General features: G+C 39.0%; 1 protein-coding gene, 1 long non-coding RNA gene and 1 pseudogene across 2 annotated transcripts; 1 reads left to right on the plus strand and 2 right to left on the minus strand.

The window, feature by feature from the left end:
- Window positions 1-23,762: 23,762 nt before the first annotated feature.
- Window positions 23,763-25,371, minus strand: LOC143578611 (uncharacterized). Its single transcript, XR_013143306.1, has 3 exons — window positions 25,311-25,371; window positions 24,367-24,419; window positions 23,763-24,001 (listed from the first exon to the last, which is right to left on the minus strand). It is a non-coding gene; the product is annotated as an uncharacterized LOC143578611 (long non-coding RNA).
- A 636-nt stretch (window positions 25,372-26,007) lies between these two features.
- On the minus strand, window positions 26,008-29,463 carry LOC143578612 (uncharacterized protein At2g23090-like). The gene is made up of 3 exons (XM_077062132.1): window positions 29,294-29,463; window positions 29,153-29,193; window positions 26,008-26,310 (listed from the first exon to the last, which is right to left on the minus strand). The coding sequence occupies exons 1-3, from the start codon at window positions 29,367-29,369 to the stop codon at window positions 26,191-26,193; spliced, it is 237 nt and encodes a 78-aa protein (XP_076918247.1). The 5' UTR covers window positions 29,370-29,463; the 3' UTR covers window positions 26,008-26,190.
- Window positions 29,464-53,627: 24,164 nt separating this feature from the next.
- LOC143578613 (pathogenesis-related protein PR-1 pseudogene) lies at window positions 53,628-54,201 on the plus strand (annotated as a pseudogene).
- The last annotated feature ends 17,888 nt before the right edge of the window (window positions 54,202-72,089 follow it).

Here is a 72,089-nt window from a genome sequence, read left to right on the forward strand (position 1 = left end):
GGACCCCGCTAGGGGCTGCCGCCCCTAGAACCCCGCTGCCAGGGGCGCTGCCCCCGGACCCCCGTTCGTTGAGGGCAATAAGTAAACTAGAAACACGATATGGAAACGATAGTTAAATTGATACGTGTAATTGTTGTACAGTTAGTCGTGCACAGATCAAGAAAGGGATAACCATAAACGGTGAACGTAACCGCATTCAGTTGAGTTTCTAGCCCCATTTCCTTGTTATGTTTTCGGGGCTGTGTGCATACTCGATGTGTTAGTTAATACACATACCTTAAATGGTAAGTGTATGCCATGTATGATTTATGTGATAGATATTATGCTATGTATGTGAACGAAAGCTTGTCGATACGTGAACGATCTTCGGATATTGCACGTATTGACAAGGGAGGTATGAATATGAAAGATGAATGTGTATGATATATATATATATAGGTACGACATATGAGTATGTAATAATTAAAGAAAGTATATGTATGTTACGGGTATGAAAAGACAATATGTACGAAGATGAAGAAGTAAGGGATCAGACCCTAATAATATCTGAGATAGAGAATAAAGGGATCAGACCCTAATAATATCTGAGATAGAGAAGTAAAAAGGGATTAGACCCTAATAATATCTGAGATAGACAAGAAAGGGATCATACCCTAATAATATCTGAGATAGACAAAGGAAATAGGGATCAGACCCAAATAATATCTGAGATAGAAAAGGAAGGGATCAGACCCTAATAATATATGAGATAGAAAAGTAAGGGATCAGACCCTAATAATATCTGAGATAGAATGGATAGTAAATATAAAGTATGAAAGTAATAAAGTATGTACGTATGTATGAAAGTATGAAATGAGAGTAAATTAGTAAAATAATTATTATGTATCTTCGGATGCATGATTGAAGGTAAGTGTATGTATTGTATGATGTATGATTAACTAGAACTCACTCAGCGTAGCTGACTTTTAGTATGCACGCATGTGAGTAGGATGCGACAGCTGGCATGAGTGGGACACATGGCAGAAGAATTAAAGCCTGGCATCTGAAGATCTGCTATGTTTCATAAGTTATGTTTTGATTTTGCAATACAAGAGGAATGTTTTAAGACATGTTTATGATTTGATATGTAATGTTTTATGAAAGTTTTTATATTCCGCGTACAATTAACTCTGACAAATAGAACTATGTTGATGAGTAAATCAAACGTCCAAATGTGAGGCACCGGTAACAGGGCCTTACACATCACGTATAAGGTCCCCATTCCTTTCCTATGCTGACGCCTATCTACAATACGTATAAGGTCCGCAGTCCTTATCTACGTTGACGTCTATCATCTACAACACGTATAAGGCCCACCGTCCTTATCTACGTTCACATCTATACCACGTATAAGGCCTGCAGTCCTAAACTAAGCCATCACCTGCCGAGTCTATGTCCAACGGAAGTTAGAGGGATTTGCCATCCTAACTTGCTACGTCAGACGTAGAACTAATTGTCGTTTCTGTACATGCATACACTTACTTTGCATATACAACAATTACATCATAGCATAAGAACACTCTAGGTGTTTTTCACATCATTCACTTAATAATCATACTCCCCGACAAGCATTCATTCATAACGATCATACATCATCCACATATAATATTCCTACCTTTATTTACAACCTGACAGTATGCGCATTATCCGAAGATCGTTCGCGTACCGACAAGAAATCATTCATATCTATCACATATATCATATATGGCATACACTTACCACTTAAGGGAAGTGTATTAACTAATAACATAGAGTATGCACACAGCCCCGAAAACATAACAAAGAATGGGGCTAGAAACTCATCTGAATGCGGTTACTTCCGCTGTTAATGGTTACTCCCTTCTTTAGTCGTGCACGGCTAACTGTATAACAATTACGCGTATTATTTACTATCACTTTCCATAACGTATTTCTAGTTTAATTATAACCCTCAACGAACGGGGGTCCGGGGGCAGCGCCCCTAACAGCGGGGTTTAGGGGCGGCAGCCCTTAGAAGGGTCCAAGGGGCAGAGCCCCTGGCTGGGCTTAACGAATTAAGCCTAATTCGTCAGCTAATTCGTTACTTTCATAATCTAGTTCGTTAACTGATTCGTCATCTGGTCATCATCTGATTAGTCATTCCAATTTGTTATCTGAACAAGCCCTGATTCGTTACCTTATTCTTAACGAATTGACGAGTAACGAATCACCTGATTCGTTATCTGGTTCGTGATTTGGTTCGCTGTCTAGTTCGTTATTTGGGCATAACGAATGGGTGAACTGATTCGTTGTTTGGGCCTAATGAATTGGCGAACTGATTCTTTATGTTGCCTTAACAAATAGGTTAGTTGATTCGTTACCTTACACCAATCTTATCCAGACTTTGACTCAGGGTCAAAGTCAAAATCGCCAAGAACGCGAATTAGTCAACATATACCAGATCTTCAATTAAACCTTCATTCCTTAACGAAATATCAAGATTTAGGTATCAATGAATTCGTCTAACCATCGCCTACAAACCCTACCATTCAATCGTTCAAACATCAGGTTTACATGGTACGATTTATGTATATATATTACGGGTCTTCATGCTAACAATTAGCCTATCAAACTGTAATCAATTTCAGTAAGTTTAGCTTCGTTGGATTCGTTTTTACCATACTAAAACAGATCTATGATTTCTAGACTAAATCCGAACTTAAACGAACAAGTTCTAGATATTAACGTACCTTAAACGAGTAGGTTTACGAACACGGTCTAGTCTTGATGTTGTTTTGGTTTGTCTCGACGTTCCAGCACCGACAAGCTCGGGTTTTAGCCTTCGGATCTTGGCTTGGGTTAAAGGGTAATGTTTGTGTGTGTTTTTCAAGGTGTAGGCTATGGTGTAGAGATGGATAATAATGGAAGGATTAGGGTTTAAGGGGTATTTATACTCCCTTAAGCCCATGGACCTAAGGCCCATATTTCCTTCTTGGTCCATAATTAATCCCATCTAATTAGTCTACTTAAACCATCTTTATTACGTTAATATTTCTCTACCAATTTTAGTAAACTTTTCCATCGTTAACGAATAATACATTAAATATTATTCTTGGAATTTTCGGGATGTTACACCATTCTCATATTCTCTAATATTCTGCCACGTGTCATCTCACACACTATATTTAAACCTTAGAATTTTCCACCTAATAATTTTAATCTCTCTCTCTCTCTCTCGGCTTACTAACTCCACCATCCACCATCTTCTATATTTTGGTAATGTAGATCGAGATTAATCGTTTTCCGGTAAGGTTATATATTATACTCTAATGGCCAACAATGTTATATGATTTTCCGGCAAGGTTATATCTTTTTCCGGAAACATCATATTTTCTTCCGGTTATTGTAGTCTAACTTTTTTATCTTTATTTTCATTGTTAACTGATTTTTTTAAATCAGTTTAGGTTCTAAATCAAAAACGGCGATGAAGCTAATATTTCTACGTATTTACGTTTTTCCGGTAAGTTTTTCCGTTCATGTGTTATACCTATAACAATGGTTATTTTATATTTATTTGAAGTTTTATATTTTTCTTGTTTTTTTTTCTTTTACATGTTGTTCTTTTAGGTTCTAAATAAAAATCAGTTTCATCCATGGACATTATCATTATTCTTTTTCCGGTAAGGCCAATTTAAATTTTTCGGTTATAAATTATAATTCAAATCTTCCATAATATCAATGTTATAACAAAACTTAACTATTTCAGGTTATTGTCCCGGTTGATGTATGGAATATTTCATATTACCTTCTAAATAAAAATCGGAGATACCATCGTCATTATCACTATTTCATTTTTCCGGTAAGACCATTCAAATTTTCCGGTTATAAAATTATAATTAAAATCTTCCATAATATGGCTATTAATATTTGACTTTATCATTTCAGGTTATTGTTCCGACTCGTATAAGCTAATTGCATCGATTGAATATTAGTTAATAAGATGTGCTTGTTAAATTTTTTTAATATTGATGTATATTTTTTTAATATTCATGTATATTTCTTATTTGTAAGATTATAATATACATGAAATTACCTATATTAATATAATCATTATTCTATTGTTTTTGTCAACTTCCAATTAAGTGACAAATATTCCGTCTAATTCAAAATTTCATTATAATTTCCAATCTTATATTAGTTTACATTTTTAGATTTATACACATTGAAGAATCTCATTAATACAATTTATAGAGTTTGACATTCCTTATTTTTTTTAAAAACCGAATGAACAACCCTTTTTTATGTTTTTATTTTTTTCCCTTTCTATAAATTCATTCCTTAATTTGTGGTTTGACCGAAATAATAACCTAATTATCCCATATTTACGATTTATATTTTTTAACTTTTCTTATTTGTTAAAAAAACCGAATGAATAAGTTATAACTTAAATAAATTTTTGACCGATTTAAGTATTTGACCATTCATATTAAATTGTTTTTGACCATTCATATTAAATCGTTTTTGACCATTCATATTAGTTTACATTTTTATATTTATACACATTTAAGAATCCAATTATGGCACTTTATAAAGTTTGGCATTCCTTATTTAAAAAAAAAACGAATGAACAACCCTCTTTTATGTTTTTAATTTTTTCCATTTATATAAACTCATTCCTTAATTTGTGGTTTGACATAAATAATAACTTAATTATCCCATTATTACAATTTATATCTTTTGACTTTCCTTATTTGTTAAAAAAACCGAATGAAAAAGTTATAACTTAAATAAATTTCCGAGTCTTACTTGCAACAAGGTTTAAGTATCTCATTAATACAATTTATTGAGTTTGACTATCCTTATTTGTTTAAATAACTAATAAAGATAGTTAAAATCAATAAATTGTATTAATGGTTTTAATACAATTTAATTAACAGATTTAAACTCCTTTTAAATTCCGAATTTGACCAATCTTTCCGAAGTTTTAAAGGTTTTAATACTCTCCATAATTTTAAACTCATTTTAAAATCTTTTCATAATTTTTTGAAGTTTTCAAATTAACCGATTTGATTTTCATTTTTGTAATTATTTCTAAATTAATTATTCATATTAGTAAAATTAGAACATATTTGATTTTAATTTTTGTCATTTGGCATTAACTAGAATAAGTTATCATTTTAATATTCAAAAAACTGATTGTCAAACTAAATACTTGTCATAACTGTAATGTAATCTTACTTTAAATTACGTGAATCTTAATTATTAATTAATACTAAAATAATTACCGCGTTACTTTAGAACACAATATTCAAATTAACATAATTTCTAATAATCAATACTTAATATATCATAAATTAAATAACCGTTTTATCATCATTTATAAATAATATTCGGCACATATGATTTAGTGAATAATATTAAACATGACAACTTTTCATAATTTATTAATATTATTATTCCAATTAATCAAGATATTTCAAATTATATATATATTTACATGGAAGAACAAATTTAAACTTAAAACTACAAAATTTAATTAGCACATTTAAACTCCTTTTAAATTCGAAAATTGACCAATCTTTCAACAAAGTTTTAAAGGTTTTAATACTCTCCATAATTTTAAATTCATTTCAAAATCTTTTCATAATTTATTTAAGTTTTCAAATTAACCGATTTGATTTTCATTTTTGTAATTATTTCTAAATTAATTAGTCATATTTTTTCAGCTTTAATTATTTTCAAAGTCAACATAAAATTTTTTAATCTTTCCAAAGTTATTTGAGAATTCATTTATTGTAAAACATTTTTAAGTTTTGCAAATTTAACAAAATATTAATGTCAGTGATTTAAAAGTTTGTTGCAAGATTGGTCAAAAATCAAAAACAATTTTATAATTGTTTGAAGTTGATAATTCCAATTTTTTTTTATATTTTGTAACTATTTTGAAAATATTTCGAAACGGGTTGATTTGAAATAGTATCAAATTTGTTAGTTATAAAATGACGGCCAAAAAAAGGTTTTATTGATATATCTTTTTGGTTTAATGGTTTAAGTTAGAAAGATGTTTTATGTTGTCATTTTACTTTGTTTGTTTTTATATGTTATTTTGTTTTAATAAAAACAACAATTTAATAAAAACAACTCTATTAATGTTCAAATGTTACTCATTATTAAATATCTTATTATGGTATATTCAATGAGGATAGTGAACATAAGGCTGTCATACACCTAAGTTAGATGCAAAACTTATCAAAACTACTTAGTTTTGATTAAATCTAACTAAATCCCTTATTTCTCATAGTTCCTTTTATCCTTCTAACCCTAATTTTCCCATCGATCGTTACTTCTACAAACTGGTCATCTTCTTCTCTGATCCTACAATGAACACATATATACCTATATAATTAAGGTTAGTGAAAAACAACTCATAAATTAATTATGTATGTGTGTAAACTAGATGAGGAAGTTGTTTTCCTGATTTGCGATGCATGCTTTTCATCCTTATTGTCAATTTTAAATATATTCAATTTCTTGTTTCTAGTTCATCGTGAAGAATATGTGTCTTAAATTTTAAATATCAATTTTCTTTGTTTATTTTTCTCATACTAGTAATTCGTCTTAAATCAATTGAATATTAGTTTTATCTTCTGTTGATGTATGATAGATACAAATCAATGGATTTAGAAGTCCATGACGAAGCTTTTGAAACAAATCTAATTGATCGTATTGATTCAGAGGGGCTTTTGATCATTAACAACGATTCAGATGTTGAAATAGACATTGGTTCAAGGTATGAGAAAGAGGATAGTGATATAATGGGAAAGGTTTTCGATACTCCCGATGATGCTTATGATTTCTATAATCGCTATGCATTTTCACATGGATTTGGAATACTTATTCATACGGCTTATAAAAATAGGACAACAAATGAGCATTACCGAAAATTCTATGTATGCAACAAAGAAGGTTTTAAAGATTTTAAGTGTAAAAATTCCATAGAAGATGTTAAGAAAACGTCGTAGATATTTAAGGACCGGATGCAAAGCATGTATTCGGATTTCAAAACGTAAAGATGGGAAATGGTTCGTGGATATATTTAACGATTCACACAATCATGAACTGACTGCTACTCCCACCAAAGTAATGAAACACCGGTCTCATGAGATGTTTCACCGCTCATTGGCTTGCAAATCTCTAATGGCGAAACTAAGTCAATCCGGGTTGAAACCTTGTCAAATCAAGAAAGTCATAAATAGCATGAAAAATCCCCATGAAAATGATGTTACATCAAAGCTGTGACAATCGTCAATTTCAGGTTAACTCCGTTAACTCAACTCCGTCAATTCAAACTTAAGATCACTGAATCTATAACACACACTTCATTACATTTAAACTAGGGTTTAAATGACGCTTAACACTTACTACATGTGTAGTCTTTCGGGAATTGCACCGAAACGCAAACAAGTTGACGCAAACGATTGATGAATAAACGAAAAACGTCAAAACAATAATTATGTGATAATTATGTGTTAGACTTATGTGTTATGTGATAACATAGTATAAAACGTTAACTCAAGACATAAACTAGTTGGTTAAGTTAGAAAAACAACAATTGAAAGTGGAGGGACTTGAGTGTAACTTGTATGTCTATAAATATATCATTAACTTAACCCTAACTATTATTATTATTATTAACCCTAACCCCGATCGGAACCCCACCCCCCCTCTCCTTGGCTGCCGTCCACTCTACATACACATTCAACCCTCAAATCAAGTGTTTGATTGAAGAACTAGGTGCTAGGAAGGTATAATTGATCATCCTTTACATTCTTGTTGATTGATTTTGATGTTTAATGGGTTAATTGAAAACCCTAGATGAGCCGATTTCATGTATGTATGAAGTTAACATGATTGTTGTTGATTGATGATGATTTGATAACTATATTGAATCTTGTTGCACGTAAATTGTTGTGTCTTTGATTTGAGTTCAAACACAAACCCTAATCAAGTATGTAATATGTAATTGATGTGCATGGATGGTGTTTATGGAGTCTAGAGGTTCATATGAATGCATGATAGTTCATAGGTTGTTATTATGTTGAGTTTGGATGCAAACAGTTTCTGGACAGAATGTGTATTTGATGTTTAAGTGACTGTAACGAAGTGTAAACATGAAAATTGGTTGAGATTGTTGGTACTACAGTAAACTAGGCTGAGTCTGGTTTCTAAAGAATATAAACTTGTAATTTTTGGACAAGTAGAAGTTAACTTTTATGATTTTACAAAAATGTTGTGCAAAGCTGAGCTGTTAGACCTGCTGTTAGGTTATGTTGTAAATGTTATATCTCATGAACTACGAGACCAATTGGGTTGGTTCCACTTCTGGAAGTTGACTCATTGAGTTAGGAACCTAACCCAAGTGGTCTTGCATTTATTGGATTTTTCGTTTAACGGGAATTGCAAATAACATTCTGTTGCGCATGAATTTGACTGTTATGAGTTTGCTGTAATGATTTGATGATTGTGAGAAAACTATGAGGAATAAAAATGTAATAAAATATGTTCTGGAAACCTAAGACGTAGGTGCTTTTGTGATGATTTTTGGTAAATTAATTGAGATGCTATGATCGGTGAAATAGTACAATCTTTCTAGTAGGATTTCTGTCTCGGTGAAACTAGCTGCTGAGTTTTGTGAAAATGCATGAAATATGATACTTGCTAATTTATTATCATGTTTTGACCAAATTGCCCTTGAGGGGAATGATTGCAAGATAATTGTCGTGTTTTGACTAAAATGCCCTTGCGGGGAATAACTGCTAATTGATTGTCATAATTTGACCAAAATGCCCTTATGGGGAATAATGGTTAGTTAATTGTTATTTGTTGACCAAAATGCCCTTACGGGGAATAATTGCTAGTAACGTACGTTATGAATACATGACACGTATATGATTGCTTACAAATGTGATGTGTCACAAAAACACTTGTTAAAGTCACACACGATTCACAAACGAAACACGAAACATGTTATGTGCATAGGTATTATGTGCCGGGTCTAGAGACTCGATAATATTCCGACACTTAGAAAAATCTCTTTGTTGTTTTAGAACGTTAGAGAGAGTTTTTCGGTGACGCGCATCTTGGTGATTTATTTTGGGAAATTCTTCGCAAACAGTGAGTTTCACTTTCCCCTCTTTAAACTGTTTTCAAACGTTTTTCACTTGGGGGAGATAACATACTCCACAACGCATTTGAGATTTTGTTATAAATTATATATCACTTGTAAAGGCTAAGTGGCAAACGAAATATTTGAAGTCCTACACATCGAACCGGTTAATATTTAGAATAGCGAGTCACTGTTGAGTAGTACTACTGGGTTTGACAAACCCCACCCAACGCTAAACTCGACCGGAGGTCGAGCGGGTGTAATTTTGGCTAACACGTACCATGGTCTGGAGGACCTGGTGACAAGGCACTTCCTAAACGAGTCAGCTTCGGTGTCGAACACTTAGTAATACTTGTTGTATAGACTAGCTACCCATCGATATATAATTTGACATAACACTTTCTGGTAACGCAAAACGCCGTAACGTTGTTACGCAAAACGCTTAACGCAAAACGCTGTAACGCTGTAAACGCTGAACGCAAACGCTAAACGATTTATTTTTATATAACTTGTGAACTCACCAACCTTGTGTTGACACTTTTAGTATGTTATTCTCAGGTAGCCGAGGCGGGCGCGCGCGTTTAGGAACATGCATTGATTGAAAACGCTTTTGTCCTGCAAACTTATTTTTAACGGTTATCTTTGGTTTTAAGTCGTCCTGCGTGACGCAACTTTTGATTAAAGGTTTTTACGCTTCCGCATTTAATTACTCGTAAACGTTTTCATGGTTTTGAAACTTTATTTTATGGTTTGATTATAACTGATGATTCCGATCCTGCCAGTTCACACCCTCTGACGGTAAAACTCCGTTAGTGGATTTTGAGGGTGTGGCAGATTGGTATCAGAGACATTGGCTATAGCTAACTAGAAGCTGCATGCATACTAGACTATAACCGCGACGACCCATTAGTTATAATGATACGCACTGCATAGGTTTGTGTAGTCTTGTAATCTTATCTCTTTACCTCTTTCACTCATACGCGCGCGCATACACGGCTTACCTGTAGGAATGTCGACGCCACCCTCATCATCATCCGATTCGATGACGCATGCTCACGGGAAGGAACCGCAGTTACCTACCGCCTCGCCACCCCGAGTAGTCTCGGAACTCGAAGCTCCCGCACCGAAGAGGTACCGCCTATCCGGAGGCATTTACGAAAACGACGCTAGCTGGGATTGGTACCCTAACATGATCAGAAGTATGGTCTATCGCGAACAAGTTCCCCCGTTGCCTCACTCGAACCACCCTGCTTATCCCAACACCCTACCACCCATAACCGAACCTGTAGAGAGAGTTCTCGCAGCTGTTGTTTCATGCTTGGAGCGTGACGTGGGTTACATGCGCTATACGAGGGAGAACGTTTCCAGAATGTTAAAAGACAGAACCGAGACTAAGGAGGAGATTGCCCGCATGGCAGCGGCAATGAAAGAAATGCAAGAGACTAGTGATCAACAGATGAAGGTTATGATGAAGATGCAAGCTGAGATGATAGACTTGAAAGAGCAACTCCAAGAAGCAAGGACCCGAACCGAGATAGCTCTAGAGCGTTGCGATGTCTTACAAATGCAACTTGCTCAGAACGCAGCCGAACCTGAGGCAGAGCCTGAGGCCGAGCCTGGGGCAGAGCCTGAAGTAGAACCTGAAGAAGACCCCGAAGAGGAGCCTGAGGAAGATCCCGAGGAAGATCCCGAGGAGGAACCCGAAGAAGAACCGGAGGAAGAACCGGCTGAGGAAGAGGCACACTCAGAGGTGTCCTCGGATGACGACATCTAGTGATGATGACACTTAGATGGAGGGGTTGTCTCCATCCGAACTATTATTTTTTTCTATGATTTTAAGGATTGATTGGAAATACTTTGTAGCGAATACAAAGGTTTTAATCATAAATTTTTATTTAGACTAATATGTGGTTGTGATGTGATGTTGTTTCTTATTTCTTTCTTACCTATCTTTTTATTACATGTATGGTGTGTTGTATATGAAAGAAAAATTCATGTTTAACATTTTATACTGTGATTCTAGGAAATGGCTGGAAGAAACGCTGGACGAGGACGTGGTAACATCAGCTTGACTGCAGCTGAACACCAAACTCTGCTGAACGACCATGTTGCGTCCGCTTTAGCCGCACACGTTCAGAATCAAGCTGGAGGTCCGAGTGGAACGTGTACCTTCAAGAACTACCTTGACTGCAAGCCCAGTACGTTTAAGGGCACTGAGGGAGCTATAGGCTTCCTGCGTTGGGCTGAGAAGGCCGAGTCGGCCTTTGAGATGTGTAATTGTCCCCCTGCCAGTAGGGTCAAATTCGCTGCTGGAACACTTGAGGATTCTGCCCTCACTTGGTGGAATTCGAACGTCCAGATCCTTGGATTGGAACTGGCTAATGCGATGAACTGGGAGGAGTTCAAAAACATGATGCGAGAGGAGTATTGTCCGAGAGAAGAGATTTCAAAGTTGGAGTCGGAATTTTGGTCACTGAAGATGGTGGGTTCGGAAATCGAAGCCTACACTACCCGTTCGCACGAGTTGGCTGTGATGTGTCCGCGGATGGTGGATCCGCCGAGCAAGAGGATCGAAATGTACATTGATGGGTTAGCACCGCAGATTCAGGGCATGGTAACGTCTTCCAGACCAGCCACGATCCAACAAGCGATCCGTTTAGCTCACAAACTGACGGATCAGGCTGTGACCCAAGGTGCGTTACCACCTAGGGGTTCGACCGTTAAAGCCCGTGACAACCAGAGTAACGACAATAACAGCAACAGCAACCCGAACAGCGGGAAGAGGAAGTTTGACAACACCAGATCTTCATCCTCGAACCTCCCACCGCAACAACACTACCGTAAGCCCGAATTCACTCGGAGCTTTAACACTCAGAATCACAACAACAACAACGGTAGCGGGCAGGTTACGAGCGGATATGCTGGGAAATATCCAAAGTGCAACAGGTGCAACTATCATCATGTTGGCCAATGTGACCGTGCCAAGTGTCAGAGATGCGGAAAGATGGGTCACCAAGCGAAAGAATGTAGAGGAGACCTTGCGGCAAAGGGTGCTCCTAAGCCACCTATGACGACGAAGGGATGCTTTGAATGTGGGCAGGAGGGTCATTTCAGAAAAGATTGCCTCAAGCTGAAACAGAATGACAACAATGGAGGTAATGGAAGTGGCAGTAGTGGTGGAAGCAATGGTAAGGGAAGAGCGTTTGTGATTGGGTCGGGTCAAGCCAGCAATGATCCGCACGTGGTGACTGGTAAGTTCCCTGTAAACGATTGTTTTGCTTCTGTATTGTTTGACACTGGAGCTGATAGGAGTTTTGTGTCGAAAGCCTTTAGTCAACTCTTAGACGTAACTCCAATTCCGTTAGATGCTAAGTTTCCTGTTGAATTAGCTGACGGTAAGACTATAGTAACGACTCATGTACTTGCGGGATGTAAGTTAAAACTGTCAGGTCATGTCTTTGATATCGACCTTATTCCTTTTACGCTTAGTAGTTTCGATGTCGTTGTCGGCATGGACTGGTTATCCGAGAACCGAGCGGAGATTATATGCCACGATAAGATAGTCCATATTACCACCCCTTCCGGCGAGATCATTTCGGTCCGAGGCGAGAGAAGCGGCATGACCACCAGCGTCATTACCCTTATGAAGGCGCAGAAGTATCTACGAAAGGGTCATCCGGCAATTTTGGCGCAGATTGTTGAGAAACCCGCGGAGGAGAAACGAATTGAAGATATACCTGTTGTGCGAGACTTCCCGGAAGTTTTCCCGGAGGATTTGCCTGGACTCCCTCCTATTCGTCAAGTCGAATTCCAAATCGGGTTGACACCCGGTGCAGCACCCATAGCACGAGCCCCGTATCGGCTCGCACCGGCGGAACTTCAGGAGTTGTCCACTCAGTTGCAAGGTTTGTTGGATAAGGGTTTTATCCGACCTAGCTCATCGCCATGGGGAGCCCCTGTCTTGTTTGTCCGAAAGAAAGATGGGACTTTCCGAATGTGCATCGACTCCCGGGAATTGAACAAGGTGACGGTCAAAAACCGTTATCCTTTACCCGAATTGATGATTTGTTTGACCAGCTTCAAGGATCGAGTTACTACTCGAAGATCGATCTGCGATCTGGTTACCATCAGCTTAGAGTGCACGAAGAAGATATCTCAAAGACGGCTTTCAGAACACGGTATGGTCACTACGAGTTTTCGGTTATGCCTTTTGGCCTAACCAACGCACCAGCCGTATTTATGGATCTCATGAATCGAGTATGCAAGGCGTACCTCGACAAGTTTGTGATTGTTTTCATAGATGATATTCTCGTCTACTCCAAGAACGAGACTGACCACGAAGAGCACTTAAGGGTAATTCTGGAACTATTGAAGAAGGAACAACTGTATGCTAAACTCTCGAAATGTGAATTTTGGCTTCGCGGGGTTCACTTTTTAGGACATGTGATCAACGAGAATGGTATCCATGTCGATCCCGGTAAGGTAGATGCCATCAAAAACTGGGAAGCACCTAAGACTCCGACTGAGGTGCGACAATTCCTAGGACTGGCCAGCTACTACCGGCGTTTCATCGAGGGATTTTCAAAGATTGCTCAACCCCTCACCGCTTTGACTCACAAGGGCACTAAGTACAATTGGGTTGACGCGTAAGAATCCGCTTTTCAACTGTTGAAAACCAAGCTTTGTAGCGCCCTTATTTTAGCCCTCCCCGAGGGAACGGAAAATTTTGAGGTACACTGTGACGCATCTATACAAGGTCTCGGTTGTGTGCTGATGCAACTCGAGAAGGTTATAGCCTACGCCTCTCGACAACTACGGGTTCACGAGAAGAACTACACGACCCACGATTTGGAACTCGGAGCTGTGGTGTTTGCTCTTAAGATATGGAGGCATTACTTGTACGGTACCAAGTTTACCATTTACACCGACCACAAGAGTCTCCAACATATCTACGATCAGAAGGAGCTGAACATGCGACAGCGTCGTTGGGTCGAGCTGCTCAAAGATTATGATTGTGCCATCAAGTACCACCCTGGCAAGGCCAATGTGGTGGCCGACGCCCTCAGCAGAAAAGAAACAGATAAACCCAGACGGGTGAAAGCATTGCAACTCACGATTCATGCCAGCTTACCCGATCAGATTCGCGATGCGCAACTTGAAGCTTTGAAAGATGACAATCTTCCATCGGAACTCATGCGGGGCATGAACAAACAACTTGAAACCAGATCGGACGGGGTTCGATATTTTGAGAACCGGATTTGGGTTTTACGATACGGAGAGTTGAGAACTCTAGTGATGGACGAAGCACACAAGTCCCAATATTCTATCCACCCTGGCTTAGATAAAATGTATCATGATTTAAAGGCACTTTACTGGTGGCCGAACATGAAAGCCGACATTGCCACCTACGTGAGCAAATGCTTGACTTGTGCCAGAGTCAAGATAGAATACCAGAAACCATTTGGTCTACTGCAACAACCGGAACTCCCAATGTGGAAATGGGAACACATCTCAATGGATTTTATTACGGGTTTACCTAAGACACCGACGGGATGCGATACCATCTGGGTGATCGTTGACCGGTTGACTAAATCGGCACACTTCCTAGCAATTAAAGAAACGGACAAAATGGAAAGATTGACTCGTGTTTACATGAAGGAAGTAGTGTCTAGACACGGAGTGCCTGTCTCAATCATTTCTGATCGAGATTCTCGTTTCACTTCGCACTTTTGGAAGTCGCTGCAAAGCGCACTAGGAACCCGTCTCGATATGAGCACAGCATACCATCCTCAGACGGATGGGCAAAGTGAGCGAACTATACAGACCCTGTAGGATATGTTGCGTGCCTGCGTATTGGATTTCAGAAAAAGTTGGGAACCCCACTTACCCTTGGTAGAGTTTTCGTACAATAACAGCTACCACGCAAGTATTAAGGCAGCGCCGTTTGAAGCGCTGTACGGACGGAAGTGTCGATCACCACTCTGCTGGGCAGAGGTGGGTGACAGCCAAATCACTTGTCCGGAACTGGTACTCGAAACTTCGGAAAAGATTGTTCAAATCCGAAATCGCATGGCAGCAGCACGAGATCGCCAAATAAGTTACGCCGACAAACGCCGAAAACCTCTCGAATTTCAAGTGAACGATCGAGTGTTACTCAAAGTCTCACCTTGGAAGGTGTGGTTCGCTTTGGGAAGCGAAAAAAACTCAACCCACGGTATGTTGGTCCGTACCGGATAACTGAGCGCATTGGTCCGGTGGCGTACCGACTAGACCTACCAACAGAACTCAGTGGCGTACACAATGTATTCCACGTGTCAAATTTGAAGAAATGCCTGTCTGATGAAACCCAAGTAGTCCCTTTGGAGGAACTACAAGTTGATGAACAGTTACGTTTCATTGAGGAACCAGTCGAGGTTTTGGATTGGGAAACTAAAACGCTCAAGCACAGCAAAATTCCAATCGTTAAGGTTCGTTGGAACTCGAGACGTGGACCGGAGTTCACGTGGGAACGCGATGATCAAATGATGAAAAGTATCCTCACCTTTTTGAGGGGCTAACCAAACACAGAAAACCGCGAAACTCGGCAAACCGTCAGACATCACCGGAGGTATGAATTAAATTTCGGGACGAAATTTCTTTCTACTAGGGGATGATATGACAAACTGAAATTTTTTTTCTTACTCTTTCAGACACTCATCACGACTTGACTCAAATTTTCGGGACGGAAATTCTTTAACATGGGAATGATGTGACAATCGTCAATTTCAGGTTAACTCCGTTAACTCAACTCCGTCAATTCAAACTTAAGATCACTGAATCTATAACACACACTTCATTACATTTAAACTAGGGTTTAAATGACGCTTAACACTTACTACATGTGTAGTCTTTCGGGAATTGCACCAAAACGCAAACAAGTTGACGCAGACGATTGATGAATAAACGAAAAACGTCAAAACAATAATTATGTGATAATTATGTGTTAGACTTATGTGTTATGTGATAACATAGTATAAAACGTTAACTCAAGACATAAACTAGTTGGTTAAGTTAGAAAAACAACAATTGAAAGTGGAGGGACTTGAGTGTAACTTGTATGTCTATAAATATATCATTAACTTAACCCTAACTATTATTATTATTATTAACCCTAACCCCGATCGGAACCCCACCCCCCCTCTCCTTGGCTGCCGTCCACTCTACATACACATTCAACCCTCAAATCAAGTGTTTGATTGAAGAACTAGGTGCTAGGAAGGTATAATTGATCATCCTTTACATTCTTGTTGATTGATTTTGATGTTTAATGGGTTAATTGAAAACCCTAGATGAGCCGATTTCATGTATGTATGAAGTTAACATGATTGTTGTTGATTGATGATGATTTGATAACTAGATTGAATCTTGTTGCATGTAAATTGTTGTGTCTTTGATTTGAGTTCAAACACAAACCCTAATCAAGTATGTAATATGTAATTGATGTGCATGGATGGTGTTTATGGAGTCTAGAGGGTCATATGAATGCATGATAGTTCATAGGTTGTTATTATGTTGAGTTTGGATGCAAACAGTTTCTGGACAGAATGTGTATTTGATGTTTAAGTGACTGTAACGAAGTGTAAACATATTCATTGGTTGAGATTGTTGGTACTACAGTAAACTAGGCTGAGTCTGGTTTCTAAAGAATATAAACTTGTAATTTTTGGACAAGTAGAAGTTAACTTTTATGATTTTACAAAAATGTTGTGCAAAGCTGAGCTGTTAGACCTGCTGTTAGGTTATGTTGTAAATATTATATCTCATGAACTACGAGACCAATTGGGTTGGTTCCACTTCTGGAAGTTGACTCATTGAGTTAGGAACCTAACCCAAGTGGTCTTGCATTTATTGGATTTTTCGTTTAACGGGAATTGCAAATAAAATTCTGTTGCGCATGAATTTGACTGTTATGAGTTTGCTGTAATGATTTGATGATTGTGAGAAAACTATGAGGAATAAAAATGTAATAAAATATGTTCTGGAAACCTAAGACGTAGGTGCTTCTGTGATGAGTTTTGGTAAATTAATTGAGATGCTATGATCAGTGAAATAGTACAATCTTTCTAGTAGGATTTCTGTCTCGGTGAAACTAGCTGCTGAGTTTTGTGAAAATGCATGAAATATGATACTTGCTAATTTATTATCATGTTTTGACCAAATTGCCCTTGAGGGGAATGATTGCAAGATAATTGTCGTGTTTTGACTAAAATGCCCTTGCGGGGAATAACTGCTAATTGATTGTCATAATTTGACCAAAATGCCCTTATGGGGAATAATGGCTAGTTAATTGTTATTTGTTGACCAAAATGCCCTTACGGGGAATAATTGCTAGTAACGTACGTTATGAATACATGACACGTATATGATTGCTTACAAATGTGATGTGTCACAAAAACACTTGTTAAAGTCACACACGATTCACAAACGAAACACGAAACATGTTATGTGCATAGGTATTATGTGCCGGGTCTAGAGACTCGATAATATTCCGACACTTAGAAAAATCTCTTTGTTGTTTTAGAACGTTAGAGAGAGTTTTTCGGTGACGCGCATCTTGGTGATTTATTTTGGGAAATTCTTCGCAAACAGTGAGTTTCACTTTCCCCTCTTTAAACTGTTTTCAAACGTTTTTCACTTGGGGGAGATAACATACTCCACAACGCATTTGAGATTTTGTTATAAATTATATATCACTTGTAAAGGCTAAGTGGCAAACGAAATATTTGAAGTCCTACACATCGAACCGGTTAATATTTAGAATAGCGAGTCACTGTTTAGTACTACTGGGTTTGACAAACCCCACCCAACGCTAAACTCGACCGGAGGTCGAGCGGGTGTAATTTTGGCTAACACGTACCATGGTCTGGAGGACCTGGTGACAAGGCACTTCCTAAACGAGTCAGCTTCGGTGTCGAACACTTAGTAATACTTGTTGTATAGACTAGCTACCCATCGATATATAATTTGACATAACACTTTCTGGTAACGCAAAACGCCGTAACGTTGTTACGCAAAACGCTTAACGCAAAACGCTGTAACGCTGTAACGCTGAACGCAAACGCTAAACGATTTATTTTTATATAACTTGTGAACTCACCAACCTTGTGTTGACACTTTTAGTATGTTATTCTCAGGTAGCCGAGGCGGGCGCGCGGTTTAGGAACATGCATTGATTGAAAACGCTTTTGTCCTGCAAACTTATTTTTAACGGTTATCTTTGGTTTTAAGTCGTCCTGCGTGACGCAACTTTTGATTAAAGGTTTTTACGCTTCCGCATTTAATTACTCGTAAACGTTTTCATGGTTTTGAAACTTTATTTTATGGTTTGATTATAACTGATGATTCCGATCCTGCCAGTTCACACCCTCTGACGGTAAAACTCCGTTAGTGGATTTTGAGGGTGTGACAAAAGCAATGTTCTGATGTCTTAGCCGATCAACGAAAACAATACAAAGGTAAGGAGTTTTATGGGCTTATTAAACATTTTCAAGATAAATTACTAGAAGATCCTAACCTTTTTTTTGTTGTGGATTTATTTGATGATGGGTCTCCACGAAATATTTCTGGGCTGACGGGAGATCAAGAGACTCATATATAATATTTAGGGATGTTGTGGTCTTTGACGTCACATACATGACCAACAAATTTAAGATGCCATTTGCACCATTTGTCGGGGTTAATCATCATGGCCAGTCAATACTGTTTGGTGGTGCACTATTGGAGAATGAAAAACAAGATACTTTTGAATGGTTATTTCAAACTTTTATAAAGTGCATGTTTGATAAGCATCCATTAGAGATAATTACAGATCAAGATAAAGCTATTTGCAATGCAATCAAAACAGTTTTTCCAAACACTCGACATCGTTATTGTTCATGGCATATTAAGAAACACGAGACCGAACATCTTCGAGGTCTTAAAGTTCATTATAGTGACTTTGAGGAGGATCACAAACAATGGGAAAAAAGTGCTACAATTGAAGAATTTGAAACTCGTTGGGAATCTTTATGTGTTAAATATAATTTTGAAAGTGGAAGCTGGATAATGGAGATGTATAAGCAACCCAAATTATGGGCTAAAGCTTTCTTGAAAGATTGTTTTTTTGCTGGCATGACATCAAGTGGAAGAAGCGAGAGCATTCATTCTTTTTTTGATGGATATGTGAATTCAAATACCATGTTGAATGAGTTTGTAGTACAATATGATAAAGCTGTTGCGGCTCGAAGGGCCGCCGAAGAAGATGAAGACTTCGCATGCATGAATTTTAAGCCGAATTTTTCTTCTGTGAACCCGATAGAGGCAAAAGCAGGTTCACGTTACACTAAACAGCTCTTTAAAGTATTCATGAATGAATGGACCCAATCTACCTTCAATTTAACTCATGAGACAATTAGCAAGAGTTTAGAAGAAATCAGCTATAAGGTTGGACAACTGAATATTGATAAAATATTTTGGAGAAATGTTAAGTTTCGTCTCTCAGATAAGTTAGATGTTACTTGTTCATGTTAAAGTTTGAAACATATGGGATGTTATGCAAGCATATCTTATATGCATTAAAGAAAAAAATTGTTCAAACCCTACCTGATCATTATATTTTACCTAGGTGGACACTTGATACTAGATATAAGTTGACTGATTGCACTATTGAGATCGAAGACATACATCGTGGGAATGAGGTCAGTGCATTAACTTTATGGTGTGTTCAATCAAATTTTAGAAAAGCGACCGAACAAGCAAGAGACTCTCTATCTGAGATAACGAAACTAAATGCCATGTTGTTGAAGTTTTTAGTCAAAACAGTCTGAGATTAATTCACTAGATTCCAATGTGGGAAGTTCGCAAGTGAATACGATGCCTCAAATTTCTGTTCGTGATCCACCATTTAATACTAAAACTAAAGGGCGTCCCAAAAATGCAACTAGAATCAAATCATCCCTAGAAGCAACAAAAAAGAGAAAATGTTCTTACTGCAAGGAAGTGGGCCATTACATTAGCGGATGCCCGAAAAGAAAGGTAAGATCTACGCTCGTTAAAAACTAGTGACCAATTTTTTAGTTAATATAATTCACATAATTTATTTTTCTTTCAGGAGAAGGAGTCTTTGCTAGAAAGAGAAGGATGATTTATAAATAGGCTTGAAGATACATCTAACGTTTATGGTTGTTTGAGTACTCCGTTGTTTAATTATAAGTTGAGTAGATACTAAGATTTTGGTTTTTTCTCATGATGCATTCAAATGGTGGATCTTTTTTTTATTTCAGTAAAATGTAGCACTTTAAATTTAAACTAGTATGCAACAACTTTAAGTTTAAGCAGGTCATACACTTTATGTCTTTATTTTGACAAGTTATGGGCCAATTATACACAGTGGAATGTTGTTGGTATGTCCTACAAATAGGCTATTGTTGAAGGTATTTCATTTATGGTGTTTGTGTAATAAAGATGTTACTAGAATCAATGTACCCATGTTGAACATTGCCTACTCTCGTCTTGTTTGTTTAGCTCGGCTCACTAGGATAATTTGTTATGTTTTGCATGGTTGTATTCATTGTTCCTGTTATTATGTCCTTGAGCATTGAGGTATAAAAGAAGTCATTTAACCATACCAATTCGTTATAACAACACAAAAACGGAGACATAAACAAAACATAACACGAAGTCTATTATTAGTGGCAATAAAAGTTAAAATCATTAAGTATGCCATTGTAAGAAAAACAAAGAAGTTATAACATTTCTAATCAAATTCTAGACTCCCATCTGTATGTGGTCAGCTTTGACACGAGAAAAAAAGAGTCGATTTTGACTTTTTTATCCACATTCCACTTTAGCTATCACCAAACTAAACTTATTTGACCCAACCCAAACAATGCTACTGCAAACAAGTGGTAGGTGGTCTTCAGCCATACATAGCTTTATGATTATGCTCTGCAACCTTTGTAGTCTTAAACTAGTCTCCATAACGTGCTAAACCCTCACTCTTCCTTAACCATACACTGCTATGAGGATCAAGTTGTCTATGATCTAGTTATGGAAACCTTACTCCTGCTCAACAATATGCAATTGGAAACACAAACAGTTAGGTAAAGTAACATTAAGAATGATAATATTAGATAAGTGGAAGAATTCAAGCCCATGAAATTGAATGTCTGATTGGATCTAAACCAAGAAAATGCAATAAATTAATGTGAAAAGCCATAATTAAAATAGGTAGCATGTTTCCAATGTAATACTGAATGAAAAAATAGATTCTTAAGTAATTGAACAAAAAACATATTGTAATGAACATCTGCAATGTGTCCATTTTCTGCACTACACCAGCCCAAATCGTACGATTTTAATGAACATCTGCAATGTGTCCATTTTAACCGAAATCGTACGATTTTACCACCATGAAGTAGAGATTGAGAATCAAAAACACTCATGAACATAATCATATATATAAACACAAGACATGACAAAAAGTTGATTTGAATATAAAGCAGCCGCGCTTATTACACGAAATCCTTTAATACAAAAAAGCTGAGCTGAAATTTATTAAGGTCAGGACGTTTGAATATGATTTAACAAAAGAAATGCTCCAGTTTCTGTCCCAAATTAAACAATTTACAGAACACGTTTGTTCTTATTGAAATTAGGGTTATGCATACCTTCAAAACATTTGAATTGAAATCAGAAACTAAAAAACGACAGACGCTGCTGAGGTCTGCATTTTCAATGTTTCAATTTTATCTTACAACTTGTTAGACAAACATAAAAGGGGCAATGGACAATGAAATCGAGATGGGTGTTAAAATTAAAGGAAGTCGTTACCTGTGGAAGTAATGGATTGCAGGTTCAACAATGGCAGGTGGGAACAGATGGAAAGGAATAAGGGAAATAAGGATTTAGTGTAGAAGAAGAAACAATCGATGGGAAGAAGATGACCAGTTTGTAGAAGTAATGATCGATGGGAAAATTATTTTTTTAATATAAGACAATAAGTTATTTTTTTAAAAGTGTTTGGTTTAACTTATTGATTTACATGACCAAAAGGGACATAATTTAGCAATGGGGGAATGGAACTTGGAAGGGTGTAAGGGGTATTCCAATCCTATAAGGAGATAAGTTAGCAAACTTCAACTTATTGAAAACCCTTATTTTGGCTTTGTTGATAAGGAGAAATGGAAAAGGTCTTATGGGTTCCCAAACACTTTGTTAACACAAAAAGAACTTATTCAACCATCATAAGTTATAAGGAGAAGAAAATAAGGAATCCCAAACACACCCTTAGAAGGATAAAAGGAAATATGAGAAGTAAGGGATTTAGTTAGATTTAATCAAAACTACGTAGTTTTGATAAGTTTTGCATCTAACTTAGGTCAGTTAGGTGTATGAAATAAAATGGGTTTCTTGTCGTTTTATTATATTTTCATGTGGTGAAGTAAAATGGGTTTCTTTTGATAGAATGTTTGAAGAAGTTGATAGTGGTTTAATATGAAAGAACATGTTTATGTCTTTTGTTGATGTTTTTTGGTTGTTCGATGTACATTAACTTATTGTAACTTTTAATATTTAGACAATGTAAATGGTTAACGTTGTGGTCCTAAAATTTGAAGAAATTTTGTGTTGCATGATTTGTTGTTTAAATTTATTATGTTTGTTGACATGTTTTTCCACCCGTGTGTAACACGGGCTATACCCTAGTAAACATTAATGCATGTATCTGCTCAACCTACTCATTTATTTGTATGGTCAGCAATTTTTAATGATGTATCTGCTTTTTCAAAAGAGAAAAAAAGGCTTTCAACACCCATGAGTAAAAAAGAAACGAGTTGCAATAGGCGAAGTGATAGGGCCGGCAGAAATTGCCGTTACTAACGGTGAGTTGCAAATAGTGGTGAAGCTTTGACGAAAACGTCGAGGGCCGGACTCAAACTGTATGGAAATTTTCAAAAACAAAGAAGGCCGAGCTTAAATTTATGGCCGGGCCAAAGTTAGAATACCTTTAGGTTATCATAATAAAAAAACTTATATGTTTGTCAGATTTTTATTTGTTTGATTTCAATTCCTTGTAACATGTAACATTTATAAAATGATATGAATAAATTATTATCATTTTGATAGTGTCATTGTGATAAGAACAATCAACATTACGCCTCGTCGTATGATCCGTCGTCGGTCGGAGTGTGACACCATACCCATACTCATATCCGATTGTACCCATACTAAAAATTAATAAAAACGAGTACCGATACCCGTACCGAATATCGTAATTTAGCACGGGTACATGTACGGATATGAGTACAGTTAGGTTACATGTATGGGTATTCAGGACAAAAAGTTCATCCATGTATTGGTGACATATTGTGAATCCTTGTTTGATTGTAAAAAAGGACCTGTGCACTGATTGGAATAACAAGGCATATGGAATAAGCTTATAATTTGTTTAGAAGATATATTCCAAAAGGATCATGTAACACCATAACAAAATTGTTATGATATTAGGTGATACGAAAAAGGTTTTCCAATACAACAAAAAGTTTATTCAAACAAAAAATAAACCATTACATGTTTTGCAACTGTATGGGTTCCAAACATAAAATATACACATTCACTTGGTTGATAGCAAGCACGTTAAGGTAGATGGTGATTTGGTCCGGGTGAAGGCGGCTTGGGGATGTAAGGCATAAGGGGAGCATCATGTTGAATGGGTCCATGCCTTACCGATGCCTTTGAACTTGGAACCGGATCAATCTGACGATAATCGAACAAGTCAATGTCGCTTGCAATGCCCTCATAATGTTCAACATTCTGGTTTTCCTGTGCCGTTTAACATAAAAGTAACTTAATTTGTTAAACGTGCATAACTTTGCGAATTCTTTGTGTCAAAAATCCAAACGAAAAAGACTACTATCTAAATTTCTTTTGCAAACTGTGAAATCTGCCCGTTTGTCGGGACAAATTTGTTGGTCACTACAAGTTTTTTTTTCTAATTTCGAGTGTTCAAACTTTAAAGTGAATACATGCTAGGAGAAAAGTCATGGATTGTGTGATAAACACAACCCCTCGTATTGTTTTTCTAGTATCACATTTCTCGTATCAACTCTCAATCATATCATCTCTCTACTTTTACTTATAAGAGGTTTGTTTGTCGTTTTGCATCACACAAAATTGTAGATCATTACCTTGAGTTTCCTACAATTGTGTACCTTTACTTTCATTCTTGCATCCCCATAGCCTGAAGCAAATAGAAAAGTGAAAATCTTTGCATATTGGGTTTTTAAAATAATTAGATTCTCATTTTATGGCTAGTCTCCTACTAATACAGCTGATGCAGGGCCAGTTCCCATCTCCGCCACCGCCAGATACTAGTATCCCCTCACCTTCTGCACCTCCGTGGCCTTTTCAGTATATTCAAGTACGTATATGTATATATTCGTTTAAGAACCACAATAACATCATAAAATGTGTACCTATCGCTTGAATGGAGAAACAAAATTTAAGAACACAATGGCTTATTGATAGTGTCCTGCCCTTTCTTTGAGTTTATCCCCTCTATCCTATGTGTCTTTCTTAGAGTATAAAAATGTGCACCTGTACATATATATATGTTCGTGTAGTGTATATTATTCATATATGCAATTACATAAAAGACTGTTTACATCATTTTTCTTTTAAATAAATCTTATATATATATATTTATTTTTTGATATAAACTTTTTTTTTTATCTCAAATAAAATGATCCAATTACAATAAAAAGGTAGGTATTAAAATTGTATTAAAATTCCCATAGTTCTTAACATCTTATTGATTATGAAAAGTAGTCTTTTATATTAATGCACATTGATCTATATTATTCGTATTAGAGTTAGCGGTGTCATATGGCATCACGCAAACAAAGCATCTACTCATACAGCTAAATAATTTGTGGAATCTTGTGTCGTATAATAATTAGCAGAACCTTGATTGATATCAAATAACTTGCACATATAACAAGGAAAACCTAAACCATGAACTATATGAATGTCGTGTCATACGACTACAACTCGTATAAACCTCCATATCTACATGTGTTAAACACGAATCATATTCAATATTATGAAGAACATCAAATATAAGAGAAATTACCAGGAAATGAAGAAGAAATCAGAAACATGAAGAACAAGACCCACAATCCAAAACCCTTCATGATCATATTAAACACTCAAAACATAAAGCCTAAAGTTGAGTATATGTGTGATGGAGACAGCAGTGGATGATGCTCCTTTAATGGCAACTGAGGGTACCTATTTGCAGAGAGAAATGAGTCGGTGATAGTAGTCGAATTTAATGGCTATGCTACTGAGTGAGTAGCATGCATCTCAACTTGTAAAGGCAGGCTATCGTGTATTGGCTTTGGGTACTTGAATTGTCACCTCTTTTGTAACTATTTTAATTACTTTAATATTTTTATTAAAACAAAAAAGGTTCACTTATTTATATTATCACAAATAACATTTAATGCCTTTCTACCATAAACTGATAAAATTTGGTCCAACCATAGTACAGTTGGATTTTGATAAAGACAAAAATCTGGAACAGAATACATGACTATACATGGATGTAACTATAGGGGCACTCGCCGCCGGAACCGTCATTTATCCAACCGTAGCCACCCCATTTGAACCCGCTAGAACCCTCTACCAAACAAAACCGAGCATAAAACAAAAAGTCGCTCTATTACGAATTTAGAAGCATTTTAACTCGTTGAAGAAAGTATTATCAAGCAACTTGATGGGCATCTAAATATAATTAAAATTAGGCAAACATATAGCGGCGCCATGGATAATAGGTTGTTTCTTTTCCAACACATGAAAAGTGAAAAATGCATACAATTACATAAAAGGACTCAAACATACGACCCGATCGTATATATTATTATTGCATCCGGGAACATCTGAAGACATAGGCCAGTAATAAAAACGAGATAATATTATATAACAAATTCCACAAACTGCATGTCACACAATCATTTCTTGAGATGAGGGAAGCAAGTTAAGACATCAGCTTTAGGGTGTTTTGCTTCAGCATGTTCCCTGCATTTCACCTCTGATGTTGTGCATATGAATGTCTGCATGCATACCTTGCACTAAAACATCAAAAACAAATCATCATATTCATGCCCCAAAACTTATTTGAAATTTTACATTTTTAATACAAATTAGCATTATTCACCTAAAATGGCATAAGAAAACCCAAATAATACATGTAAAGCTAGTTTGGTGGTGACCCTCATATATTGAACAAGTTCAGTCACTCGAAACAGTTGCCTATAGCTACCATAAAATTTGTTTTCTGAAGAAGCTGATTATGTAGTGCTAGAGAACACATTGAGTACAGAGTGAAGATAATGTGGTTAATCCATGTCTAATGGCATGTTTGTAATGTTGTTATTTGCAATCTTAAGCGATACAATCAATAATTGTCTCAAAAAAATTTTACGTGTAGATTGCAACAAGTTATTTGTGGATAAAGAAGAACTCACCTTACTCGTTATGATGTTAGGGAGTACAAAGTAAATGCGTGTCTGGTGAAATTTTATAAAATCGTTGTTATTACTTATTAGGCATATAATATTACAATTGGGGACCAGGGATCTATGTACATTCAGAGACATGTGTGTGATCATGTTGTTTATCAATCTGAATAAGTTGCATCACCAACTTGATGTGAATGACCGGATTCAAGAAAGATAGAGATGATCCTTGATTTTTAGACGGCCAAAGTCTTATCATCATATTGCTCCACCAATGGTTCCGTTGGTCATGAATGAAAATGGTAACTAATTACATATCCGACAATACGTGATCAACTAAATTATTGGCGTCACTAAATTCATGTGAGGAAAGCTAGAAAAGATGGTCGAAAAGCCTGTGTTTAACTTACTACAAAAAGTAAAGGTTTCTTTGACCTCAACCACCCTCAAACAGGCCAAGCCAACTCGTGAGCTACTCGAGATTGGCTCGTTATAAGCTAGAATTAAGACAGGCTTAAAAGAGCTCGAGCATTAAATAAGCTTGTTTATCGAGCCAAGACTCGCGAGCCTAAATGAGCCTATTACTTATATAATTTTTATTAATATATAAATATATATGTATAACAATATTTATTGTATATAAAAGTAGGATAAAAATAACAAAATAATAAGTTAAATACAAAATTCTAATTAAAAAATAAATTAATAAATAATAAACAAGCCGAGCTTGAGCTTGAGAAATAGCTCACGAGCCAAGCTCAATCTTTAAAAAAAGAGCTCGAAACAAGCCAAGCTCAAGCCTAGTTAAGCTCGGCTCGGCTCGGCTCATGCACACTCCTATCAAGTATCAACCACTAGGTTGCCACCTCAATACGGTCCTTCCCTGGGAATGTTGTTTCTTCTTTTTTCCTAGATTATACTATCCCTAGATCCTTTGATACGGCCCATCACACAAGAAGGTATGGGTCGACCCATCTAGGGCTGAATGTTAGGAAGTAGAAAAGTAAAAACTGTCAGATTAATGTTTAAGTAGTCCATTTCCTCTTCTAGTTTTGATTGTCTTGTTTATTTGGATTATCAAGTGTTCTTGTATTTGAGCTATATCAGTTTTTCCCTATCGCTTAGATTATGAGGCAATTTCACATGATGTGATCTCTTGCTTAATCTGGTCTAATGCAACGCATAATGCGATCCACCAAATTTGAACAAATGACTAAACTGGGTTGGACCTTTTCAATTTGGGTCGGTGAAATAACAGCCTATTAGTCATGACTCATGTACGTCAGTTAAAAGAATAAACAACTTAAGATGTATTATTTATGTTTTGATGTGGTTTATTATTTTTTAAGAATAAGCAACTTAAGATCTATAAACAATTTGGATCATGTTAGATTATTACTGGTTAGAGACTGTATTTTATACCGTATAAACAACTTTATAACTATGTTTTGATGTTTAATGTTATGTTTTAGTTTTTAGGTTGTTGTGTTAAAATGCTAAATCGCGTTTGGTCACATTTTAAAAGGAAACAAGTTTGAAGGGGTGTCTTTTAGTTTGGTATGCTGTTTTCTGTTAGGGTCAATTAAAGTCTGTTAAATTAATTAGTTAGGTATTTTATTTGGTTTATTTAATGTTAAGTTTATCCTGGGGTTTTAATTAATTTGAGTCATAATAGGATTGGAATGGTTGGGTCTGTTTAACAGGTTGTAATTTTCATTCTGTTTTAAGTTCAATTTCTGGTTCCGTTAATAAAGTCGGATCAAGTTTGTTGGGTCAAGACATCTGCGCTTTCCTATTTCTTCTTTAAATCTTGTTCTTTGTTCTTACTGCTGGGTTTTGTTGTGATGCTGCTGCAATATATCGAAATAATCCAATATCTATAATAAGTTTGTTTAATTGTTTTAGCATAAGTATCTTCTTAAGCGTGTTATAAGTTTATGTTCTGTAATTGTCTTATAAGTATGCTCTTATGTTCAAGTACTAACAACAACAGAATTGCCAATGTATCCTTCAAGTAAGTTCTAGCAGAAGACAAATAACTAAACAGAAAAAGTACATTTAAGCAAGAGACAAACACATACACGAGTAATAGTATGAGACGATTCAACCTTTAAATAAAATCATCCACCATTCAAATCGATAATCAATATCTATTCAATCTAATGGTCACAAACTTCTCTTGAAAAACATCCTAGATAATAATAATAATAATACTTACAACTTCAATATAAGTTTTGATTTGGCAAATTTATATAATTGTATTTTCTTCACTTCAACTTTTCTTCTACGGCTCTTACAGTAATTAATTAATTAATTAATTATTACTACAACTTCAATAAAATTTTCTATTTCATCAAAAAAGTTTCAATTTTTATAATCAGAAACCATTTGTTACAAAAACCCTAAAGGGATTAAGATAGTTAGTGGGTAAATGAATGAAAAGGAAGTAACCAACCTGAATGTTCATAGCTTTCTTGTTGGCTTCAAGTTGACTACCTGGATACATACATACATACATACATATTAATCAATCAATCAATCAATCAGCAGAATTAGATTGAATGAACCAGACAGAAAGCAATTAAAATAGGGTTACCTTTGGAAGCAGCTTTAGCTTTCTCCAAATTCCGTTCACGCGCCGTCTTCGATTTCTGCGCGTTTCCTCCACCCATCGCCGCAGCCGGAACCCTAATTATTTAATTCGATGATAGAGATCGAAAGAAATTGCAATTGGGGATTTATTTATGAGACGTATGTATGTTTCTTATAAACAACAAACATTAGTGCTTTTTTATTTACATTTTTTATTTTGCAAGCTCATGACAATTTATTTATTTATTTAATTTAACAATAACCTTAAAAAAAAGACAATCACGTTCGAATCGATACGTAACTATGATCGACTGGGTTGTCTATGCGCATGAAGAGGTAGGTCCCAGCAGGGCTCAGTTGGTCCCGCATGACTCACCTTGAACAGGGATGTCTGCGCAAAGACCATCTACTCCCGCAGGACCCACCATGCTCAGAGAAGCCTACGCGCAGTATGCAAGCTGCATACGCAGGGAAAAGCCTCCCAATGGTAAAGTAACCCGCCTGTTCCCGCAGTTGCGGATACAAGCCATCAGGGAAGGCTACCCGCACAGCATAGCTACACGCATAAGGCTTAACACTTACAAATAGTGTCACCTGAAAGAATGAGCAAAGGCGGGAGGGGGAAAACTCCCGCCAAAATGGGCCAGTCCGTATGATGGAGGATCTTTTGCGTGATACCTGACGAGGTAAAGACAAAAGATCTGACCAAGAATGCGACAGCTCACTGACAGCAGCGTGGCAGACAGCACGCCACTGCACTGTGACCAATAGCCGCCGCCTGCTCACCAACTCCTGCCAGAGCACGTGCCTAGCCTGCAGTTGGTAGAAGACGAAGAGTGCACGGCACGCCTGCTCTATGTCAGACGCTACCTGTCCACCACTCACAGGCAGGGCACGTGCATAGGTTACAGTTGGTAACGTGTTGGGCCGGCTAAACCCCTTGGATACTCACCTTCGGCTATAAAAGACAGCAAATGGTATTATCATTGGATCATCTACTATCTCGTATAACTTACTTGATAACTGCTCTAATAGTATTCATATACTTTTATATTCAAAGAGCAATATAGACTGATTCTCACGCCGGAGGGTGGTCACAAGGAGGAGCCCCCCCCTTCTCAGTGACGAGCTTACGGTGTCTGTTTTGCAGGTTCCCTGAAGTACAACTTACTCTGCTGGACCTAACCTTCGTGGGAAACATTACTTAGCCCCCAGATTACCTATAATCTGCCCGGGGTCACATAGTGTTTCTTCATTGGCGCCATCCGTGCATAAAAGCTAGAACTACATCTTTCTCCAGTTTTTCAAAACTTCCAAGATGACTAGAGAAACTCCGGTAACCACAACCCCAGCCACTGGGGTAAACACCGGCAACACAATGTTTACAAACACTACCCCAGCCACCCAAGCTGGGGGAAGTGAAGTACATTTTACGAACACTACCCCAGTCACTCATGTAGGGGCAAGTGGAGTAAATATTCCACTGGGATTCACTGATGCCCAGCTGGAAAAACGAACTCGAGCCCCTCGCCAAACACTTGATCAAGTGAAGGCATGGGCCGAGGCACGTCAAAGAGAATTTCAGGCTGAGTTGGAAGAACGCTTGCGTTCAGTCCAACAAGCTGAGGAATTCGGTAGTACTCGCCAGCACCTCAACATGAGTAGTGAGTGCGAGTACTCAGACGACGAGAGGGAAGACTCCGACACCGACGCGAACCCTCGCCATAGGGCGAAAGGGAAGCGTAAGGAAACGGACCCCCAGCCAAAAAGGAATTTTGGGGAAGCATTCCAACCAGTCACGGAGAAAAGCTCGCGTGACTTCTCCAAGGCCTTTAGACCTACTGCCACAAACGCAGGAAGGTCAAAATTTGCTAGGGACATTGCAGAAGCAATCGCCCCGAGGAGTGCCAAACAAATGTCCAACATTGGCACATACGATGGTCTATCCGACCCAGATGACCATCTGAACAGGTTCATTGCGGGGGCAACCGTCAGTAACTGGACGGAGCCCACGTGGTGCTACATGTTCCAGATGACTCTGGTAGGAGCAGCCAGAGCATGGTTTGACCGTTTACCGGTCCACCACATTTATGACTGGGCAGACTTCCAGAACAAGTTCAGTCAACAGTTTAGTCAACAGAGGAAGCACACTGAGGAGCAGTGGACGATCCTCAACTGTGTGAGAGAAGAGGATGAATCCTTACTGGACTTCATCACCCGCTTCAACTCCAAGAAGCTGAGTCTGGGCAACGTCAGCGAAGACCTCGTTCGCGCCGCTTTCATTCAGGGCGCTGAGTACCCAGAACTTATCCGCACTCTGACGGGTAAAGACGGCATGCCATCCACATGGGATGCCATAATGACGGCAGCCAAGCGCTTTGCCGAAACGGAGAAACAGCTGGGAAGAGATCTCCCCCAGAATACAAACCTCTACACACAGAGGACAAGGGAGAACAATGTGAGAGCCGCCCGGCTAAACAAAAAGAGGCGGCAAGGTATTTGGCAGTCAAGGATTAACTTTGACACCCCCTCAAGCTCTCGCCCTCTGGTTGGCGGAAGGGACAACACGCACCCTTCCAACCGGAAGAACCGTTGGACGCCACTCACCAAGAGCGTCACGGAGATATTTGCCACGGAAAAACTGCCATGGCCAAAAGCCCCAGCGATCCGACAGAAACCCAATGCGGATCAAAGCAAGTCTTGTGACTTCCATGGGACAAAGGGCCACAGCACTGAGGAGTGCACATCCTTAAGGGACATCGTCGAGACATTCGTCAAGGATGGGAGGTTGCAACACCTCGTGGCATCTATCAAGAAAGGGGGAAGAAACGACAACAGGTACAGGGGTAACGGACGAAAGCCCGTCGACATCAGCATCAACATGGTCCATGGTAAGGTCAGAGGAAGAAAGAGACCGATGACCGAACCATGCGCATGGAAGGAAGCAGAAGTGCGCTTCCCGCGAGTGCCGGGAGGCCCAAACAAAGAAGGCCCCATTGTCATTAAAAGCCAGCTGGGGCACTACATCACCTCCCGCACACTCGTTGACAATGGCGCATCGTCGACAGTGATGTACAGGCAGTTCTTCGACAAGCTCGACGATGAAGACAAGGAACGCCTGGAGACGGTCTACGCTTCAATGGAGGGGTTTGACGGCAGCATGAACACTCCCTTGGGCATCCTATCTTTCCCCGTCACTCTCACCGATGGGAATTATTCACGCACGGAGGATGTGGATTTTGTTGTAATGAAAAAACCACATCATACGTATGACATCCTATTCGGGAGAGACGGGATGGCAAGATTCAACGCCGTGGTATCCTCAGTCCACGGCATGATGGGATGGCCAACAACTGACGGCGTAGCGATGATCACGGGCATTCCCCAGGTATGCATCGCATCTGTCTCTTCTAAACCCAAACCGAAGATGGCCAAACAAACCATCACTGAACCTGAACAGTGGGCATTCAATGGGAAATATCCCGATCAGGCCGTTACCATTGGCCCGACAATTGTTGATCCAACACGCACCTTACTCAAGCGCTTACTGCAGCGAAACGCAGACATCTTCGCGTGGACACCAGCCGACATGACTGGTGTACCCCGGAGTAAGGCAGAGCATAAGCTCAAATGCGACCCGGCCGTTACGCCGATCGTACAAAAGCGCAGAGTAATGGGGCCCGAGCAAACCAACGCGTGCAGAACCCAAGTCAAGGAACTCCTTGATGCGGGCATCGTGCGCGTTAGCAAATATCAAACGTGGGTTGCAAATCCCGTAATGGTACCGAAGAATAACAAACAATGGCGCATGTGCATAGATTTCAAAGATTTGAACAAAGCATGCCCCAAAGATTGTTATCCGTTACCAGAAATTGATCTCAAGGTGGATTCGGTGGCACCATTTCGCCTTAAATGCTTCTTGGATGCGTATAAGGGGTACCATCAAATCCACATGGCTGTAGATGACCAGGACAAAACCGCCTTTCGGACGCCCGATGGCACATTTTGTTATAAAATGATGCCATTCGGACTTAAGAACGCCGGGTCCACGTACCAACGACTAATGGACAAAGAGTTTCACGCCCAAATTGGGAGAAACTTGGAAGTCTATATGGATGATTTGGTCATCAAAAGCCCCGAGCCAGAGGCGATGTTGAAAGACATTGAGGAAACTTTCAACACGCTTAGAAAGATAAACATGAAGCTCAACCCGAGCAAGTGTTCATTTGGGGTGGAAGAAGGGAAGTTCTTGGGAGTCATTATTACTAAAGATGGCTTCAGAGCGAACCCTGAAAAGGTCGAAGCCATTGTCAAAATGGAATCACCTACCACCATAAAACAGGCTCAAACACTGAACGGACGACTAGTCGCGCTTAACCGCTTTTTGGCAAACCATGCGGATAGGTCGTTCCCATTTGTGTCAACACTAAGAAATTGTTTAAAGAAAACACACTTCCGCTGGACACCAGAAGCGGAAGCAGCTTTCCAGGAGATTCGATCACGCCTGATCGAACTCCCAACACTCACAGCACCACAAGCGGGAGAGGAGTTAATCCTATACCTCTCCGCAACAGATAGAGCAACCGGGGCAGTCCTGCTTGTAGAACGAAAAGGCATCCAGATGCCAATCTATTATGTTAGCCGCGTGCTGGCAGACGCGGAAACCCGGTACTCTACCCTGGAAAAACTGGTCTTGGCACTTATACACGCTTCACGCAGGTTGAGACGATATTTCCAGGGTCACCCAATCACTATTCTCACCAACTTCAAACTCTCAAATGTTCTAGGCAAACCCGAGTTATCGGGACGCCTAGCCAAATGGGCAATTGAATTGGGAGAATATGCGATTCAATACAAGCCGAGACCAGCCATTAAAGGCCAGGTCCTGGCTGATTTTATTGCAGAAGTCCCCGCTGCGCGGGAGAAAGAGTGCCAGGAGGAGGTTCAACCCTCCCCAGCACACGAAATCGATGAGGTCTGGCGACTCTACACTGATGGAGCAGCTAGTAACGAGGGTTCAGGCGCAGGGTTAAAATTAACAAACCCAGCAGGCCAGGAATATACTTATGCTATTCGGCTGGATTTCCCAAGTACGAATAACGAAGCTGAATATGAAGCATTCCTGGCCGGATTGAGGATTGCGCGTAAAATGGGTGTAAAAAATTTGGAAGCCCATGTAGATTCCATGCTAGTGGCAAACCAAATAAACGGGACGTACACGGCTGTAAATGACACAATGGCCCTGTACCTCGCCCAGGCCAAAGCCATCATGCGCGATTTTAATGATTGTAAAGTGATACATGTCAAGCGCAGCGAAAACAAATCTGCGGATGCGTTAAGCAAGCTTGCATCACTGGCCTTCACCCACTTGGGAAAGGACATCCGCGTGGAACTCCTCGAAACACCATCAGTCCCGCACAAGGAAATTTGTGTCATCCAAACCGGTACAGAAACATGGATGACCCCAATAATAAAATACCTTGAAGCAGGAACGTTACCAGAGTCGAAGTCACAGGCAAGAAAACTACGCTGTAAAGCACTGAATTATCAGCTGGTCAATGACACCCTTTACAGACGTAACTTTCTTGGCCCATTGTTAAGATGCGTAGACAACCAAGATGCTGACTACCTCCTAAGGGAGGTTCACGAAGGCATCTGTGGAGTACACGCAGGCCCCCGCGCTGTGGTAGCCAAGCTAAACAACGCGGGATACTTCTGGCCGGGTATGCATATGGACGCGTTGGCATACATCAGAAAATGCAGATCTTGTCAGCTTTACGCACCCAACACGCATCGCCCGAAAAATGAACTTGTTCCTGTCACTTCCTCGTGGCCATTTCAGAAGTGGGCCATTGACGTGACAGGCCCATTTCCAACAGCAGCTGGGAATGTTCAGTTCCTAGTGGTAGCCATTGACTACTTCACCAAATGGATAGAAGCGAAACCTTTAGCCCAAACAACTGCAAAGCATATCAAAAAATTTATTTGGGAATTTATTATTTGTCGTTTTGGACTTCCACAGAATTTGGTAAGCGACAATGGCACCAACTTTGCTGACAAGAAGCTACAGCAGTGGCTGAAAGAACTTCAAATCACCCACACCTTTACCTCAGTGGCACACCCGCAAGGTAACGGTGAGGTAGAAAGAGCAAACAAGAGCATCGTCGAAGGCATCAAGAAAAGACTCTTGGAACACAGATCCGGCTGGGTGGACGAGCTTCCGCACGTCCTTTGGGCAAACAGAACGCTGAAGAAGACCAGTACGGGAGAAACCCCGTTCAGTCTCACTTATGGCACTGAAGCCATGATCCCAGTCGAAATCGGTTTACCCTCACCAAGGGTCTTAATCCAACCAGAAGACAATGATGCGGAAAGACGGTTAGACCTTATGCTAACCGAAGAGCGCAGAGACTTAGCCGCCGTGCGTGAAGAAAACTACAAACGACAAATGCAAAAGTACTACAACACGCGGGTAAAACTCTGCAACTTCAAGGAAGGAGACTACATACTGCGTAACAACGAGGCTTCGAACCAACAACGCCCAGGAAAGTTGGCCCCGATTTGGGAAGGGCCATACATTATCAAAGAAGTTCTGGGAAAGGGCGCGTACCGGCTCGAAAGGCTCGATGGCACTCCCATCCCTAGAACATGGAATGGAGCTCAATTACGCAAATGTTATATGTAGATCAATTCCAACTTGTAAAGAAAAGGCCTAGAGCCACTTCTAATGGAAATGATTCTCCTTTCATGATGTATTGATAGCTTGTAACCTATGAACTTCCCTTACGGGAAGAAGTAGTTGCGTGTGGAAGGCGGCAATACCCGCATAAACACAACGCCAAAATGTTAAAAAGTTATAAGGAAAACCTACACGCAGGTCAGATGTAGGTAAAGTTTAGCCATCCTTGTAAGTGCAAGTGACGGTCTTACCCGCACAATCACGAACAAGGAAGCCAAACTTAACTTACCATCTACCTCGTTAAAAGGTTAACTTATGAACACTTAAAAAAGAAGAAAAACCTACACGCAGGTCAGATATAGGTCTAAAGTTAAAGCCATCCTACTAAGTGCAAGTGACGGTTACACCCGCACAATCACGAAAGAGGAAGCGAAAACTTTAGTCCATTATCAACCACGTCCAAAGGTTTAACTTAATGCCAAATTTCGAAAAGGAAACCTACACGCAGGTCAGATAGAGGGTAAAGATTAGCCATCCTACCAAGTGCAAGTGACGGTTTTACCCGCACAATCACGAAGGAAGAGGCGAAACTTTAACCCATCATCAACCACGTTCAAAGGTTCTTATTCTAAACACTTGGAAAATTGCTAAATCAAACTAAGTATGCAAGTCATAAGTTTATAAAGCAAGGAACCCAAGGAAGGAAATAACAATCTTATACGCAAAGAGATTAATATTTCACAATCAATTACAAGAATGGCTGGGTAACTACCCGCCTAAAAGAAATCTATACAAAGCTAAGTCTATCCTAGCAGCGGGAAGGGATCTTCAGGATCAGGCTTCAGGGCCACCTCCGCTTGGGCCAGCACCATCAGAGCGCGGCTGCCCAAGGAAAGCCTTAAGGATGTTTAGCCCATCATCAGCAGCAGCAGCTTCATTCACCTTCTCCACAACTGGATGCGGGAAGGCAGCGTACTGGTTCACAGCTTGGTCATAAGCAGCTTCAGTGTTAACATTGAATAAAGGGAAGTTGGAGGGCGGAAAGCCTCTCTCAGCAAACCCTAGACCAAGCAGGAAGCCAGTCTTCTGCCCATCCTCATGAGAAGCGTTGAGGGCTGCGCTCATCGCATCGTCATAAGAGGTCTCTGAAAGGACCTGACGCACAACCTACAAAACAATAAAGTTTTGAACATTTTCTAATTACGAGCAGAAAGCGTATAGAAAAAGAGGATACCTGAGGCAACGCGTCTCGAAGCAGCCATTGGAGGGTAGCTTGACTTTCTTTGTAAGCACGTTCGGCTCCGCTTTTATCAAGGTTGGCAAGTTGAATTTCCTTGGCGGCAGCTTCTTCGACGCTTTGAAGTTTCCTCTCAGTGCGGTCAAGCACCCCCCTCTGGTCAAGGATCTCTTGCAGCTTCTTGGCATCTTCCATTGCCAAGGCGTCATGAGCATGTTGAAGAGCCTTTAATTTGCATTTAAGCTGCTCATTCTCTTCGCGAAGCGGCTCAGCAACAGCTTCAGCCTTGGCAGCCCTCTCAGTTGAGTTTCGCGCAGTCTCCTTAGCCAGCCGAAGCTGTTCATTCACAGCTTGGGCAGCCTTGGAGCGGGCCTCGAGTCGCGCCTGGACTTCAACCTCGAGGGCCTTGAATGCCTTCTCCTTCTCGGCTGCGGCAGCGGCCAACTGCCGGTTCTCCTCCCGAAGAGCCCGCGCTTCAGATACATCTTTGGCGCGAGCTGCTTTTAACTTGTCGTTTTCACGACAAAGCAGCTCGACGCGGGGCTGCGTTCGGGCCTGGAGAACCCGAAGCTCATTGGTTAGCCTACCCTCTTGGTAGCTAGCCATGGCTTCCCCCAACGCACCATGAGGAGCAGCGTGGCGAGCCCAGTCCACGCACTCCACAGGGGTGCGAAGGGTTGTTCCTCGGCGTATGTTCCATCTTGGAACATACACTTCATTGGAATCCGACACTGCAAAAGAAACAAAGGCAGTTAGGAAAAGATGACAAAAATATACAAAGGAAAAAGAACCCTACGTACCTGTAGGGTCAATAACAGGCCGATAGCCGCCAAACCCATCACCTGAACCTAAAGGAAGTCCATCCAACAGGTCAGGCAGACGGGAAGGTGGCATAGATCGACGGGAAGCCCGGCGCGTACCTGATGGTCCGGCCGTCGGTGCCGGTGGCGCAGGTATAGTGGCAGCCGCCGTGGTAGCCATTGTTGGCGCCGCCCCCTCAGCAACAGTAACCGCCGGCTCCGTGAAAGATGCTGTAAAAATTGCACTCACGGCCGGCGGAGACACCTTCTCAGCTGGAACAGCCTCAGGAAGGCTGGAACCAGCGGAAGCAGGCGTAGACGCCTGGGTCGACGCCTCGGGAAGGCTGACCGAGCCTACCGTCATTGGCGGGGGAATACTTGCTCCAACTTCACCCTGGAATGCGTCAACATCCGCACCTACACGAGCAAAAGTGTTAGAAATTTATTCGAAACAAATCTAGACAAGAATTATGGGGGTACTTACGGGGTCTCTTGAGCTTGAACGCACGGACGAGCGGGGGCGAACCCGATGGAGCCGGCCTCTTAACACCGGTAACCGTCGTCGTCGCTGCCTCCCCGGAGGTAACACCTGCAGCCTCCGGAACGGTGGTCTCTTCACCACCGGGCTTCCCCGCCACCTCTGCATTATCTGACTCCGAGTCAGATAGGACTACCGGGTCGGCCGTAGAGGCCACCTTCTCCTTGCCTTTCCCGACGGCAGCCTTTTTCTTCCGCACCAGTGGAGGACCTTCTGCGGATTCCTCAGAAGAAGAAATGTCATGAACTCCAGCAGCAGGCACAGCATTGAGAGGTGGAGGGTAGAAGATAGGCTTACCTGGCCGTCGGTGGCTCAGGATCTCTTGGCCTGGCGGGTAAACCTCCACGAACCGACCCGCGGTCTGCTCTAAGATGGGCAACTCGTTCTCGTCCAGAGCACGAGTACCCATCCGCGCAGGACCATCTTCCTCCCGCGGATTCAGGAGCGACTGAAGATCGTTACCCTCTGATATAAACAAGAGTTAGAAAAAATCGTAGTCAGCAAAAAGAAACAAGACATACCATAAGGGGTAGAATTCGAACCATATTCAAGGACGATCGGAACCTTATCCGCATTCGCCGCCTTCCACACCCGGCTCATCCCCAGCATCACCATCGCCGACTCGGGAAAACGGAAAACCGGGGACTGGACCCGGGATATCTTCGCGAACCATTCCGCCTCCTCGTAGTTGATGGCGGGAAGGTTCGGAAGCGGCTGGCCATTCTTGAACTTCATGGCAATGGGGATGGCTCGAGCGGATATGAAGAAGAACTCTCTTCTCCATGAGCGAAGACTCCGCTCGGTGGTACAAATCTTTAAACCCTTGATACGGGTTGTAAGAGTGTACCACCCCTGGATGCACCTCCAAGTATAGAAGGTCATCAGGCGGTCAACGAGGGGCTCAAGGCCCAGTATCCGGCACACCCACTCAAAGTGCCGGACCTTGGCAATAGCCATGGGGTGCACCTCTGTCAGGTGCACACCGTGCCTCTCTAGGACACGGTACACAAACTTTGTCAACGGAAACCTAAGGTTCCCGTAGACAAAGAATGCAGCATAAACCCCGATCTTGCCACTTGGGGCATCGTACACAGTATGGTGGGGCTCAGGAAACTCAGGCTCGAGAGACTCGAGCATGAACTTCCTGACGATATACTGGTACAGCTCGGCAGGAAGAGAACACTGGCATTCACCAGCAGTCTTCTGATCATCAGCATCGTGAGAAGACATGGTGGAAGAAAGAAGAGATTTCGGAATAATGCTTTACTGAAAAAGAAATTCGCCGGAAATTACTTGAGAAGAAGAGATGAAAGTGGAAAGTGTGAATTGCAAATAACCTTCTCCCCCTTTATATAGTAATCGCAATTAATGCGATGCATTTAATACGGAAGAGAGAGAAAGCAAAGGTGCAATGACACTATGACGCGTGGCAAAAACAAACTGGCAACAGCTGTCAAAAGGACGTGTGCCAGAGATTTCGCGGCCACGCGCCCGAAATCCCGTGCCCACGCGCCTGAAAAAGCAACTGGAATGACCACATAATGTCATGTCGCCATAACTTCTGGCACGTCCTGACACAGTCAGAAGAAACCGTCGCACGACGTTTGAGGTATTGGGTTGTTATCCATCCACCAACCCTTCAAATTTCAAAATTTAAAAATTTGAAGACTTAAGGTTCAAAAAAGTAAGCGGGAAAATACCCCTTACCTTGGCAAACAAGTAACCATAAGCCGGGTGTGGGTACAGTGTAAAGGCAAAACCCTTCACATACCTAACACCCGCAGGGAATTGAAGCCAAAATATTTGGCAACCAAGTAACCATAAGACGGGTGCGGGTACAGTGTAAAGGCAAAACCCTTCACATACCTAGCACCCGCAGGGAATGGACGCCAGGAATACCTTGGAAGTAAAGTAACCGTAAGACGGGTGCGGGTACAGTGTAAAGGCAAAACCCTTCACATACATAGCACCCGCTGAGAATTGAAACCAAGAAGGATCTTCTGGGCAATGCTTGCGGAAGCGGAAATAACATCCCCGCATAGCGGGAACATCGAGTACTACGTTGTTTGAGGCTCCAAGATGGAATTGGTGGTTTAAACATAATTGATCATTATGTTCAAAACCTACCAGAACCACAGGGAGAATCCGCACAACTAAGACTCAGTGCTCCTGACTTGCGAGGAGGTTACAGACCTACCCGCATCATACCCAAAGACCAAGCAGGAAACTCGGGAATTTCTGCAAGTGACAAGGACTTCCGCGGGAAGAACCCCCATGGAAAACCTTACAAAAACCCCTTTTCAAAACCCTTTTCTTAAGTCCAAAAGTTCACCTCACTTTATTAGACATTCATGAGAAGAACATTGGACTGGGGGGACTTGAAGAGGTAGGTCCCAGCAGGGCTCAGTTGGTCCCGCATGACTCACCTTGAACAGGGATGTCTGCGCAAAGACCATCTACTCCCGCAGGACCCACCATGCTCAGAGAAGCCTACGCGCAGTATGCAAGCTGCATACGCAGGGAAAAGCCTCCCAATGGTAAAGTAACCCGCCTGTTCCCGCAGTTGCGGATACAAGCCATCAGGGAAGGCTACCCGCACAGCATAGCTACACGCATAAGGCTTAACACTTACAAATACAGTGTCACCTGAAAGAATGAGCAAAGGCGGGAGGGGGAAAACTCCCGCCAAAATGGGCCAGTCCGTATGATGGAGGATCTTTTGCGTGATACCTGACGAGGTAAAGACAAAAGATCTGACCAAGAATGCGACAGCTCACTGACAGCAGCGTGGCAGACAGCACGCCACTGCACTGTGACCAATAGCCGCCGCCTGCTCACCAACTCCTGCCAGAGCACGTGCCTAGCCTGCAGTTGGTAGAAGACGAAGAGTGCACGGCACGCCTGCTCTATGTCAGACGCTACCTGTCCACCACTCACAGGCAGGGCACGTGCATAGGTTACAGTTGGTAACGTGTTGGGCCGGCTAAACCCCTTGGATACCCACCTTCGGCTATAAAAGACAGCAAATGGTATTATCATTTCATCATCTACTATCTCGTATAACTTACTTGATAACTGCTCTAATAGTATTCATATACTTTTATATTCAAAGAGCAATATAGACTGATTCTCACGCCGGAGGGTGGTCACAAGGAGGAGCCCCCCCCTTCTCAGTGACGAGCTTACGGTGTCTGTTTTGCAGGTTCCCTGAAGTACAACTTACTCTGCTGGACCTAACCTTCGTGGGAAACATTACTTAGCCCCCAGATTACCTATAATCTGCCCGGGGTCACTTAGTGTTTCTTCAAAGATGGAACAATATTCCTTTAAAACTTCAAATTGCATGCCCATGCATGGAGAGGTATATATATCTAAAGATAATGCATCTTAGTGTGCAATATGAAAGCCTCTTTTATCACCTTAGCGCCTAGCCGTCTATGTATCGTAATTCGCTCTTTCGCATCTTACTTTTCATAACGGATACCCTAAGATATGATATGAAATTGTATAAATTGAACGCAATAAAGTATAAACAACACACAATAAAAAGGAATGAACAAACCAATGTTGATATAATATGCTTTATCAATTAAGATATGAATTTGATACGCAGGGCCACTTTCCCACAAAACAAATATTAATGATATATATTTTTAATAAAGTTGACAAACCTCTTGCCCTTTCATACGCATATCTTGTCTTATTATAGATTTTACTTCCTCCAACCAGCTTGTAAGACAACAAAATAATGGGATTATTTCGTTAAACTCATTTCAACTTGAACTTTAAACCATTCAAACTATATAATATATTAGGTACGTGAAATACGTTCAAAGGTTAAAAAGCATAAAACGTTCAAGCCATATTCTCATCTTAAAGCGTTTAAAGCTTAAACATTTAAACGTTCAGGCTTAAAATCCTGATACCTTCAAGGTTAAAACTCATCACTCAAAACTCAAAATTATCGATTGAAGCTTCAAATTGATGATTAATTGAATCGATTTCAAAAATTAACCGATCAATTGGCTTCAATTTCAATTTCAATTTCAATTCGTATCAAAAACTTAACAAAAACCTGTGAAACAAGAGGAGCGGCGCTTGTGTTTTTCCGGCGAGTTGCAAGACCCTCGTTGTCGACTCCGGTGATAGTGAAGGAGGTGTGCTGATGCCGGCAAGTGGTGGAGGAGACGGATTGAGGGGGGGGGGACAGGCAGATGAGTGTAATTGTGATTTACGGTTTCTGAAAATCAACGTTCTGCGGTGTCGCATACGCAATGTATGATAAAGGATTAGGGAAAAGTTAAAATACAAATTAAGACAAAAATGAGAAGAGTGAGAAGGATTTGTGGCCACATAAAAAACCCCTCAAAAAAATTCCAAAAAATTAATAAAAAAATCATAACTCAAAATATAAATAAAAAAACAAAAATGTTTTCCTCATCATTCTTGTTCCAAAAAAAAACCTGAAAAGACACAATGCAGAGACAAAAGACACAATGACGAAAATGAACAAAAGACACAATTATAACTAAAAAAAGACACAATAAATCGCACAATATAAAACAATGCCGAACAAAATATAACACAATTTTGACTAATATAACACAGTATCAAGAAAAAAAGACACAAAACCAAGGTAAAAAGACACAATTAATGACGAAAATGAACACAAAACACAATGATAAACAAAAAGACACAATGATCTTTTTCCTCAACATTATGTTTTTTTAAACGAGAAATACGATAGAAACGTTTTTGTGTTTTTACTTTTTTTGTTTTTTTATTAAATTTTGAGTTATGAATTTTTATTTATTTTTAATTTTTTTTGAAGGGTTCTTTGTGTGGCTATAAATTTTTCTCATCCTTCTCATTTTTTTGTCTCCCTTTATAGAATAACTTGACCCAAAGGATTATTGTATTTGATCATTTATCATATAATTTATTATTCTTTTTATAAATTGATATAGTTAAATTACTTAAATTAAACATGGCTATATATAGATATATAGCTATTATTACCAAGTTTAAGTGAAATAACTCATCTACCTATATTATTAAAGCAACACAATGTTTCTACATATCATTCAATTAGACCCTCCAAACTACCAAGTGTACATGTTTCTATTTTTAAAAAATTTCTTCTTCATGAATTATAAAATGAAAAATATGTTGTTGGTGGAAATCAAACTCACTACCTTACTTTTAAAATACTTGTGGCTTACCAACTCAACTAGGATGCATTGATGTTAGCATTTTCTTTTTCTTAATTGTTATAGATTCACAAAATTCTATTTTAATTTATTTTATTTTTAACCAACCGTGTATTTCACGGGCTATATCCTAGTAATGTATGAAATAAGTTGAAGCGAATAAAAATTATTTCATAAGTTTCTTCTAAAGAATAAAATAGACTATTCTTTACAAATATTAATTTGTTATACCAAAAATATTCCAATATTATGATGAAAAGCGGCTATATTTCAACCCTTAATTTTATTCCCTATAAAATACAAATGAAAAACAAAATGGTAATCATTATCGAACATGGGTGCCACCTTCATTTGCGCCTTAAATTCTCCAAACGCAACTACCAAGTACTTTATTTCATCTTAAATTTTAATAACATTCAACATAAATCCAACACTATATACCTGAAGAGGTAGGTCCCAGCAGAGGCCAGTTGGACCCGCAAGACTCACCTTAAACAGGGACGTCTGCGCAGAGACCAACTGGATCCGCAGGACCAACCATGCTCAGAGACGTGACGTCCTTACGCGCAGTATGCAAGCTGGTCCCGCAGGAAATGCCTCCTATGGTGAAGGACTCCGCCTGTTCCCGCAGCCTCGGATACAAGCCATGAGGGAAGGCCACCCGCGCAGCATGGCTACACGCACTAGGTACTTAGCTCTCGATCATTCAGTGTCACCTGAAGGAATGAGCAAAGCCGGGAGCAATCCCGCACAGAGGCGGGAGGGGGAATACTCCCGCCCAAATAAGCCAGTCTGTATACTGAAGGACCTTTTACTGTACCTGACGAGGTATGGGCGAAAGATCTGATCAGAGATACGACAGCTCACTGATACAGTATGGCGAGCAGCATGCTCCTGTACTGTATCACTATTAGCCGCTGCCTACTCACCAACTACTGTCATACCACGTGCGTAGCCGGCAGTTGGTGGAAAGGGAATAGTATACAGCAGGCCTGGTCACTATCAGCCGCTGCCTACCCACCAACTGCCAGCAGGGCATGTGCGTAGGCTACTGTTGATGAACAGGAACACTGTTGCAGCCGGCCATACCTCCTTGGAAACCTACCTTCGGCTATAAATACCCCAAATGGTATGATCATCTAAACACAACATATCTTATCACATTATCATCATAATATACCTGATATCTGCTCTAGCAATCTCTTAATATACTTTTATATTTAAAGAGCAATCTAGTCTGATTCTCACGCCGGAGGGTGGTCACAAGGAGGAACCCCCCCTTCTCAGTGACGAGCTCACGGTGTCTGTTTTGCAGGTTATCAGAAGAACCATCTTCCAAGGGTCTAACCCCTCGTGGGAAACAGCTATCCAACCCCCAGGTTACCAGTAATCTGTCCGGGGTCCGGTTAGTGTTTCTTCATTGGCGCCATCCGTGGGAAAAGCTAGAACTTTATTTTTCTCCAGTTTTTTCAAACTTCTACAAAGATGGTTAGAGAAATTCCGGTAACCATAACCCCTGCTACTAGGGGGAATACCGGCAACACAGTTTTTACAAACACTACCCCGGCTACCGAAGCCGGGGCAAGTGAAGTAAATTTTACGAACACTACCCCACTTACCAAAGCTGGGGCAAGTGCAGTAAATGATCGCCTACTGGGATCCACCGATACCCAGTTTGAGAAACGAAGACTCCCCCGCCAGACTCTCGATGAAGTTAAGGCATGGGCGGAGGCACGACAAAAGGAATTCCAGGCTGAGTTGGACGAACGCTTGCGTTCCGTGCAACAGGCCGACGAATTCGAATACTGGGAGGATGACTCGGAGGAATCCGACTCCGACGCGAACCCTCGCCATAGGGCAAAAGGGAAGCATAAGGAAACGGAATCCCAACCGAAAAGGCATTTTGGACAAGCCTTCAAACCAAAAAGCACAGGTGGAAGTCCACGAGACTTCTCTAAAACGTTCAGACCAAACGTTGCAAATGCAGGAACGTCCAAATTTGCAAGGGACATTGCTGAAGCAATCGCCCCAAAGAGTGCCAAACAAATGCCCAACATAGGCACATATGACGGTATATCTGATCCAGACGATCATTTGAACAGGTTCATAGCAGGGGCAACCGTCAGCAATTGGACGGAACCCACGTGGTGTTACATGTTCCAAATGACGCTGGTTGGGGCTGCTAGAGCATGGTTCGATCGTCTACCGGTCAACCACATCTACGACTGGGCAGACTTCCAACAGAAGTTTAGCCAACACTTCAGCCAGCAACGGAAGTATACCGAGGAGCAATGGACAATCCTCAAATGCATACGAGAGGAAGACGAATCTCTGCCAAACTTCATCACTCGCTTCAACTCAAAGAAGCTAAGTTTGGGCAATATCAGCGAAGATCTTGTTCGCGCTGCCTTCATCCAGGGCGCACATGACCCAGAGCTCATTCGCACCCTAACGGGTAAAGATGGCATGCCATCCACATGGGATGGCATCATGACAGCAGCAAAACGCTATGCGAAAACAGAGAAGCAACTGGGTAGAGATCTCCCACAGAGCACAAACCTCTACACCCAGAGGACGAGAGAAGACAACGTCCTCACCGCCCGACTAAATAAAAAACGAAAGCTAGGCATTTGGCAGTCAAGGGTAAACTTTGACACCTCATCCGGCTTGCAACATCGGTTGGGCGGAAGGGATAATGTACAGTCGCACCGGAACTCCAGATGGACGCCACTCACCAAAAGCGTCACTGAGATATTCGCCACTGAAGAGCTCCCATGGCCAAAACCTCCAATAATCCGACATCGTCACGATGCAGATCGGAGCAAATACTGTGACTTTCACAAGACAAAGGGCCACAACACTGAAGAATGCATAGATGTAAAAGATATGGTCGAAGCATTTGTCAGAGATGGGACGCTCGCGCACCTCGTGGCGTAATAAAGGCTGAGCAGGCGGGTGCGTATAGAACCCCAGCTGGGGAAAACACGAATCAATTCCAGCTTCAAAATCGAGACTACATGCTGCGTAAAGAACGAGATCCCGAACCAGGTGCGTATCGGCTCGATGGCACTCCCATCCCAACAAGGGAGCTCATTTACACAGTTTGCATGTAAATCAATTCCAATTTGTAAAGAAAAGGCCAAGAGCCACTTCTAATGGAAATGATTCTCTTTAAGAATATCGAAGCTGATGATTTTACATTTATACTTTTCTGAACACTAATATGCCGGTTTTCACCGCATAATTACGTGAAGTCATTGCATGGGAAGGCGGTCCTACCCGCATGAACCCAATAACGTGACAAACCTTCACGCAGGTCAGTTGAAGGGGAAAAAGTTCAGCACCCAAAAATGAAAGTGCCGGTCTATCCGCATGAATCATTAAGGAAACTGAATAATAACCTATCAACAACCGCGCGTCGTACGGTTAAAACTATCCAACACTGGTGACGGCATTCACATTACGTGAAGTCGTTGCGTGGGAAGGCGGTCTTACCCGCACGAACCCAATAACGTGGCAAACCTTCACGCAGGTCAGTTGAAGGAGAAGAGTTCAATTATCCCAAAAATGAAAGTGCCGGTCTATCCGCATGAATCATGAAAGGAAAATGAACACTAACCTATCGACAACCGCGCGTCGAACGGTTCAAAACAAAATTCTTAAAAAGGATAAGGAAAACCTACACGCAGGTCAGATAAGGGTAAAGTTTTGCCATCCTACTAAGTGCAAGTGACGGTTCTACCCGCACAATCACGAAAGAGGAAGCAAAACTTCACACCTATTATCAACCACGTTCAAAGGTTAACTTATCCTCAAAAGGTAAGAAAAACCTACACGCAGGTCAGATAAGGGTAAAGTTTTGCCATCCTACTAAGTGCAAGTGACGGTTCTACCCGCACAATCACGAAAGAGGAAGCAAAACTTCACACCTATTATCAACCACGTTCAAAGGTTAACTTATCCTCAAAAGGTAAGAAAAACCTACACGCAGGTCAGACAAGGGTAAAGTTTTGCCATCCTACTAAGTGCAAGTGACGGTTTTACCCGCACAATCACGAAAGAGGAAGCAAAACTTCACACCTATTATCAACCACGTTCAAAGGTTAACTTATCCTCAAAAGGTAAGAAAAACCTACACGCAGGTCAGATAAGGGTAAAGTTTTGCCATCCTACTAAGTGCAAGTGATGGTTCTACCCGCACAATCACGAAAGAGGAAGCAAAACTTCACACCTATTATCAACCACGTTCAAAGGTTAACTTATCCTCAAAAGGTAAGAAAAACCTACACGCAGGTCAGATAAAAGTTAAAGTTTAGCCATCTTACCAAGTGCAAGTGACGGTTCTACCCGCACAATCACGAAGGAGGAAGCGAAACTTTAACCCACTATCAACCACGTTCAAAGGTTCTTATTCTAAACACTTGGAAAATTGCTAATTTAAACTAAGTATGCAAGTCATAAGTTTATAAAGCAAGGAACCCAAAGAAGGAAATAACAATCTTATACGCAAAAAGATTAATATTTCAAGAATATATTACAAGAATGGCCGGGTAACTACCCGCCTAAAAGAAAAAAAAAAAAAAAAAACTATACAAGTCTATCTTAGCAATGGGAAGGGATCTTCAGGATCAAGCTTCAGGGCCGCTTCCACTTGGACCCGCTCCGTCAGAAGAACGGGGTGGTTCGAGGAACGCTTTGAGGACAGCTAACCCATCATCAGCAGCAGCTACTTCGTCCACCTTCTCCACCACTGGATGCGGGAAGGCGGCGTATTGGTTCAATGCTTGGTCATAAATGGCTTCGGTATCCACATTGAACAAAGGGAAGTTGGAAGGCGGGACGCCTTTCTCAACAAACCCTAGACCAAGCAAGAAGCCGGCCTTTTCCCCATCCTCATGAGAAGCGTTGAGGGCTGCGGTCATAGCATCATCGTAAGAGGTCTCTGAAAAGACCCGACGCACAACCTACAAAGAAAACACAAGTATTAGAACCTTTTCTTACAAAAGAAAAGCGTGAAGATAAATCTAAACATACCTGAGGCAACGCTTCTCGAAGAAGCCATTGGAGGGCAGCTTGAGCTTCGTTATGGGCGCGTTCGGCTTCGCTCTTGTTAAGGTTGGCAAGTAAAACTTCCTTTGCGGCAGCCTCTTCGACGCCCTTAAGCTTCCGCTGGGTCTGGTCAAGCACCCCCCTCTGGTCCAGGATTTCCTGGAGTTTCTTGGCATCTTCCATTGCCAAGGCATCATGAGCGCGTTGGAGAGCCTCTAATTTGGCCTTGAGCTCCTCATTCTCCACACGCAAAGGCTCAGCAACGGCTTCAGCCTTGGCAGCCCTCTCGGTTGCGTTTCGCGCAGTCTCCCTGGCCAGCCGAAGCTGTTCATTCACAGCCTGGGCAGCCTTGGAGCGGGCCTCGAGTCGCGCTTGAACTTCAACCTCGAGGGCCTTGAAGGCCTTCTCCTTGTCAGCGGCAGCTGCCGCCAGCTGTTGGTTCTCCTCCCGAAGAGCACGCGCCTCAGATATGTCCTTGGCGTGAGCTGCTTTCAACTTGTCGTTTTCACGACAAAGCAGCTCGACGCGCGGCTGCATCCGGGCCTGGAGAACCCGAAGCTCATTAGTTAGCCTACCCTCCTGGTAGCTAACCATGGCTTCCCCCAACGCACCCGGAGGAGCAGCGTGGCGAGCCCAGTCCACGCACTCCACAGGTGTGCGAAGGGTTGTTCCTCGGCGTATGTTCCATCGAGGAACATACACTTCATTGGAATCCGACACTGCAAAAGAAACAAAAGCAGTAAGGAAAACATGATACAAAACATAAGGGAAAAAGAAAGGAACCCTACGCACCTGTAGGGTCAATGACAGGCCGATAGCCGCCAAACCCATCACCTGAACCTAAAGGAAATCCATCCAACAGGTCAGGCAGACGGGAAGGTGGCAAAGATCGGCGGGAAGCCCTGCGCGTACCTGATGGTCCGGCCATCGGTGCCGGTGGCGCGGGCATGGTGGCAGCCGCCGTGGTCGCCGTTGTGGTCACCGCCGTGGCCGCCGCCTTGTAAGCAGCAGCAGTAACCGCCGGCTCTGTGAAGGATGCTGTAAAAATCGCACTCACAGCCGGCGGTGACGTCATCACTGCCGGAACAGTTGGCTCAAAGGAATGAGCAACTGGACCAGCGGATGCAGGCGCAGGCGCCTGGGTCGACGCCTCAGGAAGGCTGACCGAGCCTACCGTCATTGGCGGGGAGGTACTCCCCTGCGGTTCACCCCGGAATGCGTCAACACCCACGCCTGCACAAAGAGTGTTAAATTTATAGTGATAAATTTGCAAAGACATTATGATTGTACTTACGGGTTTTCTTGACCCTGAACGTACGGACGGGCGGGGAGGAACCCGATGGAGCCGGCCTCTTGGTACCGGTCACCGTCGTCTTCGTTGGTTCTCCGGAGGTAACGGTCGTAGCCTCCGGAGCAGTGCTCTTCTCACCACCGGGCTTCCCCGCCACCTCTTCACTATCTGACTCCGAGTCAGAGAGAACCACTGGATCAGCTGTGGAGGCCTTCTCCTTCCCCTTCACGCCGGCAGCAGCCTTCTTCTTCCGCACAAGGGGAGGACCATCTGCGGATTCCTCAGAAGACAGGATGTAAGGATTTTCAGCAACGGGTACAGCATTGAGGGGTTCGGGATAGAATATCTCCTTACCTGGCCGCCGGTGGCTCAGGATCTCTTGGCCCGGCGGATAGACCTCCACAAACCTATCCGCCGTTTGCTCCAGGATGGGCAACTCATTGTCATCCAGAGCACGAGTGCCCACCCGCACATGACTGTCAGCTTCCCGCGGGAACAGGAGCGACTCCAAATTATTCCCCTCTGAAAGAAAAAGAAACAGTTAGAAAATTAACTAATATCAGCAAGAAAGACAAGACATACCATAAGGAATAGAGTTCAAACCGTATTCAAGAAGGATGGGAAATCGGGACGCATCCTTCCATACCCGGCTCATCCCCAGCAGCACCATCCCGGACTCCGCAAACCGGTAAACCGGAGATTGGACCCGGGATATCTTCGCGAACCATTCCGCCTCCTGGTAACTGGAAGCATGAAGGCTCGGAAGCGCTTGACCCTTCTTGAACTTCATAGCAATGGGGATGGCGCGGGCAGAGATGTAGAAGAACTCCCGCTTCCACGATCGGAGACTGCGCTCGGTCACGCAGATCTTCAAACCCTTAATACGGGTTGTCAGGGTGTACCACCCCTGGACGCACCTCCAAGTATAGAAGGTCATCAGGCGGTCCACGTAGGGCTCAATACCCAGAATCCGGCACACCCACTCGAAGTGCCGGACCTTGGCAATCGCCATCGGATGCACCTCGGTCAGGTGCACACCGTGCCTCTCCAGGACACGATACATAAACTTTGTCAATGGAAACCTAAGGTTCCCATAAACAAAGAATGCAGCATATACCCCGATCTTGCCACTGGGGGCATCGTACACAGTCTGGTGGGATTCAGGAAACTCAGGCTCGAGAGACTCGAGCATGAACTTCCTGACGATGTACTGGTACTGATCGACAGGTAGAGCACACTGGCACTCGCCAGCAGTACTCCTATCGTCGGCTACAGCTTCAGCATCATGAGAAGACATTTTTGCAGAAAGGAGTGATTTCGGGAAAATGCTTGCCTGAAAAAGGGGAGTATTTGCCGGAAATCACTAAGAAGAAGAAGAAGAGAGGTGAAAGTGTGGATTACAAAGGGGCCTCTCCCCCTTTATATACTAATCGCAATTAATGCGGTGAATTTAATGCGGAGGAGAGAGAAATCGAAGGTGCAATGAAACTATGACACGTGGCAAAAAGCAGGCTGGCAACAGCTGTTGACAGGACGTGTGCCAGTAATTTCGCGGCCACGCGCCCGAAAAATCGTGCCCACGCGCCAGAAAAAGCGTCTGGAATGACCATGTTCTGTCACGTCACCATAACTTCCTGCACGTCCTGACACAGTCAGAAGAAACCGTCGCACGACGTTTCAGAGGTTTGGACTGTTCTTATCTTTCCACCAACTCTTCGAATTTCAAAATTCAAAATTTAAAAATATTAAAAAGTAAGCGGGAAAATACCCCTTACCCCTTGGCAAACAAGTAACCGTTAGACGGACGCGGGTACAGTGTAAAGGCAAAACCCTTCACATACCTAGCACCCGCAGGGAATTGAAGCCAAGTAAACCTTGGCGAACAAGTAACCGTTAGACGGATGCGGGTACAGTGTAAAGGCAAAACCCTTCACATACCTAGCACCCGCAGGGAATTGAAGCCAAATATTCCTCGGCAACCAAGTAACTATAAGACAGGTGCGGGTACAGTGTAAAGGCAAAACCCTTCACATACCTAGCACATGCAGGGAATTGACGCTAGGAATACCTTGGAAGTAAAGTAACCGTAAGACGAGCGCTGGTACAGTGTTAAGGCAAAACCCTTCACATACCTAGCGCTCCGCTGGGAATTGAAACCAGGAAGGATCTTCTGGGCAATGCTTGCGGAAACGGAAATAACATCCCCGCATAGCGGGAACGTTGAGAACTACGTTGTTTGAAGCTCCAGGATGGAATTGGTGGTTTTAACATAATTGATCACTATGTTCAAAACTACCAAAACCTCATGGAGAATCCACACAACTGGGACTCAATGCTCCTGACTTGCGAGGAGGTTACAGACCTACCCGCATCATACCCAAAGACCAAGCAGGAAACTCGGGCATTTCTGCAAGTGACAAGGACTTCCCATGGAAAACCTTACAAAACCATTTTCAAAACCCTTTGCTTAAGTCCAAAAGTTCACCTCACTTTATTAAACACGCATGAGAAGAACATTGGACTGGGGGGACTTGAAGAGGTAGGTCCCAGCAGAGCCCAGTTGGACCCGCAAGACTCACCTTAAACAGGGACGTCTGCGCAGAGACCAACTGGATCCGCAGGACCAACTATGCTCAGAGACGTGACGTCCTTACGCGCAGTATGCAAGCTGGTCCCGCAGGAAATGCCTCCCATGGTGAAGGACTCCGCCTGTTCCCGCAGCCTCGGATACAAGCCATGAGGGAAGGCCACCCGCGCAGCATGGCTACACGCACTAGGTACTTAGCTCTCGATCATTCAGTGTCACCTGAAGGAATGAGCAAAGCCGGGAGCAATCCCGCACAGAGGCGGGTGGGGGAATACTCCCGCCCAAATAAGCCAGTCTGTATACTGAAGGACCTTTTACTGTACCTGACGAGGTATGGGCGAAAGATCTGATCAGAGATACGACAGCTCACTGATACAGTATGGCGAGCAGCATGCTCCTGTACTGTATCACTATTAGCCGCTGCCTACTCACCAACTACTGTCATACCACGTGCGTAGCCGGCAGTTGGTGGAAAGGGAATAGTATACAGCAGGCCTGGTCACTATCAGCCGCTGCCTACCCACCAACTGCCAGCAGGGCATGTGCGTAGGCTACTGTTGATGAACAGGAACACTGTTGCAGCCGGCCATACCTCCTTGGAAACCTACCTTCGGCTATAAATACCCCAAATGGTATGATCATCTAAACACAACATATCTTATCACATTATCATCATAATATACCTGATATCTGCTCTAGCAATCTCTTAATATACTTTTATATTTAAAGAGCAATCTAGTCTGATTCTCACGCCGGAGGGTGGTCACAAGGAGGAACCCCCCCTTCTCAGTGACGAGCTCACGGTGTCTGTTTTGCAGGTTATCAGAAGAACCATCTTCCAAGGGTCTAACCCCTCGTGGGAAACAGCTATCCAACCCCCAGGTTACCAGTAATCTGTCCGGGGTCCGGTTAGTGTTTCTTCAATACCAACTCAAACGAAACCTCAAACTCACTCCCACAATGTCTCAAAAACCACCTCTAATTATTTTATTTATCCTCCTTATTTTCCTCACTTCAAACTCTATCAATGCACTCACACCACCAAAACAAAAAACTAAGCCACAAACCAATGTCATCAACCAATTCTTAACTCTTCAAAATAAGGCTCGAGCCGCCCTGCGAATGCAACCACTCGTGTGGGATGCGGGGCTTGCACGATATGCCGACATGTACGCTAGACAAAGGCGTCAAGATTGCTTGTTAAAGCATTCAAACGGACCGTATGGGGAGAACATATTTTGGGGTAGTGGTGATGGGTGGACACCGGCTCAAGCAGCATTGGCGTGGGTAACAGAGCAACGATGGTATAGCTATGGCTCGAATTCGTGCAATGGAGGAAGGGAGTGTGGACATTATACACAAATTGTGTGGAAAAAAACCAAGAGGGTTGGGTGTGCTAGGGTTACATGTTTTGGTGGTAGAGGTGTTTTTATGACATGTAATTATTATCCTGCTGGTAATTATATAGGTGAGAAACCTTACTAAGTTATTATCATTGTATTTTTGGTAGACAGCATGCCAATAAATCAAAATGTGTCTTATCATGTATCCAAAACATTTGAAGACAGTTTAGAGACAGATTAATGATATGTGGAATAAATTATGTGAGTTAATATCTTTAATAGATACAAATGATTATTCGGGTTCTTTGTATTTTCTAAATCTAATACCCATGCATGTATGTGAATGTGGATATGCATAAAATAGAGTTATAAATTTGGTGAATTACATAGTGTAAACTCACATAGAATATGGAATGAACTTCGGTTTTTGACAAATGTGGTTTCTTAAAATTACCGATTTTAATTAGTCCAATAGTTTACTTTGGGCTTTTATTGTGCAACTAGATTTATCCCCCCGTATTACGGAGGTTGTTTTACATTATTGGTTTTTAATATTTATATACGTATATTTGGATTTTAATTTTATTTATCGTAAGAAAGTTAATAATTAATATACTTGAGGTTTGAGATAAAATGGTTTCACAAATAAATGATATGTTATAATCTGGTTTAAAAGCTATCTGGGTTTGGTGATACCAATTACCCGTTTATTTTCTTTATTATAAAATTGTTTCTTAATTATAAATAATATCTTTTTTTAAATAAAAAAAGATATTAATTTTTAGTATATCCCTATTTTATAGGATTTTCATATCAAATATTTTTTGAAATTAATTTTTAATATAATGAGATGTTATAATCCGTTTAAGAGCTATCTGGGTTTTGTGAGACCTTTAGCCGTGAATTCGGGTCAAATGCGTGAGAAACCTTCATTTACAAATAAAACAATCTGATGGCTTGAGAGAATGGTTGTTTTATATTTTTTGTTTTTTAATATTTATTTTTTGGATTTTAATTTTCTTTATTGTAAGAAAGTTAATAATATATTTAGGGTTTGATGATGAAAGGGTTTCATAAATAAATGATATGTTATAACCCGTTTAAAAGCTATATGGATTTGGTGACCTATGACCCGCTTATGTTTTTTACTATAAAATTGTTTATTAATAATATCTTTTTTTCTTTTTGAATTAGATATTAAATTTTAGTATATCCCTGTTTTATAGGATTTTCATATCAAATAATTAGTAAGATTAATTTTTAATTTAATGAGAAGTTATAACCCGTTTAAGAGCTATCTGGTTTTGGTAAGACTCATACCCCATAAATTTGGGTTAAATCAATAAGAGGTCTCCATTTAAAAATTAAGCAATCTGGTGGCTTCCATAAGCGAGGGGAGGGGGGGGGAGCACATCACGACACGTAGAATTTTAGGGGTTTTGTTTATATATATTATAGATAATTTCATTTAGCTATCAATTTTAATTGCTAGCTGTTTAAAAAAAATACTGTCAATTTAAGTCCAAGCAATTACTGTCATCTAGCCGACGGTTAAATATGTGAGTTTCAATGAAAAGATAGTAGCATCTTCACCTAATGGTAAAAGCAACACATATTAAAGTTCATAATCAACAAAAACAAATGTTAAAGAATGACCTAAAATCTCATCTATACTATGTTGCCAACCATTGCTTACCATCCATAGATTAACGTTCATAGTGCGAAGGAACTAAATTTGAATCGTTAATAATGAACTCTGCCGTTTTAATTAAAAGTAGGTTGAGCGATGGAATGTTGAAGCATCGGCTATTAGGTTAAACGATTTGAAATTGAAATATGGAGACAAATTGGGGAAATATATTAAGACTTCTGTCGTTTTGACAAATAGTAGACATCAAGAATTTAAGAGCAAATATTTATTATAATTTATCAATACCAAAGGCCAGATATTAGATTATTAGGTAAAAAAAAGTTATAAGCTTTTAAAAAGGTCTCGTTTTAAAAAATTGAGATGTCTCCTCAATGTATGATAAAAGGTCAATTTTTGACGTCTAGTTTTTCCACGATTTTATATTTTTGTTAATTGAACCATTTTTAAGTTAATAGTTACTTGGTTAGTATTTAACTTTTATTATTATTTTTCTTTCTTTGCACGAAACGGTTTTTTAAAAGAAAAAAAACAAGGTTCTAGCAGAAGGTAGAAAATACAAACAATTAAAAACCAAAAAGATAAGAAAAATCGGCTAACGAAAGAGTTAAATACAAACAATTAAAAACCAAAATGATAAGAAAAATCGGCTAACAAAAGAGTTAACATAATTGTAAAGAACACAAATTTATAAATATACAATATTGGGAGATATTGTGCATTAATAACTGTACATCCTGCAATGAAATCTGTACACCACCCCACGTGTAATCCATCGTTTTTCTTTATTGCCAGGTGTCACTGAATCAGGCAACATGTTCTCATCTGTTGTTTTGACATTTATGCCCTGGCTTCTCTCTCTTCTTCACCATTTATGATCTCTATCTTCACTGACTCTCTCTCATTTGCTCTGACGACCCACCGTTTGCAATTTTGGGAGTTGTATGGTGTTGTCTTGCTGTTTCCAGCAACGTTGTACATCTCTTCTTTCATGTGGTGTTGACGGCTGTTTCCGGCCCTAGGCGACGGCGCACAACGGTGACAAACAATTCATCTTTTATAGGTTAATTTTTCTGGTCTTCATTAGTTACAAATAATTCTTTAGAAAGATGGATTAGCGGCTTTAGATGGACCAATTCTTATAATCAGAGCATAGATTATAATTAGAACAATTGGTTGTGTATGACTTTTCAATAAATATACTAATTGATTAATTATTTACTTGCAAGAAAAATCACTAATTATGTCCCTTTGGGTTTTGTAGAATATTTGGCAAGGTGAAGCCTTCTACTCTTGCTTATCACTGAATCAGTTGATGTTTTGTGAGTGACTTTGTAGTTTGTTTATTAAGGTAAGTCACTCACCTTTAATAGAATATACTCATTGGTTTGTTTGTTTTGATGGTTAACGGTGTATCAACTATATTGGATTGTTTGGGCTTTTCTAAGTATACTTTTAAGTTTTAAGGGTTACATACTTCATTGAATGGTTCGGGGTTGAATTCATTGATGTCATTAGAGATGCATGCTCAAAGCAAATAAGTGATAAGTTTGTGTTTTCGGTTTCACGATCCGCCGCCGCAACGCGACGGGTTTAACTAGTAGTTGCTCAGTTAATTCCAAATTCTTAACCTTTGATCCTGATCTACACATAAAGGATTAAGCCTTTATAACTTCAATGGATTTTAAAAGAGAAACATATTTGGCATCAAAACTCTATCACCCTACACCTGCCAAATAACCTACATGGCCGGCCCAACTATTTTGGTGGCCTAAAACAAACAAAAAATATGGGGCTTTTTTTTACAAAAAAAAGTTGAGTTCGTAGTTTTCAAATTTTTATTCATTCTGCTTCACATTTAATTAAACGAATAAGTTAAAAAATATATATCAAAATAGTTTCATTTCTCTTTAGACAATATATTTTGTAATAGTAGATGACAATGTTAAACTTGTTTTTAAAAGAAACCAACCAACGCGAATGTGTTGAAATACGACATGAAAGCAAGTTGCTTGGAAGATAATGAAAAACATCTTGAGAACAACACCAAACACATTTTGGGCACCTTCAACATGTGCATTTACAATTATAATGTCCATATGTCATTTTTGTCTTGAAGAAAATGAGTGTTATAAATAATATAATTTAATCTTCTAAACTTGAAACAGTTTTGCCCTTTGAAAACTATAATATACACTTAAGTTATTGAATTAAATTTTGTTTTAAAAAAATTATAGGTAGTTGAAGTAATAGAAAAAGGTATTGAGTTGATCTTTATTGTGAAAAAAAGTAAAAATATTGATTTCTTGTTGCGCCACCTGTTTCCCTCTTAAGAGAAACAGGTGGGGTTTGAACACTCGTCAAACCCCACCTGTTTGTAATGGGGTGTATATTATAGTTTGAACACTCGTCAGCCACCTACCAACTAATTTATATAGGTTTCAGTTTACCAACAGACTAGAGTTGCTTGTTTCTTTCCAAAATCAAACTATCCTTATTTTATATTAACTACATATATATATATATATATTTTTTAATTTGGGGCCTCAAAAATTATGGGGGCCCAAAGCCCTAGACTTAGTTTGTAACACTAACGGGCCGGCTCTGATAACCTAGCAAGTTGTGAGGAGTACCTGCATCAATTTCTTTCTCGAATCGCTTTCTTTGACCTCATTATGCATACACAATATGCCTTGAATAGAGAAAGCATAAGTAAAAAGAATTTACACCATTGCTCGATTACCTGCCAAACTGAGCTACAAAAACTATATGAAAGAAAAAATGTTATACAGACTGATCAAATACATCTAAAGAAGCTAGAACAAAAAAAGAAAGAAAGAAAGAAATAATATGTGTGTTCCTTCCTGATAGTATATGTAATACATTTTTACTAACTTTCTGAATTCTTAAAAATCGTTAGTATATGTAATATACTTTTTCACCTAAAACATATATGTAAAGATTTAATAATTATAATTATTGATACTCTAACCTCATGTAGTACGTAGGCAATATATGATGGACTAACAAACTAAAAAACAGTTTTGCTTAAAAAAAATTAAAGAAAAACTCTCTTACTTTTACATGAAATATAGCATTGCATTAAAATAATACAAAATTATTTATTTTTAATTTGGTTTTAATAAAGTCAAATTTATAGGTGAGTTATTTTTAAGTGGGCTCCCAAAGCCACAAACTAAAGCCCTCGAAAGATAATATCAGGCCCCTCAATTCCTCAAAATTCAAATGCCTAAAATTGGCATAAATTACAAAATCAATTTTGTTTGCTTTTTTTCGTTACCAAATGAATCCTAGGGGTGCCTACCCCCTTAATAAAAGCTTTGTATATGCCATGCTTTCATATATGAATGGTGAAATTTCAATTATTTCTACTTCAATATTTGTGTGGTTTTTTTTTCGAAGGCTAAACTACAACTAGATTCACCTAACCTGCATACTGCAGATTTGAACCATTGACCTCCAACGCAAAGAGAGCGCCTACCAAACACCCGAATATAGTTGGGCCAAATGCCTATTGGTCGTATTTTGTAATTACAGTGTGAGAATATAACTTAATAATAAACACTTGAATTTTATCAAATGAAAGAGCCGCAGAATATGGGCCGGCCCAGTGTACATCTAAACTATGAAAAACACTTTTTAGAGCATGGGCTGGACCTATTGAGGCCCAAACAAAAAAATAATTAGAAACCTGGCCACTCTAGTGGGCTGCTAACCAAAAACCATCACATGGTCCAAGGCTTATTACATGAGAGATAAATCAAGGTTAATGTGGCCAGCCCAACCAACTTGACCCATTAAAACTACTTTTATTACTTACAAAATAATTAATTAATAACATTTCTATAGCAAATACTATCAAAATAGTTGTTATACTAAGAAAAAAAGTTGTATTTGTTTTTGTATGCTTTGAAACATACATGGTTGACCAAGCAAACCACTTTTTATTTATTTTTAAAAACTTTACATACTGAGTCAAGAATGATAAAAGGAACCAAAATATTATATGTTTTTTTAGTTCTAATTTGTTGCTCTTGTGCTGATAATGAGAGTTGGATAATTGGCAAGCAGGCTTGGAGTTGGTCTAGTAGCTGATAGGCTTGACCAACATCTAGCACGGCTGGAGATTCCGAATGGTCATTTTACTTGATGAAGTATGTTAATTAAACCCTAACGTGTGAGACTTAGTGGTTGATTTTACTCGATGTAGTATGTTCATAGTCCTCAGGGTGTGATCCCCTCGTTCGTTTCTTTCGAATGTGATCATCTTTCTAAACTTTCTATCTACGGTTTCGTCTCATTGGTGATTCTTTTTTGTTCATTGTTTATTCTTGTTGTCATTTCTGTTCTAGGTCATCATATTGTCAATCCAAGTTCTTATTAATAGTTGTATTTGTCCTTTCTTGTATTTTTCATTCGGTAAACACTTCTGATTTGGGATTAATAAGATGGATTTACCATTTCTAATACAATCCTATTAATCTAACTAGTTATAAAAATTAGTTTATCAACTTGACTTGATATAAATAGATTGCAAACTAAATGATTAAATACATTTAGATTAAACATCTAGAAATTGATCCGCTTGTTTAACAAGATTTTTTATTAATGTTAGGTAACTTGTTTAACAAGATTTTTATAAGAACACATTTTGTAGCCACAAGTATGTGATAAGGATTAGGCAAAGTCTAAATTCTAGTGGTTCAAATCCACTTTCATAATTTTGTTTTAGATTTTGATTCAGGACAATTAAGGTCAAAGTTTTGGTTTGCACATGAAATAAAGACATTATTTGAACTTGCACACCAATTTATATGATATATTTGTATTATTTCATACCTTACATTTGTCGGTCTAAAATAAGATAAAAAAACTCCAAATTTTGCCAAGTTTTTGTTGAGATAAAGGTCGACCATCCTAACATATGTTAGCTTTGGTAAAGGATTATGAAATGCCATGTGTGTGTCGATAGCATTTAAAGCCAATGCAGGAGTTATTTCTCCATTTGATAGGAAGATTTCAATTAATAACTTGCATGTTCTTTTATATTACTTAACACTATATATATATGGAGAGGATCAAGAGAAAACTCACCTTTAGAGAGAAAACTTAAAAACTTCTAAAAACATCTAAAGAATTATTTTTAATTAAAAAAAAATATTTTCAAAATTCTGTTTTAGCAATTATTCTTATATTTTCTTATATTTCACTCGAAAAAAAAAATTTTAAAAATAAATAAATAACTGCTGTAATGCACATACGTATTATTGTGCGATACCGTTGTATTATACATGTGTACTACTATGTATTTTTGAGTTTAATAGTGTTTTATTGCATATATTCAATATTTGTGTATTGTATATGTGTAGTAGTGGTGTATTATATGGAAAAAAATTAATAATAAAATAAAAGTCGATGTGGTGCACATGTGCGTTAATGTTGTATTACACATACGTACTAATGTGTATTCGATGTGTGTATTAGTCTTATATTGCATATAAACAATAGTGTGTATCAAATATGTGCAATAGTGTCGTATTCTATGCAATACAAACACTTTTGCATATATGCAATGCATACTGTTACACATGCGCACTCTACTGACGAGGTTACCGACAAGTTTTTTTTTTTGAACCAATAACAACATATAAGAATAATGGAACAAAAAGAAACTTAAATTTTTTTTTTTAAAAGTTAAAAATAGTTTTTTAGAAATTTTTAGGAGTTTTTAAGTTTTCTCTTTAAGAGGAGTTTTCACTAGAACCCACCCCTATAGGGGAAGTATAAAATTAAAACCCACTTGAGTTGTGAAAACCCTATGTAACATCGTTTTTTTTTTTTGTTACACATGTAATATATGTTGTAACATTTAATACAAAACATCGAAAACTAAAAAAAAATTGTTTTGCTATTTTTTAACATTTTTTTTACTAATTTTTATATGTGTTTTCAAGAGAGAGAAAAGGTTATATTTTATTTACATTTTTTATTAACTTTAATTTTGGACCACAAGTTTTAAACTTTAATTAAAAATATATGGTTGAGAATGGATTTCTAAAGTTTTCACAACTCAAGTAGGTTTTTATTTTAACCTTACCCTATATATATATATATAATCACTTAAAACTTCATTATATGTTTGGGCAAATACCATAAAAAACCAACATATTATCTAATTTTTTCTCGTAAAAGTCCAACAATTTTTGTATATAAAAAGGAAAATTGGTTTTTATTGGTCCCAACTATTTCATCATTGTCAGCGCTGGTCCCAACTTTCATTTTGGCTGGCAACGGTCCCAACTTTAACATTCGTTTCTTCCACCAGTCCGCGACTGACGGAGTACTAACTCCGTTATCTTTTTGCTTATGTGTCATCTGAGTTGTCCAAAAACATCTTACGTGGCGGACACTATAGATTATTGATTCATACTTAACTTATACTGTTCATGCATCTAGAACCCTAACTCTTCAATAACTCAGGGGTTTTAGACCATCCAAACGCCACCGATTCCACCCAATGCCAGAATCCAAATCCTTCCAATTCCGATCATCCGCCGTCAAACTCCAACAATTCCACCCAATGCCGGAACCCAAACCCTTCCAATTCCATTCCTCCACCATCTAAATCCCCCAATTTTCCCCTATAAACCACCACCGCCACCGCCGGCCACCACTTCCTTTTGCCTCAATTACTTCACTAATCAACGATTCCAAACACCATTTCACTCAATTCATCTCTTCAATCAACCAATTCCACTCAATTCCACTAAAACCCCCAAATTCCTCAAACCCTAACTCAGTTTCGGTTCTATGTACGGCTTCGTTATCGTTGACTGACGAGAATGCAATAGAAATTATTATGTGGTGAGAGAGAGAATGAACAAGGTGCGGTCAAGTGCGGTGTGGTGGGTGTTTTTGTATATACTAAATTTGAATGCTTGAGAAAATTAGGGAAAGTAATAATCCACAGTGGCCGCCACGTAAGATGTTTTTTGACAACTCAGATGGCACATAAGCAAAAAAATAACGGAGTTAGTGCTCCGTCAGTCGCGGACTGATGGAAGAAACGAATGTTAAAGTTGGGACCGTTGCCAGCCAAAATAAAAGTTGGGACCAGTGCCGACAAAAATGAAATAGTTGGGACCAATAAAAACTAATTTTCCATATAAAAAAGCAATTTTTTATCTCACAAAAGTCCCTTAACAATTTTTAGTTATTAAAGTGTCTTCACATGTTAAATTTACTCCAAAATGTGAATTTTGGATCCTTTTATTATAAATGTGAATTTACTCCAAAAAAAAGTCTCTTCACGTGTTAAATTTAGAATTCAATATAGAATATTATCTCCAAAGCCACATGATACCATGATACGACTAATGTTTCAAAATTTAGTGTTGGTTTCCATATAAACCGACACCCAAATTATGACCAAAGAAATTTAAAACAACTTGGAACTGGTAGTGGCGTCGATTAGGTTATATTCGATTTATCCATCCGGGTTATCCATACTTTATATTTTGCCGAGTAAACCCAATAAGATGAACTCGGTTTATTCGGTTGAAACCGAATAGGAATACGGTTTGTGATTCGATTTTGAAGTTTTACATTCAATCAGTTTGGTTCGGTTTTGTTTAAAATCTCACTTTCTAATAGTTTTTAGTGGTTTTACAATTGACCAGGCTACTTTAAAAGTTGTTTTATGTAAAGTGACTAAACACGAGAAGACGTGTCTTGACAACCAACATACATATATACCTTTTTGCATTTGACACTTCCGGTTACCTTGAGCCTGAAGGTGTGGAGCTACTTAATTAGGCGAGTCCAACAGGTTGACCGGGCTACTTTAAAAACTGCTTCATTCAAGGTAAAAATGAAAGGCATGTCTTGACAACCAACATGTATTTATACATTTTGCTGTTGACATTTTTGGTTACCTTGCGCTTGAAGGTGTGGAGCTACATAGCCGAGTTCAACAGATCACGCATAGCAATGTTATGACTCCAAGATCTATCAATCTGGTTTTTAAAATATTGGATTTTTCAATTCAAAAGGGTTAGCGACGCAACTTTTTGTCCGCTTGCCTTCTGCTTTGACGTAAACATTGCTTTTTAAATATTTTGAGTATGAAGGATGGTTTCGATCTTAATATTCAAGCCCTTTCGTTTATCCTTTTATGGCTACCATATCTAACAAGTGAGATTGGATTGGATGTGAATGGAAATTAGATGTCAATTCAAGCTCAATAATATGAATAATATCTTGAGGTCACCTACTGTCCCTCCACTCACGAGGACATGTCCCTTAATATCATGGGTATTAAGTACTAGGTTTGTGTCACATGCCTTGGTGTTAACATGATACAAGATTATATATAGACTTGATGTTAAAGGGTTACACAAGGAAGTATACCAATACAATTCAAATGTAAATTTCTAATTTCTAATTTCTAATTTAAGGGTGGGCGGGACTTTCTATTCGATTGCCCCATTCGAGTTCAACAAGCTTCATAGCACATCACCCGGTCTCGGTCGAGTTAGGTACTTGAGTAAGTTTTGCGAGCTTTACCACTCGAAATAAATTTGAGGGTGGGCGATTCATAAAGGTATGGGAATTGGGTTGGTTGCAGGGGTGGCTCGTGGGACAGTAAAAAAAGTTAGGGCTTTAGGCCCACACTTAGTTAAGGCCTCTAAGTCCAAAAAAACATTATATATAGATATGTTATAATGGTTAAAATAAACTCGAAGTAATGTATTGGTGTGGTGAGATGTATGTTTGTTACTAAAGCATAGGTTATGAGTTCAAAACATGTAATAAGCAACTTTTTTTCTTAACAATTGTCATGAAAAGGTTTCAAAATCTTGTTTCGATTTAGGCCTCCACATTCGTTGAACCGGCCCTAGTGGGTTGTAACGCTTATACCAGTTTGGGTAGTCGTTGGTTAAAAACTTGTGGCATGTGAAGTGGGTTGGTTACATCGCTTGTACCAATTTAGATTGTTGTGGGTTAAAACACGTGACACAATATTATTGACGGTTTGAGTGCCCCCACCTTAAACAAGCAAGTTTGTAGGCCACGTCATTGTCATCTAATATTTACTCTTACCTTGTCGACACAGCTCTCTCATGGAACAACCATTGCTAGTAAAACTGTTGAGCGTCGTGAAGGTCCAAAGTTCTCTATTGTTTAATATTTCACTAACTTAAACCATCACAATTTTTTTTTAAATTTATATGTTGTATAAAACATCATAGTAAAGCTTAAAAGTATTTTATACACATCCACACAGCATTTTTTTAATAATATAGTTATTAACAATGAGAAGACAACATCAACAAAGATTTATAAATTCAATAAATTAGGGAAAGAATAATTATTTGGTCAATTAAAAGAAAAATCTTCATGCAACGAGATTAAGCTTAGAATTAATGCACTAGGAATCCGGAAGTTAGGATTAAGGCCCCCATCATTAAGTTTGTTACCTCTTAAGTTGGTATGTTTGTGTTTTTTTAATTACTTTATATAGAAATATGTTAATTATTTAATTCACTTCTATATTTGAACTAGCTTTATTATGTGTATTTATAATTATTAAATTTGATGAAAGTGTATTATAATAATGGAAAGGGTCAAAGTTTTGTACGCTCACAAAGGTCCTAGAATGATCAAATTCTCAAAAAAAAAAAGCTTATTAATAAGTTAAAATGATTAAAGTATTACAAGAGTTTATAAGAAAACGAGTTCTTTTTGTAACTACTTTAAATATTTTTTAAATTGATTTTGAAAGGTTTCCTCACACCTAGGGGCGTTCTTCGTGTTATTTTTCGGGTTATTTGGATTTGAGCTCAAAACAAATTGACCCAAGAACCGATCCGAATAAGCTGGGGTTGTTCGGGTCCCTGGTTGAATGGGTTGGGTTTTGAGTTTAACAAGTTAAAAGAAAATAATTTCAACCACCTTTAACAATATCATAAATTAAAAACCTTATTCCAAATTTCATAAAACCATAATCAAATCAAGTTTAACATACAACCATATTCAACAATAACATAATCCAAAACCTTCATATATATTTAGCAAAGCATGAAATGTAATATACAAGCATGCAAGCATGCATCAAACGAGTTTGAACCTTGAAACATATTTGAATGAGTGCTGTGGACCAATACTCACGGTTAGATTGAAGAAACATACTTAATACTTATTGAACACTATCACTAATTTAGGGTTATGAATTGAAGATACATACTCAATTGACTTACATCGGATAGTTAATACATGCATCGATACATTATTAATCGGAGTCTTGAAAACAGTCAAGCAAGCATACATAAGTTCTCCCGAGTCTCCGTTCATGCGCCAAACTACCCTAGAAAAATTAGGGATGCATGCATCGATCTATCATACTTCGAGTTATTCGGGTCAACCTAAGTTTGGGTATTTCAACCTAAAAACCGACTTGACTTATTAATCTCTGGGTCAGATTAGAACTCTAATCTGGTCGGATTATTCGGGTCGCTTCGGTAAACCCCACACACATAAACTCTAGTACTAGACTATGATTGTTGAAATCTTAAAATCAACGATCTATGTTGTGGTTCCTATTATTTACTAATAAATATAAAAAAACTTATGAAAGCTTAAAATGATAAAAACGATACAACTATAATATGAATTTAAATGACAAACTTTTTTCATGATAATCTCATAATTAATTAGTTTTGTAAACAAACCAAACCCTGTCATTATTTGGAACGTACTGCTTATACATGTATTAAAAAAAGGATTCTATACTTCCATATAAGACTGAACCACCGACCACCGGCTTATTTTATAATTTGATATTTGCCGGCCATTTGTGTACGTCATGTGGTGCGTAAGCAGCATGCAAACCAACGGATGGCATAAGGTTTTGAGAGAATTATAAATTTATTATCACTAATCTCTTCTCACGCTATATGTATCTTTTACCCAATTGGCCAATTATTTATTTATTTTTTAATGGCAAACGAATCCATCAAATGAACTACTGACTAAATTCATCACATCGGGATACACATATGTTTCGATCCAAGGAAAACTCTCACCTAAGGCCAACGCCTGTGAACATTCACTCGAAGGCATGACAGTACGGTGAGATAAAACTCGTTTAGTTAAGGATCCAGCTGTTGAACGCCACCTACCGTATAGTCTCTCGTTATCACCCTGGTGCCACTAAATCTAAATGTTGAGTACAGGAGTTGAACCTGGGTCACAGAAGCACCAAGTCTTTTTCTTACCACTCCACCATCAGCTTATGGCCAATTATTTATTACTTTTCAGTTTCGGGTATACTCGCTAGTTGTTAAAAAGTAAAAATTATATGTTAGGAGTTAGGACTGTCAACTGCATTTCTTTATATTTCAGTTTTTATATAATTTTATAATATAAGGGGATTAAAAAGTTAGTAAATTAGTATATATATATAATATATGTATCACTCCATTACATATGAATAAGAAAAATAAATAAACACAAAAACAAATATTTACATGTGTAGTTCTGGTAGATAAGTATGAATTTTTCTCGCAATTCAACCGAGTATATATATCCCCTAATATCAAACTCGTCATATTCATGTGAGATTTGGCTAAAACCTAGATACTGGAATCTTTATAATTCAAATAGCATTTATATAGTTTATCATTTAAATTAAAATAAAACATAAAATCAAGAATTTTAAGGTTTTATTAAATCATAATACACCATTGATTGTACCGGTGTATCTTAACTAGTTAAAACAACAAGTTTATGTTAACTATTTGCGAGTGTACTTAAATCAATTACAACAATATGTAAAACGTATAACACGTGCGTACAATCTATCTACGTTTGGCGCATGAACAAGTCCTGGTTATGGTTTTCCCTACTATCATATAAATATTCTTTAATTTTTTTTTAATTTGTAATGGAATTTTCTAGGTGCTTGTTTGTTTCTAAATACAGGACCACTTCGTAGTTTTAGAATAAGCAAATTTATATGATAAAAATGATGGCCCGACTATAAATACAACCAATTTCAATACAATTCTCTTTTTTATAAAAAAAAATAATAATTGTGTTTTCTGTTAAACCATTACATGATGCCGCAATGGTTGAATGCCCCTATGCCTACGTGGCAGTTAACGAATGCCTTCCAGAACACTCATTCTAATGAAATCAAGTTAATTTTATTAATAATTGTAATTATAATTTGTTTTGTTATTTATCTCTTGATTTGTTTTGTAATTCTTTTTTTTTACTATAACTTTCTTATCATCCAAATATATCATTTTACTTTGTATAGCAATTATTTAAATCCATATACCACATTTATAGGTACAGAGACCATACCTTATTACCATTTATAATTGTTAATGTATTTCTAAGACACAGAAATGTATATATTCCATCAAGTTGGAAGAGTGTTTCTACAAGATATCTTATTTTACTATTATTTTAATATTTTCTTTTTCCACATTTTCTAAATTTAGAAGGGTAAGCGATGTTTACAAAGAAAACACGAACGGATTTTAAGAGAAAAATATCTCATTTTTATTATTGTCTTTCGCTCCACGCCGCTATTGTTAGAAGAAAATTTATTTTATATGTCAACAGGCTTTTAGCCACTTGTATTACAACGTTATTTTACATTTGTCGTTTCTAATATTGTGAATATATTTTTCGGGATTTTAGTTTAATTTGTTGTAAGGAAGTTTGTATACTTGAACATATTTTGATCCATTTATTTTTTGTTATGTTTGTTTTTGATGAAACATTAAATAAATCATCTATTTAATGTTGATAATCTGGTATATTTGATGGATGATCTTTGGGAGCTGATTTGGGTTCCTGCTTCATCTTGCTTTCGACTTCCTTCATGGCCTTCAGTTCTTTCAAAGTATAATACATAGGGTTATACCCTAAAGAATCACTTGATAATTGGATTGGCATCTGCTCCATGTCGAGGAAGTAAACTGGTCGATCCATCATTTTCTTATTATTTTAATAATAAAAAAACTCAAACTGTTGTATTACAACATCGTTGAACAAAACGAAAATAACCAATCAACCAAAAACATACCCATCATGCATACTATTCCATTCAAAACCATAATTTTCATAAGACATGAACAAAATTCATACGTAACAACCAAAGAATTAGCGCATTTCCTAGGCATTTGATAAATAGTTTAACATGTTTTAGGCATTTGATAAATAGTTAATATATGTTTTAAAGATGTATACCAAGTGTAAGTTTTTCATGTTTGTTGATATCTAATTTTCCTTCTTTTCAAGTTTTATAAAGGTACTTGTCGCCATAAAGCCATATGAAATTAGGTCTTGTGTAATTCGATCTCCAGCATATTATTAAGGGATATTACTGATCAGTTAGCGACGAGATAACTAGCTACAGATTATCGACAACTCTTCCGGTATCTGTCACACCCCGACCAATGAAGGCGGAAACGTCGAGGCGCGACATGATTGCTCATTGTATAACGACACTATAAAGTTACAATATTTAAACAACTCATTTAAATCCATATCATCATAAATAACACAACAATTGTTCATACAAAATGTCAAATAGATAGATAAACAAATAACTTTTTCTTTCATTTTCTAATATCCTAAAGCCAAGATGATAAGTTTCTTCAAGTAATCCAATCAAGCTAACATCAAACCTGTAACATTGCATAAAATAGAGTTTGTCAACACAAAGGTTGGTGAACAATTTTCATAGTTTTGGACAATAAGTATATAGTATGAAATCCACAACAAGTATATGAAAACAATAAATAATAGCAACAATTTAGATAACAAAACCGTCAATAAGAATACATTGACGAACCGTCAATAAGAATACATTGACAACAGTAATAAAATCGTCAATAAGAATACATTGACGACACCTTTCTATATGGGGATACCATATATACTCGGAATTAACGTATGATCATACTTTGATGAGGCTACCCGCCTTAGCATTCAAGAGGCTACCCGCCTTAGCATTCAATAATTTGAACATAATCATGTAAAGCATATAACATCAAATCGAGCATTTATTTAAGTAAACATATACAATAAGTGTTGTGGTTTTAGACTCAAATATAAATCATTTGAATTTGAATAAGTATGCAATGCCACCCCCAAAACGAAAGATGGAAAACGGGGGATGAAAAAGTACTCACATTAACAAGTAACTTGAAAGATAGTGTCGTGAATAATCGAAAAGATCGGTTTAACGAGCAAGACCTATATTAAACGGGTCTTGTGTTAGTAGGTAGTTTTGGAATGGTTTAAAATAAAATACATGACAAATAAAGTAAATAAATAAAGTTTAGGATTTAAAATGTAAATATTTGAGAAATTAAAGAAACGAGTTTTGTAAAATAAGTTTACTCGAAACCGGGTCTCGATATTCTATTCATTAGTTTATTTTTTCTTTTTTTACTCAACCTATGTTAAGTAATAATGTGGGTTAAAATGCAATATTGCAAAACCCTTGGTTATAAGAATACCAAAACGAGGTTTAAACGAGTGTTCGGGTTTGTCGGTTCGAGACTTGATAATTGACCAAGCTCAAAGTTAACTTCCCAAAATAATAAATGTTATGAGATAACTCAATAAAATCAAAATAGACTTAATCAAGTATGTAGTTCTATTGTGAAGAATCTTAACGTTTGTTAAGTGAGTATACGACTTTATCGGTCCGAACTTGTTATAAGATCAAGTTGGTTACCGACATGCCAAGTATATGTTTAGAAATTAACTAAAATTGATTTAAAATATAATCTTGAAGAAAAATACGAGTTTTGGTGGCTAAAAACACACTTGTGTGTCTTAAGCGAGTGAACTCGATTTAGTTCGGTTTTTTGTTCGGTCCTTGACTCATAATAAGACCGAGGATGGTTACCACATACCCAATTACCATGGAACTTGTAAATAACTTATAAATAATAATACTCAAGCTTTTAAACGAAAGTTTAGTTTTTGGTTCGGTTCTCAACTCGGGATGAAACCGAGGCTAGTCACCACATACCCAATACCATGGAACTTGACAAATATGAACAATAAACTAAAATATGCATAAGTTAAGAAAGTATAACAAGTTATATGGTTAGATTTGTTAAATATATAAACAAGGACTACAAAGTCCTCCATGTAACCTTGCCTTACTAGCCCGACATTTCAACCGGCCGAGACCAAATAAATGAAAGACCGAAGGTAAACAAGGAGTGTATATTATATATATGTTGTAACATTAAGCTTTAAGTATCGAAAAGTTAGTTAAAATGAAAGATTAACTTAGTTTGACCTTGAGAGTCAAATTATGAAGAACAACCTTAGAATTCAAGAATTTGAGAGAGAAATGAGGAAATGAGCAAGCACAAATGAAAAAGATGGGTGTGTATATATAGGGTAAGTTGTGTGACATTTGTCAATTTCGGGTTATTTTATACTTGTATTCTTAATGTAAACCCGACCTGTTTTGTATCCCGAACCTTTCGATATTATCAAAATGATGAATTGTATGTTAAATATTTGTTTTATAGTTGTTGGATAAAAAAAACACATTTTTCGGTTCTTAAAATTCCCCGAAAACGCTCAAAACGAACTCCAGGGACTAAAACTACCAAAATGGAGACTTCAAGGACCCATTTGTAGTTTGTGCTTCTTGGGTCTATAACCAACCCATTTTCATGAAACACCCTTTATGAAAGACCCATTCAACTTACTCTATATATACACACCCATCTTCTTCATTTGTGCTTGCTCATTTCTTCATTTCTCTCTCAAATTCTTGAATTCTAAGGTTGTTCTTCATAAGCTAATCTTTCATTTTAACTAACTTCTCAACACTTAAAGCTTGATGTTACAACATATATATAATATACACTCCTTGTTTACCTTCGGTCTTTCATTTCTCCGGTCTCGGCCGGTTGAAATGTCGGGCTAGTAAGGCAAGGTTACATGGAAGACTTTGTAGTCCTTGTTTATATATTTAACAAATCTAACCATATAACTTGTTATACTTGCTTAACTTCTACATATTTTAGTTTATTGTTCATATTTGTCAAGTTCCATGGTATTGGGTATGTGGTGACTAGCCTCGGTTTCATCCCGAGTTGAGAACCGAACCAAAAACCGAATTTTTGTTTAAAAGCATTATTGTTAACTTTTTAAATGTAAAACTTAAGTATTATTATTTATAAGTTATTTTACAAGTTCCATGGTAATTGGGTATGTGGTAACCATCCTCGGTCTTATTCCGAGTCAAGGACCGAACCAAAAACCGAACTTTTGTTTAAAAGCTTTATTGTTAACTTTTTGAATGTAAAACTTGAGTATTATTATTTATAAGTTATTTTACAAGT

This window comes from Bidens hawaiensis, unplaced genomic scaffold (assembly GCF_021521415.1).
Source record: "Bidens hawaiensis isolate Kalapana, Puna unplaced genomic scaffold, B.hawaiensis_p1.1 tig00029304_1, whole genome shotgun sequence".
NCBI lineage: Eukaryota > Viridiplantae > Streptophyta > Magnoliopsida > Asterales > Asteraceae > Bidens > Bidens hawaiensis.

Excerpts from the sequence above, each read along its gene's own strand:
- LOC143578612 (XM_077062132.1), bottom strand. The coding sequence starts at position 29,369 with ATGGGTGGAGGAAACGCGCAGAAATCGAAGACGGCGCGTGAACGGAAT. Across the intron at positions 29,194-29,293 it reads AGCTAAAGCTGCTTCCAAAG|GTAGTCAACTTGAAGCCAAC; the intron begins GTAACCCTATTT and ends GTATGTATCCAG. Across the intron at positions 26,311-29,152 it reads AGAAAGCTATGAACATTCAG|TGCAAGGTATGCATGCAGAC; the intron begins GTTGGTTACTTC and ends TTGATGTTTTAG.